Consider the following 72,089-nt stretch of genomic DNA (forward strand, 5'->3'; position numbering starts at 1 on the left):
TTGCCCAGGGTGAAGTGCAACGGCGCGATCCTCAACTCACCGCAACGTCTGCCTCCCGGCTTCAAGCGATTCTCCTGCCTCAGCCTCCCAAGTAGCTGGGACTACAGGCGTGTGCCACCACGCCCAGTTAATTTTGTATTTTTAGTAAAGACAGGGTTTCTCCATGTTGGTCAGGCTGGTCTTGAACTCCGGACCTCGGCCTCCCAAAGTGCTGGGATTACAGGTGTGAGCCACCGAATCCAGCCGAGAGTTTTCTTCTTTTGCTTACTAAACTTTTGCTCCAACCTCACCCTTGTGTTCGTGCTCTGTGACACAAAGAACTCCGGATACTATCTCAGACAACCAAAGACTGCTACATTTTGGCGCACTGGTGAGACTACAACGCCTTGCTAATTTTTGTATTTTTGTAGAAACAGGTTTTCACCGTGTTGCCCAGGCTGGTCTTGAACTCCTGACCTCAAGCAATCTGCCTTGGCCTCCCAAAGTGCTGGGATTACAGGTGTGAGCCACCACATCCAGCAGAAGGTCATTCTTCACCTATCAAAATGGCAAAGATATTTTAAAAAGAAAAGATAAAAATTGGCAAAGTTCAGGGAAATTGCTGATGTGTAAGTGATTGTGTGAAACTGTTCTGAAGGGTTACATGAAATACATATTCAAAGCCTTCAACGTGTGCTTACTATTTGACCTCAATATCTCATTTAATATTTTTCCAAAGAAAATAATTTAAGGGTCAAATGTTTTAGAGTATTTAGGATATTTACTGCAACATTGTTTATAATAGCAAAAAAGAAATACTAGAAAAAGCTTCAGTGTACAGCAACAAATGGTTAAATATATAATGTATAATCTATACAATAGCATGCAGTAGGTCTCTTAACTCCATTTAACACATTCACAAAACTCCCCAGGGCGCATCCCTCCCCATTAGCCACCTCCCATCATGTCATAGGTAGATACGCAAAATGCTATATTGAAGGGCCAGGTAAATCTCAGTCAGGATGGCATTACAGCATGGAGAGACAAGTTATTATAGTACAGCACATGCTTGATTCCATGAGTCAAACTGCATGCTTCCAAGAGATAGTTGTGTTTGCTCCTGTGACTATTTCATGCCAGAGGTGCTTGTTGACACTGTGATTTCAATAAACATTACATAAACTAATATAAAAAAATTGCTTGAGACAGGGTCTTGCTGTCACCCAGACTGGAGTGCAGTGGCATGATCATAGCTCACTGCAGACTCAAACTCCTGGACTCAAGCAATCCACTCACCTCAGCCTCCTAACTGGGACTACAGGTGCACACCACCATGCTCAGATAATTTTTTAACTTTTTGTAGAGAAAGGGTCTCACTATGTTTCCCAGGCTGGTCTCAAGCGATCCTCCCATCTCAGTCTCCCAAAGTGCTGGGATTACAGGCACGAGCCGCCACTGTGCCTGGCCTAAAAATTTTTTGTTAAAAATGCTTTCCACCGGCCGGGTGCAGTGGCTCATGCCTATAATCCCAGCACTTTGGGAGGCCAAGGTAGGTGGATCACCTGAGGTCAGGAATTTGAGACCAGCTGGCCAACATGGTGAAACCGCCTTTCTACTAAAAATACAAAAACTAGCCAGGCATGGGGGCTGACACCTGTAATCCTAGCTACTCAGGAGGCTGAGGCAGGAGAATTGCTTGAACCCGGGAGGTAGAGGTTGCAGTGAGCCAAGATCATGCCACTGCACTCCAGCTGGAGCGACAGGGTGAAACTATGTCTCACAAAAAAAAAAAAAAAAAAAAAATGCTTTCCACCTAATTCTGAGGCAGAGCCAAGTTTGTGAACACTAATGTAGAACCCACAATAAATATTGCTTCCTTCTTGGGAGGACTTTTTTCAGAGATTATTTTTTCTTCTAAGTTACCTTCCTGTCAAAAAAGGAACGGTCTTGGCTACAGATTTTTTTTTTTTTGAGATGGAGTCTCGTTCTGTCACCCAGGCTGGAGTGCAGTGGCACGATCACAGCTCACTGCAACCTCTGCCTCCCGGGTTCAAGCAATTCTCTGCCTCAGTCTCCCAAGTAGCTGGGATTACAGGCACCCGCCACCACGCCCGGCTAATTTTTGTATTTTTAGTAGAAACGGGGTTTCACCATCTCGGCCAGGCTGGTCTTGAACTCCTGACCTCATGATCCATCCGCCTTGGCCTCCCAAAGTGCTAGGATTACAGGCATGAGCTACTGCGCCCGGCCTTGGCTGCAGATTAACGGGAATACCTCCCTTGGGCTTCCTAGGTGACACTGTGATATTTGGTATGACCTCCCTTGCTCTATTCCTTGGAAGCAGTACAGGCACTGGTCAAGAGTGCCCTGGACCCACATTGCCTGGTTTTGAATCCCAGCACCTCCACGTTACGCGTCAGACCTCCAGGAAGTTACTTAAACTCTCTGTGCTTCAGTTTCCCGAGTGGCCTAACCCTAAGGGGGGTTACAGAACCTGCCTCATAGTGTTGATTGGAAGAAATAAAGGAGCTCAGACCTGCCAAGGGCTGAGGATGGTGCCTATCTAGCACATGGCAATGCTCCATAAGCATAAGCAGCTATTATTATTGTGGTTCCTATTTTTTAAATCAGATATATCCTGCGTAGCCACTAGCAGAATGTGCTAAATAGCTGTCTGGTGAATGAAAGAATGACCAAATGGTCCTGTATTTCCTTATCTAGATTATCTCTAAACACCTTCTAATGGTATGGTTTCAGACCTAAATCTTCCCACAAATCTTTACGGATGCAGTAACTTTTGTTAAATCCCTTCGCCCCAACTTTTCATCTACCCTCTGACAACAAAAGCTGGGAAATAGAGGGAAGCAAAGGAATCATGTACGGCTGATGGGATTTAGACAGCACAGAGGAAGTGGTTAGGTTTAAAGAACGTCATCGAAATACCCTGGCAGGAAACCTTGTATACTGACAGTTGCAATATGTGTAAGAAAAGAATGCATCCAATGGTATCCTCAATTAATTAATTAATTAATTAATTTTTGAGACAGAGTCTCTCTCTGTCGCCCAGGCTGGAGTGCAATGGTGCAATCTCAGCTCACTGCAACCTCCGCCTCCTGGGTTCAAGCAATTCTCCTGCCTCAGCCTCCCAAGTAGCTGGGACTACAGGCACATGCCACCATGGCTAATTTTTTGTATTTTTAGTAGAGACAGGGTTTCACCATGTTGGCCAGGATGGTCTTGATCTCCCGACTTCGTGATCCGCCCGCCTCAGCCTCCCAAAGTGCTGGGATTATAGGCATGAGCCACCACGCCCGGCTTCTCAATTTTTTTGTTTTTTCAGAAGATGGGAGGCAACATGGTAGGTTCACAGTTAAAATTGTTTTGAAAGTATTTATTGTTTAATAATTCTTTCTCCCCTCAGCTCCATCCGGCCACTCTCTCTTTCTGCTTTTCTGATCATCCTAAAGGCTGAATACATCCTCCTCCTGTGTGGAGGACACGAAGCAATACTAAAATCAATACACTCGATCAGGTCTTCATCAGATACCACGTCACTGTAGGTGGAGTGCTAGTTTTCAACAAATGTGGTGTTCTTAGGGCTCCACAAGGTAGTCCTTTTTCAAGGTCGCTGGGCCACTCATGGAGTTGAAATGCCGCTGCCCATCTAAGTACAACATGGACTCTGAAACACAAGAAAGAGAACCTTGGAGAAACTTGTAACACCTTAGAAAACCATCATATCATCATATAAACACAAGACTACTTGGGAACACTGGGACAGAACAAGATACACTGTTGGGCCAGGGAGTGCCACATTCCCAAAGGAGCAGGCCATGACTCTTGTCCCCTTCCTTTGGCTGGATCAGTTTTTTTTTTGTTTTGTTTTGTTTTTTGAGATGGAGTCTCGCTCTGTTGCCCAGGCTGGAGTGCAGTGGCACAATCTCAGCTCACTGCAAGCTCCGCCTCCCAGGTTCACGCCATTCTCCTGCCTCAGCCTCCCGAGTAGCTGGGACTACAAGTGCCCGCCACCGTGCCTGGCTAATTTTTTTTTTTTTTTTTGTATTTCTAGTAGAGACGGGGTTTCACCGTGTTAGCCAGGATGGTCTCGATCTCCTGAACTCGTGATCTGCCCGTCTCGGCCTCCCAAAGTGCTGGGATTACAGGCATGAGCCACCACGCCCAGCCTGGCTGGATCAGTTTTTGACTACCAGTGGTTGCTTGCCTGCCTGGGGGCCACAGGCATCTTTGGCCTTCAGGGCTGCCAAATCTCAAAAGCAAAATCTCCTAAAGACATGCTCTTGTGCTGACAGGCATCAATACACTTCCTACAATTCAAAAGGAGAAAAATGTCCTTAGAAGTTCTTCCCTTTGTTAGGGACAAGCAATAATCACTACTTACCTCCATATGTTTTTGGGAAAACCAATGGCACTTCTTTTTCCGACATGAACGTGAAATGAAAGACATTGGTGGTTGTATGCTGCTTCTCCTGCAGGGAGGCCACTTCACTGTGTACTCTGACTTGAATGTAATTATTCTGAGTAAAGCATACCTAACAGATTATAGACACTATAATCAGTCAACTGCATTAGGAAGGGGAAAAAGGCAGTCATAAGAGAAAACAGTGGCTTTTGGATATAGAAACTTCTAGGCTCAAATGAAAAAAAAAGTTGTATGTCATCTCTCATCACACACCTACCTGTGAAGAAAGAAAGAGCAATGAGCCAACCTCAACAGGTTTCTGAAACATGATGTCATCTACTGCTACCACAAACGGTCGAGAACCACTGTTGGGGGAAAGGACAGAATTTGGGGTATATTGCAAAATTCAGATGATCTCAATTGTTTCCCCTAACAATTAGCTGAAGCAAAATAAAAATGAACGAAGAATAAAGTTAGAGAAGGGGGAAAAGATCCTACCAGTGAGGAATGGTAAGAGACGCCATCGTGAGCAGATTAGGGCCAAAATAACTATATCTTTTCCTCTCTGCATATCATCACTGTATTTTCTCAGTAGTTTTTTTAATGTATGAACTTACAAAGTCAGAGAAACAACCTTCTAAAATGAAGATCAAATTCAGCTGGTATCAGTGTGGTATTCATTTAAAAACATAATATATTCCCACACACACCCAGACTGGTCCGAAATGTTTCATTTCAGTGGGGTGATATAAATTGCTTCTCAGAAGTTAAGACTGCCTTACATGTAACTCACCCGAAGCTACAAGCAGTAGCCCACGCAAGTTCATATGCTTTCCTCATAAGGAAACCACCAAAGATCCGATTGAAAATGTTCCGCTCCTACAGGACATAAATAAATATCAATAAATACAAAACTTATGGCCACCTTTGTATACAGAACAGAGGAATTAACAATGCCACAGGACAAAGGCCAGTTTAAAGGTGTGTCAAATCTTGGACAAATATCATGAACGGAAGCTATCCTATTCAGATTTCTCACTAAATTATAATACCTGAGGGTGGCAAATTTCTAAACTCTTCAGTTTTGAATTCTCCATCCACACTGCATTAGAGGGTAAAACTCGACTCCGAAAACTTATAGTCCTGTACAAACGAATATTTATTAAACCCTGTTAATGCCATGGTTCTCTTGTTGAAAAGTAAAAACATTTGCAAGTCACTCCCAATACACTCAGACAACTGTGGCTCTGGAGAAGGCCAAGGTTTAGGCCAGGCGCGGTGGCCCACGCCTGTAATCCCAACACTTTGGGAGGCCGAGGCAGGCAGATCACATGAGGTCAGGAGCTTGAGACCAGCCTGGCCAACATGGTGAAACCCCGTCTCTACTAAAAATACAAAATAATTAGCAGGCGTGGTGGCGGGCGCCTGTAATCCCAGCTACTTGGGAGGCTGAGACAGGAGAATTGCTTGAACCCGGGAGGCAGAGGCTGTAGTGAGCCAAGATCACGCCACTGCATTCCAGCCTGGGCAACAGGGTAAGACTCCATCTCAAAAACAAAAAAGGTCGGGTGCGGTGGCTCACGCCTGTAATCCCAGCACTTTGGGAGGTGGAGACAGGCAGATCACCTGAGGTCAGGAGTTCAAGACAAGCCTGACCAACATGGAGAAACCCCGTCTCTACTAAAAATACAAAATTAACCAGGCGTGAAGGTGCATGCCTATAATCCCAGCTACTCGGAGGCTGAGGCAGGAGAATCACTTGAACCCGGGAGGCAGAGGTTGCAGTGAGCCAAGATCGTGCCATTGCACTCCAGCCTGGGTAACAAGAGCGAAACTCCGTCTCAAAAAAAATAAATAAATAAATAAAGGCCAAGGTTTAAATGTTTTCCCAACGTGGAATCTCACCATCCTTACTTTGGATCCAGTGTGCTGAGAAACATCTCATGTATGGTGGTCCTCTCCTCAGCGCTGGGGGCCATTTTCAGTAACGACGTGGAGCTGAAGGCAATTCTTCTCCCCTTGTTCACTGGAACAAGGGAAAATAAGGAGCAATGATCAGGAGGGTCGCACTACAGCACACGGTATTCTGACCTGGGATGCCTTTCAAAATCTCACTGAAAATTATACACGTATCCAAGAGAAAACTGCAGAGGCCACATAAAACTCCCAGTGAGTCTTTGGTTCCACATGGAAATTATACTGGTTCAGTGTGAGATCACTTGATATCATCCTGATCCAGAGCCCTGACCTGCAGTTATCCCATTGAGATGCATTTCTCACTTCATTAAAACAGAGAAAACAGGCCAGGTGCAGTGGCTCATGCCTGTAATCCCAACACTTTGGGAGGCGGAGGCAGGAGGATTGCTTGAGTCCAGGAGTTCAAGACCAGCCTGGGCAACATAGTGAGACCCCTTTCTCTACAAAAAAAAAATTGTAATTAGCCAGGCATGGTGGCACGTGCCTATAGTCCTAGCTACTCAGGAGGCTGAGGTGGGTGGATAGCTTGGGCCCAGGAGATCGAGACTACAATATTGTTCATTGTAGCCTCAAACTCCTGGACCCAAGCCCAACTCCAGCCTGGGCAACAGAGCAAGAACTGTCTAAAAAAAAAAAACGGAGATAACAAATTACTTCACTTAATAAATATTATCTGATCAATAAAATCATTCAAAGTATGGACTCCAAAGAAAAAAGAATAGCATATTTTTAATTTCAATAAATTATTGGTATGAATAAGACATTTGGGCCAGGCACAATGGCTCACGCCTGTAATCCCAGCACTTTGGGAGGCCAAGGCAGGCGGATCACGAGGTCAGGAGATCGAGACCATCCTGGCCAAAATGGTGAAACCCCATCTCTACTAAAAGTACAAAAATTAGCTGGGTGCGGTGGCGTGCACCTGTAGTCCCAGCTACTCGGGAGGCTGGGGCAGAAGAATCGCTTGAACCCAGGAGGCAGAGGTTGCAGTGAGCTGAGATGGCACCACTGCACTCCAGCCTGGCAAGAGAGAGAGAGACTCCATTTCAAAACAAACAAACAAAAAAAAAAGACATTTGACTGGTATGAAGAGCCCATATAAAATCTTAAATAATCTCTTCTGCAGTGTAATTAATGTGCTTTTCAAATTTATTTTATTATAAACAAATTAATGTACATTCCCCTTGTCTAAACAGCTCCTCTTCCTCTGGGCTTTCAGGGATGAGTGGATTTACAAATGCCGGCCTAAAAAGAAGAAAAAAAAGAATATAATTTAAGATATGCCATTATCTAATAAAACTTGAAGATGAACAATCACCTACTACTTTTAAAGAATATGCTTTTCATTTTGGGTAGTGCTTACTGCTTGCCTTACATGTGAACGCTGGAACAATTAGGGAAGCCTTACAGTTACAGCCTTAATTGCACACTAGAAACTTAACATTATAAAAAGGATACTGGCATTTGCTAAACGTTTAACCTGATTCTAATCATGAGGAAACAGTCAAATATAGGTTGTAGAACACTCTACAAGAAAACTGGCTTTAGGCCGGGCGTGGTGGCTCACGCCTGTAATCCCAGCACTTTGAGAGGCCAAGCCGGGCGGGGATCACCTGAGGTTGGGAGTTCGAGACCAGCCTGACCAACAAGGAGAAACCTCGTTTCTACTAAAAATACAAAATTAGCCGGGCGTGGTGGCACAGGCCTGTAATCCCAGCTACTCGGGAGGCTGAGGCAGGAGAATTGCTTGAACCCAGGAGGTGGAGGTTGCGGTGAGCCGAGATCGTGCCAGTGCACTCCAGCCTGGGCAACAAGAGCAAAACTCTGTCTCAAAAAAAGAAAAAAAAAAAAAAGAAAAAGAAAAAGAAAACTGGCTTGAACTCTTTAAAAATATCAGTTTTTGAAAGACAGCAAATGGCAGAGACTATTCTAAAGAAACAGGATAACCAAATGCAATATACAATCCTTGATGGATTGGGTCCTGAATCAGGAAGATAGCTATAAAGGACATTTTAGGGACAACTGGTGAAATCTGAATACGGATCACATATTAAATAACTGTATCACTGTTGAATTTCTCAGATATAATAAAGGCATTGAGGTTATGGAGAAATACCTGGTTCTTAGGAAATACATGCTGAACTCCTGAATGAGTGAAGCAGTCTCAAACTTACTTTCCAATGATTCATGGGAAAAAATATGTAAATGTGTGTATTTGTAGAGAGAGGGTAAGAGAATTACGCAAATGTAATACAATTTACGTGAAAGGCATACGTTTGTTGCATTATTCTATCTACTTTTCTGTAAGCATCAAATTTTTTGAAATAAAAAATAAGGGAAAAGGGATAATATTTCACTGTGGTAGAATCAAAAGATTTGATGAAACAACAATGGAAACAAAAGAATTGAAACAGGCCGGGGGCAGTGGTTCACGCTCGTAATCCCAGCACTTCGGGAGGCCAAGGCAGGTGGATCACCTAAGGTCAGGAGTTCGAGACCAGCCTGGTCAACGTGGTGAAACTCCGTCTCTACTAAAAATACAAAAGTTAGCCGGGCGTGGTGGTAGGTGCCTGTAATCCCAGCTACTCGGGAGGCTGAGGCAGGAGAATCACTTGAACCCAGGAGGCAGAGGTTGCAGTGAGCCGAGATCGCACCACTGCACTCCAGCCTGGGTGACAAGAGCCAACCTCTGTCTTGAAAACAAAAAACAAAAGAATTGAAACAACAGCTTGGGAAAGTGACATGCATCAGCTGGGAGTGAAACTTGCAGCAGTGGCCTCAGTGCTTGAATACAAGCCCCAGGCCAGTCACTGGCCACAGCAGGTCAGCTGGGGCTGGCAGGAAGGGCCAGAGTAGATGGGTGTTATTCTTCCCTCAGATCACTAAGGGACCAACATATTTTTCTATCTTAATTTGGCTTTCCAAGTCAGCTTTCCACGCAGCAGCAAAGATTTTTCACTGCAGACTCCTAAATCAAGTTTCTAATACAAATGAGATTTCCCACAGGCCACTGGACTCTGTCCTGTGCAAAGAGCAATCCCTCCCACCCCAGCTCTACCCCCACAATTAGTTTTTCTCAGTTTGGGTGTAACTGTTGTTAGAAACCAAGAATTCAATTTCAGAGAAAAAAGATGACGTAAAGTAAGTTGAAGTCTATATGGTTAAATGACTTGAAAATGACCATATAAACTCATGAGGCTCTTTTTTTGAGGTAGGGTCTTGCTCTGTCGCCCAGGCTGGCGTGCAGTGGTGCGACCTTGGCTCACTGCAACCTCCGCTTCCCGGGTTAAAGCAATCCTCCCACCTCAGCCTCCCACATCGTCTGGGACTACAGACACATGCTACCATACCTGGCTAATTTCTTTGTACTTTTAGTAGAGATGGGGATTCGCCATGTTGGCCAGGCTGGTCTCAAACTCCTGGGCTCAAGTGATCCGCCCACCTCGGCCTCCCAAAGTGCTGGGATTACAGGCGTGAGCCACCACACCCAGCTCTCATGAGGTTTTTTGTTTGTTTAAAATATATCCTAGCTCTGTCCACTAAAAAGGCCTGGAAACAATAACAAACTAGTAATAATGTACAGTTCTAGTGCCCAGATTTTGATGTCTAAATACCAGTTCCCACTAAAAGGAACCCCAGGACTACTTGGAGAAATGGCTGACTCCAGGCCTGGGGCAGGAAATACGTAAGATGAGCCCAAGACATCTTGTGTCAGACAGCAGGAAGCTATCAAACAGACAGGTGGAAAGGAGCCAGCTTAGAGGAACTCCCACCGCCCAAAGAAGGCACACTCGGAGCATCAAGAGAAACAATGGCTGCAATTTATTGAAATACATGTAATACATTACAACCATGAATTCATAATGATGCTTTTCTGGCAGGACAGTGGCTCACACCTGTAATCCTAGCACTTTGGGAGGCCGAGGTGAGAGGATCACTTGAGCCCAGGATTTTGAGATCAGTTTGGCCAACATGGTGAATCCCCATCTCTACAAAAAATTTAAAAATTAGCTGGGCAGCTACTCAGGAGGCTGAGGCCAGAGAATCACTTGAACCAGGAAGTGGAGGTTGCAGTGAGCCGAGATTGCGCCACTGCACCCTAGCCGGGGCAACAAGAGTAAAACTCCATCTCAAAAAGAAAGAAAGAAAAAAAATTAGCTGGGCATGGTGGTATGTGCCTGTGGTCCCAGATACTCAGGAGGCTGAGGCGGAAGGATTGCTTGAGCACAGGAGGCCCGGGCTGCAGTGAGCCATGCTCATGACACATGACAATGCACTCCAGCCTGGAGAGAAGAGCAAACCTTCATCTCAAAAAAAACAAAAAAACAAAAAAACAAAAACGGGCTGGGCGAAATGACTCACGCCTGTTATCTCAGCACTTTGGAATCCCTAGGTGGGCAGATCACTTGAGGTCAGGAGTTCGAGGCCAGCCTGGCCAACATGGTGAAACCCCGTCTCTACTATAAATACAAAACAAATTAGCCAAGCATAATGGGGCATGCCTGTAGTCCCAGCTACTTGGGAGGCAGAGGCAGGAGAATCTCTTCAACCCAGGAGACAGAGGCTGCAGTGAGCCGACATTGCACCACCGCACTCCAGTGTGGGTGACCGAGCGAGACTCCATCTCAAAAACACACACACACAGAAAAAAAAAAAAAAGAAATTTAAAAACATGATACTTTTCTAAAAAGCCAAAAAACTGGGAAAAGCATGTCATCACTAGCTAGTGAACCAACTCCTTATTCTGAAAACATGTAAATAAAAGACAAGAATGAAGCATTGATCCTAACTCCATTTCAAACCCAATTGCCCTAGTTGTTAAGGGAAAGCTCTTCTTTACAGAATTCCAGCTAACAAACGTAGAAGGAATGACAAAATTTGAGAATTACTCTAAACTGCCTAATGATACTAATTAAAGCAATGACAGCAGTGGACATTGAAAGCACTGGAAAAAGACTGATGGGAAACTCAGCTATTTGCAGGATGACAAAGTACACCCCTGTAGATTGTTGCTGATCAGAAGAGGAAAAACTGAACTTCACAAAGGAGAGATTAGGCTGTAACTGCTTGAACCCACACACTAATCTTAGCATCACTGTGAGTGGGACAACCTGTACCTCCTGATACGATGCAATATGAAATACGAGATATACAACATCACCTATGTAGTACTCTCACCAAATATGCTCAACCTAAATCTAATACAAGGCTTTAGATCTAACTTCAGTTTAGAGAAATTACTAGGGATAGAGAAACAAGATAAAAAAACAAACACACAAACCACCATGAGAAAGCAATAGAACAAATCCAGAAAGTGGGACCCTATTTAGAACAAATGATCCAGCCTCTCAACGAGTGAATAAGAAACAATAGGGGAAGACACAACTGTTCTGGATTAAAACAGATTTAAGAGATTGCACAACTCAGCTAGGCATGGTGGCTCACGCCTGTAATCTCAACACTTTGGGAGGCTGAGGTGGGTGGATCACTTGAGGTCAGGAGTTCGAGACCAGCCTGGGCAACATAGTGAAACACCCCCCATCTCTACTAAAAATACAAAAATTAGCCAGGCATGGTGGCATATGCCTGTAATCCCAGTTACTCAGGAGGCTGAGGCAGGAGAATCGCTCAAACCCAGGAGGCGGAGGTTGCAGTGAACCGAGATCCCACCATTGCACTCCAGCCTGGGCAACAAGAGCAAAACTCCATCTTAAAAAAAAAAAAAAAAAAAAAAAAAGGATAATATTCTCTTAAGTAACTACATTACTATTGTCATGCCTAACAAAAAATTACATTTGATTTTTATGTCTGTAAGTCTGTTTTTTTTGATAACAGCTTTATTAAGGTATAATTCGCATACCACACAATTCACCCATTGAAAGTGTACAATTTAATGGCTTTTAGTGTATTCAAAGAATTGTGCAACATCTCTTTTTGTTGCTGTTGTTTTGAGATGGAGTCTCGCTCTGTCGCCCAGGCTGGAGTGCAATGGTGCAATCTCGGCACACTGCAACTTCCACCTCCCAGATTCAAGTGATTCTTGTGCCTCAGCCTCCCCAGTAGCTGGGACCATAGGCGCGTGCCACCACGCCCAGCTAATTTTTGTGTTTTTAGTAGAGATGGGGTTTCACCCTGTTGGCCAGGCTGGTCTCCAACTCCTGACCTTAAGTGATCCACCAGCCTTGGCCTCCCAAAGTGCTGGGATTACAGGCGTGAGCCACCTCTCCTGGCCTGAGAATATTCTCATTTTTTAAAAGATGCCTGAAGTATTTAAGAGTGAAATGTCATGTCTGGGATTTGCCTTAAAATAAAAATGACCAAAATATTGCAATTAAAACTGTTACATCCAAGTGATAGGTATATGGACATTCATTATAGTTTTCTCTCCAGTCTTATGTATCTTTGAAATTCTTCAAAATAAAGAATTATGAAAAAATAGCAATTACCCTTTATTTTCAGAATCACGAGCCACCATTACAAATGTTGCATCCAAAACAGGACAAAATTCATCACCATGTAACTGAAGAACAAAGGAAAGAAAATGTACATATGAGAAATGGATTTATTGGGAAGACCTACCACGATTCTAACAGACGGTATGCATGCTGGCCAGGCGCAGTCGCTCACGCCTATAATCCCAGCACTTTGAGAGGCCAAGGTGGGAGGCCAGGAGTTTGAGACCAGCCTGGCCAATATGGCAAAACCCTGTCTCTACTAAATAATACAAAAATTAGCAGGGTGTGGTGGCGCATGCCTCTAACCTCAGCTACTCAGTAGACTGAGGCATGAGAATTGCTTGAACCCAGGAGGCCAAGGTTGCAGTGAGCTGAGATTGCAGGCCCCTGTCTAAAAAAAAAAAAAAAAAAAAGAGAGAGAGAGAGAGAAAGCCTGCAACTGGAAAAAGAAGAGAAGCACGCTCATTAACCACTGTCTGCTAAGGGCCTACCCTGAGCCAGGCACAGCACTAGGCTCTGGGAATGGCAGGATGACAAAGGAGCCTGTGGCCTAGCAGAGGAGAAAAATACCTCAAAGTCCAATCGGGGGCTGGGCATGGTACCTCACGCCTATAATCCCAGCATTTTGAGAGGCCTAGATGAGAGGATTGCCTGAGACCAGGAAAGCGAGATCAGCCTAGGCAACATAGCGAGACCTGGTCTCTAACTACAAATAAAAATTAAAAAATTAGCCAGGCATGGTGGTGCATGCCTGTAGTACCAGCTAGTGGGAAGCTGAGGCAGGAGGATCCCTTGAGCCCAGGAGTTCAAGGATGCACTGAGCTATGATCACGCCCCTGCACTGTAGCCTGGGTGACAGAAAACATCCCATCTCCAAAACAAAACAAACAAAACGCAAATAGTATACTGCATGAGATGGGCTGCTGGCATGGAGTTTGGAACTGTGCAAGACTGGGACCCAAAGGCAAGGGTCACAGAGAGTATCATCAGCGTTTAATTTGCCTGCTTTCCTCAGAATCTGAGCTTCTTGCAGGGCGTGCCTGTCCTCCTGATGGCACACCTACCCAGGTGGACCTCCCATCATGCTCACAAACACTAGTATGTTTCAGGGAACTGTAGTGTGCCAACCACTAGCACATGTTTATGCCTTCGTAGCTGGGCACAGGAGCTCCCAAGAAGAGGTACAATCAAAGATGATTATGTGGGTTAAGTTAAATACAGGTTGACATCTCTAATCCAAAAATAAAAAATACTCCAAAATCCAAAACTTTTCAAGCACTGACATGACACTCAAGGAAATGCTCATTGGAGCATTTCAAGATTTTGAACTCTGGGATTAGGAATGTTCAACCAGTAAATATAAATATTCTGAAATCAGAAACACTTCTGATCCCAGGCATTTCAGGTAAGGAATACTCAACCTGTATTTACAATGCATAGGCCTCTGAGGTTTTAAGATGTTTCTTTTTCCCCCCCCACAGGAAGAGGGTCTCACTCTATCACCCAGGTTGGAGTACAGTGGCATGATCATGTCTCACTGCAGTCTCGACCTCATGGGCTCAAGCAATCCTCCCACCTCAGCCTCCTGACTAGCTGACACCATAGGCATGCACCACCACACCCAGCTAATTTTTGTAGAGATGGGGTTTTCCATGTTACCCAGGCTGGTCTTGACCTCCTGAGCTCAAGGAATCTACCAGCCTCAGCTTACCAAAATGCTGGGATTACAGGCATGAGCCACCATGCCTGGGCCTTAAGATGTTTCTTTATCCCCTAGAAGTCTGTACTTCCAGGAAAGTCATACCATAAAGTAATGACAGAAGTTATTTATAACCTGAGAGTATATTGGGTTCCCTCCTCAATAAATGATACAAGCCTCATCACTACTGCCCTCCCCCTCAATTGCAGGAACAGTCTCACCAATCTCATTATGCCTCTGCCCTATTCAAACCTTTCAATAGTTCCTCCTTTCTTCCACCAGCACCTGGGCTAATCCTGTTAGCGTGGCATATAAAGCCCTCCACAACAGAGCCCACGATTGCTCCCCAGTTGTTCACCAAATACTGTGCTCATACCTGCACCTTTTTCTCTAGCCATAGCTAACTAACAACTGAGAGGTCCTGGGATAGAACAGGCTGTTGACTGCCTCCTGTCTATATCTTTACCTGATGCTTTCCTCAGCAGCCTCATTCTTCACGACATTCCTCCCCTCCCCCATCCCTATTCCCCAGACCAAGTTTATCTTTGCCTCCTTCATTCAGCCTCCTTAATAGAAACAGTCCTCTCTTGACAGTGGTTCTCAATGTAAGAGAAGTAGATGTCACTCTAATAGGCGGGCATTTGAAAAATAGAGTGGTTTTTGTTGTCACATAACTTGGGGGGCATTACTATGGAGGAGGGTAACCAAGGAGCTAAATCCCTCACAATGCAGGGGATAGACCTGCAGAACAATGAATGCTCCCACCAGAAATGCCAACAGTGTCCCTGTTGAAAAATACTGCATAACGATATACTATATCATAACCATTTGTTTATGTGACTGTCTCCCTACTGCACCGTGAGCTCCTGTAGGACAAAGACCATTTTCCCCCAGTTATATCCCTAGTATTTAGCACAAAGACCGGCAAATAGCAGATACCTGATCAATATTTGCCAATGAATGAAGGAGGCAGGTTCTAGGCATTACTAGAATGTCAACTCCAAGAGAATGGAACTTTATCTGTTTTGCTCACTGCTGTATGCCTAGCACAGGACAGGCACTCAATAAATGATTGCTAAATGAATGTTAAATGAATGGATGTCAGGAAGTGAGCTAGGTGACTCAAACCCAGGTCCTATCGTTGAGGAGTAGAGTCCGCAGTGGAAGAGAAAAGACATATTCATGCACAGCTCTGTAGGAGACTAGCAGGTGCCAGGAGAGCAAGTCAGAGAGACGGTATTGAGGGAGGAGGCCTGAGGAACAGGTGTTACATGCTGGGAGAATAAGGAAAGGATTGAGCATGAAGTTATCCTGGAGCACAGGGAGAATGTGGATACAGAGCCAGAGCATGAGAATTTCAGGCAAAAGAAAAAGCATCAGCAATTATACTCATTCACTCACTCCCAGTTGAATATCCCTTATCCAAAATGCTTGGGACCAGAAGTGTTCTGTATTCCAGACTATTTTGGATTTTCAATTTTTGGATTTGGAATGTTTGCATTCAATACTTACAGGTTGAACATTCCAAACCCAATGAGCATTTCCTTTGGGCATCATGTCAGTGCTCAAAGTCAGATTTTGGAGCATTTCAGATTTCAGAGTTGCAATGCTCAACCTATGTAAATTATGGTTTACTATCATGAATACCCACTAGTGCCAAGCACTAGAACGCAAACATGAATAACTCCCTATTCTTACGATGCTTGAAGGCCAGTGGTGAGCATTAAGAAGGTATATAAATGACAAGTCAAAGGGAATATAGTTGGAAAGGTAGGCTGGGGCTAGTTTATGAAGCCCCTTGGGCCCTAATTAATCAAAGGAGTTTTGTTTTTTGTTTGAGATGCGGTCTCACTCTGTCACCCAGGTTGGAGTACAGTGGCGCAATCTCGGCTCACTGCAACCTCCACCCCCCTGCCTCAAGCGATCCTCCCACCTCAGCCTCCCGAGTGGCTGGGATCACAGGTGCACGCCATCACACCGGCTAATTTTTTGTACTTTTTTTTTTGAGACCGAGTCTCACTCTGTCGCAGAGGCTGGGGTGCAGTGGCGCGATCTCGGCTCACTGAAAACTCTGCCTCCCAGGTTCAAGCGATTCTTCTGCCTCAGCCTCCGCAGTAGCTGGGACTACGGGCACGTGGCACCACCCCCAGCTAATTTTTGTATTTTTAGTAGAGATGGGATATTTCACCATATTGGCCAGGCTGGTCTCAAACTCCTGAACTCATGATTCGCCTGCCTCGGCCTCCCAAAGTGTTGGGATTACAGACATGGCCACCACGCCCAGCCAGTTTTTTGTACTTTTTGTAGAGACAGGGTTTCACCATGTTGCTCAGGCTGGTCTTGAACTCCTGAGCTCAGGAGATCCACCTGCCTCGGCCTCCCAAAGTCCTGAGATTGGAGCCGTGAGCCACTGAACCTGGGCTAGTCAAAGGAGTTTAGACTTTAATCCACAGATAATGAATGGTCACTGAAGGTTTCTGAGAAGGGAAGTGACCTGATTCAAGATCAGCTTTGGAAGACTTATGTGGTAAAAATGCATAAAATTAAAAGAGAGAGGTCAGGCTAGAGAAAGTCAGGTTAATTAAAAGACGGTTAAGGCACTCACACAAGAGGCAGTGAGGACTTGAATAAAACACAGGGCCAAAAGGATATGGGGAGAAAGAATTCTGGTGAGTTGCTGTGGGTGATGAATTTGCAAGACCTGGCAAAAGGCTGCATGGGAAAGGGAAAAAGTAAAGCTGTCACAAAGCTTTGGAGCTGGAGGAAGCAGGAGGCTGGCAAAGGGAAGACTGGAGGAGGATGAGAATTGGGGCCAATCAGTTTGGAACGTACTGTTTATTGGAACTTGAGGTAGCAACAGCACGTCTAGGTGGAGAAATATAAGGAGCACTCAGGAAAGTCGGTATGAAGATCAAGCCCAAAATAGAAATTTGAGGCCACCTCAACAGTATTTATAATAAATTAATATTATTGCCAGGCTGGGGGCGGCGGCCCACGCCTATAATCCCAGCACTTTGGGAGGCCGAGGCAGGCGGATCACTTGAGGTCAGGAGTTCGAGACCAGCCTGGCCAAGATGGTGAAACCCCGTCTGTATAAAAAATACAAAAACTAGCCACGCATGGTGGTGTGCACTTGTAATCTCAGCTACTAGGGAGGCTGAGACAGGAGAATTGCTTGAACCCAGGAGGCAGAGGCTGCAGTGAGCCGAGATCATGCCACTGCACTCCAGCCTGGGTGACAGAACAGGACCCTGTCTCAAAAAAAAAAAAAAAATTTCCAACAGTGGTTACTGTGTGATAGGCACTGTACCAAAGTACTTCACATGAATGGGTTTTTTTCAAATTTCCCTTACCACAACCATATAACATGGTACTCTGTTACTATTTTCATGTTACATTTGAGAACACAGGGGCTCAGACAAGTGGTTTATCCATAGCCACATGACTAGGAAGCAGCAGTGCTGGGATTAAAACCTAAATCTATGCAAACCAGAGGCAGAGTGCTTATCCCCACACCACTTCTCTGGAATAAAAAGGATCACTCGAGTCATGAGTTATTAGTCAAATAGCCAGTGAAGAATGCAAATTTAAAACAAAAGTGTTTACTTGTCTGACACTGAGTTCCAGTGGTTCTCTCTCAATAATTCCTGTATCTCTTTTTCAACCTATTTGTCCAAGAGGCAAATTGTCAAGATTCCCTAAAAGGCAGGTCCTGTGCCAGGAATCTGCTTGCATGGCACTGAGCAGACTAGGAATTAACCAAGAATATTTTTTAAAAGACTGTAGGCAGAACAGGCCAGGCGCGGTGGCTCACGCCTGTAATCCCAGCACTTTGGGAGGCCGAGGCAGGTGAATCATGAGGTCAGGAGATCGAGACCATGCTGGCTAACACGGTGAAACCCTGTCTCTACTAAAAATACAAAAAAATTAGCCAGGCATGGTGGTAGGCACCTGTAGTCCCAGCTACTTGGGAGGCTGAGGCACGAGAATGGCATGAACCCAGGAGGCGGAGCTTGCAGTGAGCCGAGATCGCACCACTGCACTCCAGCCTGGGTGACAGAGCAAGACTCCGTCTCAAAAAAAAAAAAAAAAAAAAAGACTGTAGGCAGATCATAGCAGCAACCCAGCAATGTTTTGTTTTTAAAACAGTATTACTGGCTGGGCACGGTGGCTCACGCCTGTAATCCCAGCACTTTTGGGAGGCGAGGGCGGGTGGATGGCTTGAGTCCAAGAGTTCAAGACCAGCCTGGGCAACATGGTAAAACCCCGTCTCTACTAAAAATACAAAAATTAGCCAGGCATGGTGACACACATCTGTAGTCCCAGCTACTTGGGAGGCTGAGGCATGAGAATCACTTGAACCCGAGGGGCAGAGGTTGCAGAAAGCTGAGATCGCGCCACTACACTCCAGCCTGGGAGACAGAGTGACACTGTCTCAAACAAACAAAACAGTATTACTGTCAGTTACATCAAACATGGGAATTGAAAGATTCAATCACTTGCATATAGTACTGAATAAAAAAATACTTATTTTGACAAATAACTACTACAGAGCTAGCTTCAGGCTTTTTCTGAAAGTGTGAAAGTTTATTTCACCAAAAGGTGAAATGCTTCATCATTCCATAACAGGAAAAAATGCATCTGAATAATAGGTCTACTGCAGTGGCCCCCAACCTTTTTTGCACCAGGGACCAGTTTTGTGGAATACAATTTTTCCACGGAATGGGGTGGGGTGGGGGGGATGGTTTTGGGATGAAACCGCTCCACCTCAGATCATCGGGCACTAGATTCTCCTAAGGAGTGTGCAACCTAGATCCCTCACGTGCGCAGCTCACGATAGGGTTCGTGCTCCTATGAGAATCTAATGCCGCTGCTGATCTGACAGGAGGCGGAGCTCAGGTGGTAATTCTCACTTGCCCACAGCTCACCTCCTGCTATGTAGCCCATGGCCCGGGGGTTGGGGACCCCTGGTCTACTGAATACCCTGGCATAACTGAATGAGTCATTTTTTTTTTTTTGAGACAGAGTCTCGCTCTGTCGCCCAGGCTGGAGAGCAGTGGTGTGATCTCGGCTCACTGCAAGCTCCGCCTCCCGGGTTCACGCCATTCTCCTGCCTCAGCCTCCCATAGCTGGGACTACAGGCACCCGCCACCATGCCTGGCTAATTTTTTTATTTTTAGTAGAGACAGGGTTTCACCGTGTTAGCCAGGATGGTCTCGATCTCCTGACCTGGTGATCTGCCCGCCTTGGCCTCCCAAAGTGCTGGGATTATAGGCGTGAGCCACCGCGCCCAGCCAGTCATTCTTAAATAAGTTTTCCACAATGAAATCTTGGACATACACTGAATCATTTTATTTCTGTGTTGTTATCCTCTTTGAGGTACTTTTTCTTGTCAAATTTCTTCAATTGTTTGTAATAGCTATTCTGAGTTTTACTCATCAGATGAGCTGTTCCTAACTACTGTAATAGCTCAAATGACTGTTAAGGGCCCAACTGTGTCCCCCAAAAAGACATGTGGAAATCCTAACCCCCATAACTGTGAACGTGACTGTATTTGGAAATAGAGTCGTTGCAGACACAATTAGTTAAGATGAGGTCATGCTGGAGTAGCGTGGGCCCTTAATCCAGTATGATTAGCAGCATCCTGACAAGAGACACCAGAGAGACAGAGACACATGAGAGAACACCATGTGATGACGGAGGCAGAGACTGAATGAAGTGCTACAGCTGGAAGCCAAGGAACGCTAGGGATTGCCAGCAAGCCACCAGAAGCAAGAAACAGACAAGGAAGGCTTCTCGCTTACAGGTTTTAGAGGGAACATGCCTCTGCTGACACCTTGATTTTGGATTCGTAGACTCCAAACTGTGAGTCAATAAATTTTCTGTTTTTATGCCACCAGTTTATGGTACTTTGTGGTACCGATGCCCCTTGGAATCCACGGAGGATTGGTTCCAGAACTCCCTACCACCACCGCCAATACCAAAATCCACAGATGCTCAACTCCCCTATATAAAATGGTGTCATATTTACATAAAACCTATGCACCTCCTCCTGTTCACTTTAAATTATCTCTGGATTACTTATAATACCTAATACAATATAAATGCCACATAAATAGCTGTTTTAAGGCCAGCCATGCCTGTAATCCCAGCATTTAGGGAGGCTAAGGTGGGAGGACCACATGAGGCCAGAAGTTCAAGACCAGCCTGGGCAACATGGTGAAACTCCATATCCATTTCTCTATTTTTATTTATTTATTTATTTTTTGAGACGAGTCTCACTCTGTTGCCCAGGCTGGAGTGCAGTGGTGCAATCTCGGCTCACTGCAACATCCACCTCCTGGGTTCAAGCGGTTCCCACCCCTCAGCCTCCTAAGTAGCTGAGATTACAGGCGTGCACCACCAAGCCTGGCTAATTTTTGTATTTTTTAAATAGAGACAGGGTTTCACCATGTTGGCCAGGCTGGTCTGAAACTCCTGGCCTCAAGTGATCCGCCCACCTCAGCCTCCCAATGTGGTGGGATTATAGGCGTGAGCCACTGCACCCAGCCCCATCTCTATTTTTTTAAAAAAATGGTTGTTATACTGTATTGTGTTTTATTTATATTATTTTTCACTGTTTTTTTCCAAACATTTTCAATCCATGGTTGGTTGAATCTGTGGATGTGAAATCTACAGACACAGAGGGCCAACTGTACAGCAGTCCTGGGAAATGAATACAGTAATCAATTCCATTCACTCCTACCATAACACAGACTTCTGTGAAATTCTCCTAGGCAGAACCAGAAACAAACACCTTAACATGGACTTGTATATGATTAGAAATAAATATTAAATATAAACACCAACTAGTACGTCAGGCTTTGTCCACAAGGAGGATATTAATAACCCACCATCCGTATGACATGAGCTTTCAACTGTTTTTCTAGAAGCAGTGAGCAACATACCTGTCTACAGATACATAGGTAAATAAGCTTTTCTTGCATGGAGACTAGCTGGTTTTACTTAAACAGTGGACAATCTTCAGGAGCATATTTACCTGGAACATTTGCATCTTCACTTCCATGGATGTCTTCCCGACCCAGCTAACATGGCCACTGAACTTAATGTCCTGTTCTGGGCTCAAGCTCTTCTTACACATATCTGCAAAACAGAAGTCAATCAGGGTCCAAATCATACCAAAAATTTTCTGTTCTGTAAATATGAACAATTAGAAATTATGGCAAATTCCACTACATTTCGTTTTTGTCTTCAAAACTAAAATAACATTTTTGACACGCAGAAGAAATCTACATGTGTTTTTGAAAAATGTAGAAAAAGCAAAGAATATAAAAAATAAAACTGGAATCATGCAAAACCCACCTAATTATAATAAATATCTTGGTATACAGCATTCTAGACATTTTCATATGCATATATACATTAAAATTCCCCATAAAGGGCTAGGCACGGTGGCTCATGCCTGTAATCCCAGCACTTTGGGAGGCCGAGGCAGGTGGATCACCTGAAGTCAGGAGTTTGAGACCAGCCTGGCCGACATGGTGTAATCCCGTCTCTACTAAAAATACAAAAATTAGCTGGGCGTGGTGGCACATGCCTGTAATCCCAGCTACTGGGGAGGCTGAGGCAGGAGAATTGCTTGAACCTGGGAGGCGAAGGTTGCAGTGAGCCAAGATTGTGCCATTGCACTCCAGCCTGGGTGACAAGAGCAAAACTCCGTCTCAAAAAAAAAAAAAAATTCCCATAAAAGGAGAGTACTTCCTGTAATCTCAATAATATCTTGAAATTACTAAGAATTCTAAGTATGCATAGAAAATGATATCACTTACCAATCTTATCCACCAGGGCTGTAACTATCGATAAAGGAGACATCTTGGCTGAGTGGATTTTGTTGTGCATGTAACAAATAAGAACTGCAGGAAAACAGGAGTGTACCAAATTTTAAAAAGGCAGAATTATTTCCCAACATTTAAAATTTACTCCCTGAAATCCATGAAAAGCCTTGTCTCGTTTTGAAGACCCAGCCCCTAATATTCCATTGATCATCTTATCCTAGGATCAAACACTTTTATAAATTGAAGGATTTGGGAGATCCTCCAATCTGACTGCCCCCTCAGTTTTAAGATTTGGTGAAGAAATCAAAGCCCGAAGCAAGCCCAGACCCACCAGACAGCTTGTTACCACTCCACAGAGACTCAGTGCCCAAATCAGAGTAAGAACTCAGCACATGAGTCTGACAGTATCAAACATCTTCAGGAAAGAGAAACAAATCACAAGGACTTGGCTACCTGTTTTCCTCCTGGCTCTGTCCTAATTAATCATGAAACAATTATTTCACCCAGTTATGCCTCCTTCCCCATAACACCCTTGACTCCTATACCACCCTGTGGTTATCTGTATACTTTCCATATTTTAACAAGCATTTATATGTGCCATGCATGGTTCATGCACCTTACAGATATCAACTCATTTAAAGTTGTGTAATTATACGTTGGGCCGGGCGCGGCGGCTCAGCCTGTAATCCCAGCACTTTGGGAGGCCGAGGCAGGCGGATCACGAGGTCGAGAGATCGAGACCATCCTGGCTGACATGGTGAAACCCCGTCTCTACTAAAAATACAAAAATTAGCCGGGCGTGGTGGCGTCCCAGTTACTCAGGAGGCTGAGGCAGGAGAATCAATTGAACCCAGGAGGCAGAGGTTGCAGTGAGCCGAGATCATACCACTGCACTCCAGCCTGGCAACAGAGCAAGACTGTCTCAAAAAAAAAAAAAAAAAAAAAGTTGTATGATTATATGTTGATTGGCTCCCTGCTTCCCCCATGATCCATTCAAATTTGTATCACAAACTCTCAGACAAGATATGTGGCTCAATAAATACTTGTTGAGTAAGTGTAAATCCTTCCATCTATGCAGCTGCTAAAGGACGCACTGGGGGAATGATAGCCTAAAGGCAATAAACTCCACTTAAAAGTCTTTGTCCAGCAAAGAAATCAGATGGCTCCAACCTATGGCAACAGGAGTAGAAATGAAAAGACCATGAGTTAAGAAGAAGGTAAACCTGAGAAGACTTGAATAAATTCAGTTTTCTAGCTTGGATAGGTAAGCATGGTGTACTAGTCACTGAAAAAGAGAAGAGAGACTGGGCACAGTGGCTCACGCCTGTAATCCCAACACTTTTAGAGGCCAAGGCAGGAAGATCACTTGAGCCTAGGAGTTCAAGACCAGCCCAGGCAACACAGCAGAGACTCCATCTCTACCAAAAACACAAAAGTTAGCCAGGTGTGGTGGCACATGCCTGTAGTCCCAGCTACTCGGGAGATAGGTAGGAGGATTGCTTGAGCCCAGGAGGTCAAGACTGTAGTTAGCCATGATCATGCCGCTACACTCCAGCCTGAACAACAGAGTAAGACTCTGTCTCAAAATAAAAAGAGAATATAGGAAGAAAAGAATGGGCCATTTTCAATGTGTTGAATTTGAAGAGCCTATGGCACATCCAAATGAAGGTATTGGGGAGGGCACAGTTGTTCACACCTGTAATCCTAGGGCTTTGCAAGGCCATAGCAGGAGGATCACGTGAGCCCAGAGCTTGAGACTAGCCTGGGCAACAGAGCGAGACCCCTGTCTCTAAAAAAACTTTAAAACTTAGGCCAGGCATGGTGGATCAAGCCTGTAATCCCAGCACTTTGGAAGACAGAGGCAGATGGATCACTTGAGCCCAGGAGTTCCAGACCAGCCCAGGCAACATGGTGAGATCCCGTCTCTACAGTAAAATACAAAAATTAGCCAGGCATGGTGGCATGTGCCTGTGGTCCCAGCTACTTGAGAGGCTAAGATGGGAGGATGCTTGAGCCTGAGATGTCGAGGATACAGTGAGTGGTGATCACACCACTGGACTCCACCCTGGGTGACAGAGCAAGACCCTATTCCAAAAAAACAAAACAAATTAGCCAGGCATGGTGCAGTGTGCCTATAGTCCCAGCTACTCAGGAGGCTGAGGCAGAAGGAACACTTGAGCCCACAAGTTTAAGGTTGCAGTAGGCTATGATTTTACCACTGCACTACAGCCCGGGCAACAGAGTGAGACTGTCTCTAAAAAAGAAAAATAAATCTAGTAGCTAAGAGGAAAAATTGATTGAAACTCAGAAAAGCAGGCCAGAAAATGTAGCTTTGTAAGTATTCAGCATACTGATAGCAACTGAAACACTGGGAGTAGATGAGTTTATAGAGAATCCGCAATGTCAACCCAAAAAAGGGGAAAAGGGAAGGGTAGAGAAGAGACGGAGGAAAACGTAATATAAATGTAGTTTTTACCACTGATCGGTACACTTAAAAATGATAAAGATAAGCCAGGCGCGGTAGCTCACACCTGTAATCCCAGCACTTTGGGAGGCCGAGGTGGGGGGATCACCTGAAGTCACGAGTTTGAGACCAGCCTGACCAACATGGCAAAACCCCATCTCTACTAAAGATACAAAAATTAGCCGGGCGTTGTGGTAGATGCCTGTAATCCCAGCTACGTCGAAAGCTGAGGCAGGAGAACTGCTTGAACTCGAGAGGCAGAGGTTACAGTGAGCCGAGATGGTACCACTGCACTCCAGTCTAGGTGACAGAGTGAGACTCTGTCTCAAAAAAAAAAAAAAGATAAAGATGGTAAATTTTATATTTTAACCTCAACTAAAAAAATAGGGCTGGGTGCAGTGGCTCACGCCTGTAATCCCAACACTTTGGGAGGCCGAGGTGGGGGGATCCCTTGAGTCCAGCAGTTTGGGACCAGCCTGGGCAACATGGCAGACCTTGTCTCTACTAAAAATCAAAAAAATTAGCTGGGCATGGTGGTGTGCACCCATAGTCCCAGCTACTAAGGAGGCTAAGGCAGGAGGACTGCTTGAGCCAGGAAGTCGAGGCTACAGTGAGCTGTGATCACGCCACTGCACTCCAGCCTGGGTGACAGAGTGAGACCCTGTCTCAAAAACTAAATAAATAATTTTAAAAGATTTAACAATTTTCATTGTTAAATTTTAAAACGCCTTAAAATTTAATTAATATGAACAAATTATAAAATTCAAAAGGCCGGGCGCAGTGGCTCACGTCTGTAATCCCAGCACTTTGGGAGGCCGAGGCGAGTGGATCACCTGAGGTCAGAAGTTCGAGACCAGCCCGACCAACATGGTGAAACCCCGTCTCTACTAAAGATACAAAAAATTAGCCGGGCGTGGTGGTGTGTGCCTGTTATCCCAGCTACATGGGAGGCTGAGGCAGGAGAATCCCTTGAACCTGGGAGATGGAGGATGCAGTGAGCTGAGATAGCGCCATTGCACTCCAGCCTGGGCAACAAGAGCGAAACTACAGCTCAAAAAAAATAAACAAACAAAATAAAATAAAATAAATTCAAAAAATAATCCGTTTTTGAAAGGGCAGAAGACAAAACCCTGGGGATAACCTACATTTAAGGGATCAACAGAAAAAGAGGAACCTACAAAGGGGACTACAAAAGAGCAGCCAGAGAAGCAGAAGGAAATGTCACCAAAGCCCAAGGATGGGCTGGACGATATAAGAAGCCACAGAGGGGTCAGGTCAGCCCTGAAAAGTATCCATTCAACCGTGCAGTAAAGGGGCCAATGGCGAGCTTGGCAAGAGCAGATTCAATGGCGTGGAGGAGCAGAAGCCGGAACACAGCCGACCGGGAAATATTTAATTAACAGGAAGTTAGCATAAAGAGGCAATGAGAGCAGGTGATTTTCTAGGTTCTTTTCAGAAAGTGAGCTATGAAGTAAGGAAGAAAGTGTGAGGTGTTATAAGGAAAGAGGATTTTTTACTTATCTTTTTTTTTTTTTTTTTTTGACTCAGAGCCTCACTCTGTCACCCAGGCTGGAATGCAGTGGTGCGATCTCAGCTCACTGCAGCCTCCACCTCCCGGGTTCAAGCCATTCTCCTGCCTCAACCTCCTGAGTAGTTGGGACTACAGGCACATGCCACTACACCCGGCTAATTTTTGTGTTTTTGAGACAGAGTCTCGCTCTGTTGTCCAGGCTGGAGTCTATCTCAGCTCACTGCAACCTCTGCCTCCCAGGCTCAAGCGATTCTCGTGTCTCAGCCTCCCGAGTAGCTGGGATTACAGGCACGCACCACCACGCCCGGCTACTTTTTGTAGTTTTAGTAGAGACGGGGTTTCACCATGTTGCCCAGGCTGGTCTCGAACTCCTGGCCTCAAGTGATCCACCCGCCTCGGCCTCCCAAAGTACTGGGATTACAGGCGTAAGCCACCCTGCCCGGCCTATTTTTCATTTTAAGATGGAAGAAACTTGAATATGTTTATAACTTGAGGGAAAAGTGAAGTTGAGAAAAGGCTCAGGAAATGAGGGAGAAAGCCAAGTGATAAGGCAGTTCCTTGAAGAAACAGAAGGAATAGAATCAAGTAAACAGGTTAAAGGGACTGGCCATCAACAGAAGTTAATGAGCAAGAAAGAGGGTAGTGGCAGGGGAGTTTGTGTATATAAGGACACCTAAGCAAACCAAAGTCAATCAGGCTGTAGTGCAGTGGTGTCACCACAGCTCACTGCAGCCTCGACTTCCTGGGCTGAAGCAATCCTCCCACCTCAGTCTTCTGAGTAGCTGGAACTACTAGTGCATGCCACCATGCCCAGCTAATTTTTTGGGTTTTGTAGAGATGGGGACTCACTATGTTTCCCAGGCTGGTCTCAAAGTCTTGGCCTCAAGTGATCCTCCTGCCTCGATCTCCCAAAGTGCAAGGATTACAGGTGTGAGCCACTGTGCCCAGCCAAGAATTTTTAACTGGGTTTATTTAATCTAGAGAAAAGTAGTTGCTAGGTGTAAGCTTAACAACAAGCTTGTATCTATATTTTAAAAGTTAGGGCCTGGCGTGGTGGCTCACACCTGTAATCCCAGCACTTTGGGAGGCCGAGGCAGGCAGATCACCTGAGGTCAGGAGTTTGAGACCAGACTGGCCAACATGGTGAAACCCCGTCTCTACTAAAAATACAAAAATTAGCCAGATGTGATGGCGGGTGCCTGTAATCCCAGCTGTTCAGGAGGCTGAGGCAGGAGAATCACCTGAACCCAGAGGCAGAAGATGCAGTGAGCCAAGATCGGACCACTCTACTCCAGGCCGGGCAACAAGAGTGAGACTCTGTCTCAAAAAAAAAAAAAAAAAAAAAATGCCAGGCACGGCGGCTCACACCTGTAATCAGAACTTTAGGAGGCTAAGGCAGGAAGATCCTTTGAGCCCAGGAGTTCACGAAAAACCTGGGCAACACAGGGAGACCCCATCTCTATAAAAAAATAGTTTTTTAAAAAATATATTAGAACCTTTTTTCAGACCCTTTCCCAACCATTCAGCCCAAATATCATTAGGTGGGAGCAAGTAAGGTAACCTAGAGTAGGGTGCTGGCGTCCAAGCACGGTGAGGAGGACATCCTTGCAGAGAGGCTGCAAGAGTGATGGCAGAGCATGTCACAGCTTGAGCACAATGAAGAGGGTGAGCCTGCAGAGGGGGACCTGGTGTGGGGTACCAGAGCCCAGGTGAGGTGAGGGGAGCATCCATGATGCATGAGGGGTGGCAGCCATAGGAAATTGGTCACATACAGCGGAACTGATTAAATAAGTCAATATATTAAGGAGAATGGAGCCAGTTGGAGAAGGGAATTACAAATATGGAAAGGAAGGAAATGAGAATGAACCCCGTGGTGGCTGAACTGGAATTGGAGCTATCAGTGCGATCCCATGGTTTTCATACATACATCTGTACAAAGATTTAGAAATAACATATATGTACGTATATGCACATATATTTCCCAGCTCCTCCACTAAGAGGGTATGGGAGCAGTGATACCCAGGAATAATGACCACTCCCAACACACATATCTCCATTTCAAAATATCATCCTCCACTTCAAAATATCATCCTCCACTTCAAAATATCATTCTTGATTTCAAAAAAGGGCTCCTTGGAGATGTGGGTGATTCTAGGACTGGGGCAGGGAAAAGCATAAGATGAGCCTAGAATATTTTATTGTGCCAGAAAGTGAGAAAGTGCTCAAAGAATAATGGGGACACATCAAAGAAAACCACACAGAAGCTAGCCTGAAGGGACTGGGACACTCCTGGGACCATGTGAACATCAAATAGATGATAGTAACATATTATAGTCCATTCAGTAACATAGGAATTCCTGAGTCCATACTGATTTAAAAATAATGAATTGAAAGTCTGATGAAGGTCTCAAAGTTACCTGCCACCCCCCCACATAAGGTACTTATTAATTACAAAGGGGAAAAGAGTAACTTTACAGTGAAGAACAGTGGCAGACATCTTCGTCATCCAGTAAGCAAAGCTGATATCATCAGTAATGAGACAAATCAAAACCATGTACCACTTGATAGGATACAATAAGAACAGAGCATCCCTTCTGTGACATTCCTGCCAGAGATGCATAACCCAAAGCTAATCATGAGGAAGCACCACACAGACCCAAATTGAGGGACAATACACAAAAGAACCATGTCAAAGTCACGAAAGTCAAAGAAAGATTAAGGAACTAGTCCTGACATGACAATTAAATCAACATATGATTCAGAACTGGATCCTTCTGCTATGAAGGACCACTGGCAAAAGTTGAATGGGACCTGAGGATTAGACAGTATGACACATCAGTGTTAATTTCCTGATTTTTTATGGTTGTTTTGTAGTTATGTAGAAGAATGTCCTTGTTTGTAGGAAAGACATATTCAAATATTTGGGGGTGATGTGGCATCATGTCAGCCGCTTATTCTCACATAATTCAGGGACAAAAAAATTTTTTTTCTTTTTTTTTTTTGAGACGGAGTCTCACTCTGTCGCCCAGGCTGGAGTGCAGTGGCGCGATCTCGGCTCACTGCAACCTCCACCTCCCAGGTTCAAGTGATTCTCCTGCCTCAGCCTCCTGAATAGCTGGGACTACAGGCATATGCCACCACACCTGGCTAATTTTTTGTATTTTTAGTAGAGATGGGGTTTCACCATGTTAGCCAGGATGGTCTCGATCTCCTGACCTTGTGATCTGCCTGCCTCAGCCTCCCAAAGTGCTGGGATTATAGGCGTGAGCCACCGCGCCTGGCCACAGAAAAATTATTTATACTGTATTTGCAACTTTTCTGTAAGTTTAAGACTTTCTTTTTTTAAAGTTACTAGTAAGAAAGATTATTCAGACTATACCTCCATTAAATAGGAATCTACATTTATAAGAAAAAAATTATGACAATTCAGAGGTAGTAGATGCCATTTTTTTTTTTTTTTTTTGGAGATGGAGCTTCACTCGTTACCCAGGCTGTAGTGCAACGGCACGATCTCAGCTCACCGCAACCTCTGCCTCCCAGGTTCAAGTGATTCTCTTGCCTCAGCCTCCCAAGTAGCTGGGATTACGGCGCCCACCACCACAACTGGCTAATTTTGTATTTTTAGTAGAGACGGGGTTTCTCCATGTTGGTCAGGCTGGTCTGAAACTCCCAACCTCAAGTGATCCGCCCGCCTCAGCCTCCCAAAGTGCTGGGATTACAGGCATGAGCCACCACGCCCGGCCAATATCCTTCTTTTTTTGTGCACTTTAGAATATCATCATCTGTGCAGGTTAAAGAATAAAAGAGCCCTTTCCGGTCACAGAATTCAATGTATATCTGTAGGTATCTATTAGAAAGACTAAAATAATACCAGTACCTCCCAAGCTGTCAAGATCCTCAAGAATCCTGCCAAATCTGTGAAACAAAGCAAACAGTGAATTAAATGCAAATCATGTTGGTCTCCCTTTAAAAATAAATAACACACTTCAGGGTGATGAAAATGTTCTAAAATTGATTGTGGTGATGGATGCACAACTCTCTAAATATATCAAAACCATGGAATTGTACACTTTAAACAGGCGAATTGTATGGTGTGTGAATTATATTTCAAAATTGTTATAAAACAAGGAAATAAAAACAAATACATAAAAATAGCACTGTGTTACCTTACGGTGTTTTGAACAGTCAAATATTTCTCTCGTAATTCAGGCTCACTGCCCAAAGGCAAGAGAACTTCAATATAACTGTCCTTCATTCTCCTAGGAGGCAGTCCATCCTGTGATTTAGCCAAGAAACTATGAAGTAATTTCCTTTCTTCCATTGCCTTCACATGGTCTCTGAGAAGAAAGGATGCAGGATTCATAAAACAAGAGCAGTTCTAGCCCACAATTCCAGTGGTACACAGGCCAGTAAGATACCATCAAAGAAGGAAAAAGAAGGTCTGGGTCTACTTTCACCTTCTCTTCCTTCCCTCCCTTCCCACCCGCCACTTGGTGAAATTGATCATTTCCGGTATCATTTCTCAAGCTTAAAAACATTCTTAAGGCCAGGTGCAGTGTCTCACGCCTGTAATCCCAGCATTTTGGGAGGCCAAGTCGGGTGGATCACACGAGGTCAGGGGTTCGAGACCAGCCTGGCCAACATGGCAAAACTCCGTCTCTACTAAAAATACAAAAAATTAGCCAGGCATGGTGGTGGGCACCTGTAATCCCAGCTACTTGGTAGGCTGAGGCAGAAGAATTGCTTGAACGTGGGAGGCGGAGGTTGCAATGAGCCAAGATCACACCACTGCACTCCAGCCTGGGCAACAGAGCGAGAGTGTCTCAAAAAAAAAAAAAAAAAAAAAAAAAAGAAAGAAAAGAAAACTTAAAAGTGATATAGATATACCCAAATGAGCCATATATTCACCCTTATCAAAAAGTTTACTCAAAGACCAGAATATTTGAAATTAAATTAAAAATTTAGAGAGATGGACAAAATAGTATATATATATATATATATATGCTAAAGAATGGCTTGGCCACTCTACTTTATATTCCCATTTCTCACCTGACAGTTCTTGGATTCTTTGAGCCCCAGTTCTCTCTCTCTCTCTGCCTTCAATTTCAGGAAAGAGAGACAGAGGAGGGAAAATGGACTATATCCAAAGGAAGTATGGAAGGCAGAACAAAAGGTAAAGAAGAACAGAACATGAAAAGGAGACAGAAAGGGAAGAAAAAGAAGAGAAGATTAAGGTGGAAGAGAAAAGAAAGACAAGGGGATACGGAATGACAATGATGATAAGAACATTAGCTAAGATGTCTTTCTAAGCTTAACTTATAAAGTATTATTTCCAGAAATGTTTACCCTACAAAAACTACAGGAGATAGAGGAATGAGTTAAATGACACCAGTAAATCCAGAATGTGGAACATTCTCAAGACAAATGGCTTGGCCTCCTTAAAGTCAAGCTCATGGGGGAAGAATAGGAGAAGGACGACTGTCCATTACTCTAGATTAGGGAAGACTAAAGAGTCATAACCACCAGATGCAACATGTAATCCTTTATTGGATCTTGATGTTTTTTAAACAGCTATAAAAACATTTTTGTTAAAAGGAGTAATCTATTACAAAAAATGGTAACAGTTGAGGAAATGTGACTACGGATGAGTAATATACTAGCAAGGAATTGCTGTCAATTTGATTACATGAGAGAATGTCTTATTTGTTGGAGATAAGCGAAGGCTGGTTTTATAAAATATTTACTGGAGATGCACGCTGAAGTGTCGTGGTGTCTGTAATTTACTTAAAAATGGTTCAGGCAATATGTGTATATTGGAAAATTTGGCAAAATATTAATAAGTATGGAACCCAGGTGGTGGGTACACAGGTATTCATTCTTTCTACCTTTTAGTAAATTGAAATTTTTCATATAAAGAATTTAAAAATAAGTCATTAGATAATTTCTATACCAACAATAGATTATTATATATCTAGTGATCACTCGTATTTTTTCTATCTCATTTTAGCCTCAAAATTCTGTACACCAAGAGGGATATGATCCTACTTTACAACAAGGAAATACTGCGAGAAAGAGAAAGACAATATGGGAGGCCTGACTAATTTTGAACTGACAAGAAGCAATAAAGGAGTCAAGTTGCATGAAACAGAGAAACTTAGTGACTTGGGTTCAAGTTCCAAACCCTGACATTTAATCATTCAATCTCTGAGTTTCAGTTTCATGTGTAAAAAAAGGAACAGGAACATATGTCGTAAGCACATCACAAGTTTTGTTATGAGAATCAGTGAAGTAATATACACCTAAATGCACTTTGAAAATGCAGAATATACGTAAATCATCTTCTTTCATGACAATGAGGTGTCATCTGATGAGTATGTTGAAATGTTGACCTTCTCCCCCAAGCAAAATACTTCTCAACCTATCTCTGAACATAGGGCTCCCCATCCCCACTGTGAGACCATCAACTGAGCCTAAATACAGTATAGTATAATACCTTGGGGATGAAAAGAATGAATGAAAACAAAGATGCATACCTCCAGTTTGTGGATGCTCCTACTATCTCCCGCAACTTATCTCGAACTGAAACAAAAATAAAGAGGTCATTCCATGAAACAAAGAAATATGAGAAACGGATTATGGCAATGAGCTCAAGAACTACAAAAAGCAATTCATGCACTCAAAAGATTTAAAGATCCATAGATTTCCATTTAATGCCACAACAAACAGCTCAGGGACAGGATCAAGCCTCTGCTCCCTAAAAACCTGAAAGAACTATACTGTCTCTTTAAAGGTGCACAAATGAATACCTTTGTGCCAATCACTAGGGTTTATATAAACAAACAAAAAAGGATAACTTCAATTATTCACTTAATAGGGCTGTATCAGTGTTAGCCAGTAAGAGCCATTATGATGGAGATATGAACAGGATTCCCACCTATCTTCTTTTTTGTTGTTTTTTTTGAGACAGAGTCTCACTCTGTCACCCAGGCTAGAGTTCGGTGGCACAATCTCGGCTCACTGCATCCTCCACCTCCCGGGTTCAGGCGATTCTCCTGCCTCAGTCTCCCAAGTAGCTGGGATTACAGGCGCTGTGCCACCACACCCAGCTAATTTTTGTAGTTTTGTTTTGTTTTGTTTGAGACAGAGTTTCGTTCTTGTTGCCCAGCCTGGAGTGCAATAGCACGATCTCAGCTCACTGCAACCTCCGCCTCCCGGGTTGAAGTGATTCTCCTGCCTCAGCCTCCCGAGTAGCTGGGATTGCAGGCAGGCATCACCATGCCCGGCTAATTTTATATTTTTAGTAGAGATGGGGTTTCACTATGTTGGTCAGGCTAGTCTTGAACTCCTGACCTCAGGTGATCCACCTGCCTCGGCCTCCCAAAGTGCTGGGATTACAGGTGTGAGCCACTGCGCCTGGCCCCCACCTATCTTCTTATACGCAGTAATAGATCAAATTACTTAGTTCAGAGACTAATACTAATATCCAAATCTGAGTCTCATTATAATTAATTTCTCATATATTTATAGTCTCCTGGTTGTTAGAAACGTTTAAGCCAGAAAAATGAAGCAAAGACTTACATCAAGCCAAGGCAAATAATGCAATTTTAGTTAATGCCACTGCCCACAAGTGCAAGCGTATATTAGTGCTTACAAAATTTAAGCTCTTAAAAGAAAAGCTGATACTAATTACCACACACACCATGATTCACATGTATAGATGAACATGCTATATGAATAAAGGGAAAATCAATTAGAGAACCAGCAATAATTCAAAACTAAAAGAAAAATCTGTAGTATTTCAAATACTGTTTGAGTTTATGTGTTTATGAGTTTATGTGTTTATGAGTTTATGAGTTTATGTGTTTTTCCTAGCACTTCAAAATATACATTCCAGTTATAGGAAATTAACTATAGCAATCCTCGGTCCTTCAATAACTAACTGATCAAAACCAAATATAATTTATATGAACATGCATTTTAACTTTCATGAAAAATGGTTGATTTTTCTATCAAACAATTATGGATACACCATAAATTTGATGTATAATTACAATTAAATGTTGGAGAACTGCAAACAACAACCATTAGTAACTTAGTCTTATTTCTGATTTTTTCCTCCTAAGTTCCTTGAATAAAAGAATGGATGGGGCCGAGGTGGGTGAATCATGAGGTCAGGAGTTCAAGACCAGCCTGGCCAAGATGGTGAAACCCCGTCTCTACTAAAAATACAAAGATTAGCCTGGCATGGTGGGCGCCTGTAATCCCAGCTACTCAGGAGGCTGAGGCAGAGAATCACTTGAACCTGGGAGGCGGAGGTTGCAGTGAGCCAAGATCCCACCACAGCACTCCAGCCTATGCGACAGAGTGAGACTTCATCTCAAAAAAAAAAAAAAAAAAAAAGGCTCACACCTGTAATCCCAGCACTTTGGGAGGCCAAGGCAGGCAGATTACTTGAGGCCAGGAGTTCGAGACCAGCCTGGCCAACATGGCGAAACTCCGTCTCTCCTAAAAATACAAAAATTAGTTGGGCATGGTAGAACATGCCTGTAATCCTAGCTACTAGGGAGGCAGAGGTTGCAGTGAGCCGAGATCCTGCCACTGCACTCCAGCCTGGGCGACAGAGCAAGACTCCATCCCAAAAAAAAAAAAGAATGGACAGAAAGTACCTCAAATAGTACATGGACTACTGATGCTCACTGACATAAAATAATTACTACTAGCTTAATCAGTGTAAGAAGAGAGGCAAGTACTGAGGGCCAAGAAGGAAAAAATTTTAAATTTTACTTACATATATATTTATATACACACATAATATAAATTTATTTGGACCCTTTAAAGAAGCCGCAATTTTAATTATAATGAATACTCCTAGTTTAATAAAGACAATCCATAGTTTACATATCATATTGGTAATTGAAATTAACTTTAAGCATGGACTAACAGGATCCCTCGAACATAACTATGGACTAGGAGTGTTTACTTGATACCACTAATGGGCCCATCTCTTTTTTTCCATGCCTTCAGAACCTACACACAGGAAGTGGAAATCGCCTAACTAAAAGAGCTCAGTCCTCAAGGCTCCCAGGAACAATAGTTCAAAATCTGAACGTGACTTCTATCTGAAGCTATTAATATTATGCAGCTATCCTGGTCATTTTGTCAATGAAATGTTTATGAAAGATCTACCTTTAATATGCCTCATTTGCTCTAAACTATCACTCTATATACCTTTCAAATAAAAGTAAAACAAGGTTTTTCACCACATACGCATAAAACAGAGACACTATGCTTGCCTTCATGAATGTGGAAGATTCCCTGTTTCTTGAGGTTCTGGGGTCCTTGAGTCAGTCCTCTTCCAGGAGTAAGCTGCCCTTTGCCCAAGGCACAAAGCCTATAAAACAAGATAAAACACAGAGCAGATCCCACAGCTTCTTCCCTGGCAACCCTAAAGACCTACCCTCCTCCCAGAGTATCTGGCCATATCACCCTTAGTATATATTGTCTTGTAGGACTCTGTAGTTGTTTCACAAGTATATGTATCTTTTCATGAGGCTATTCCATAAATCATCTCTCCCACTAGAGTAAACATTTCTTGAGAGCAGAAACCAATTAGGTAATTATCTACAAAATAAATAAAAGACGGCAACTAGGTTTAATGCATTTATTATTGGTCTTTCTATTTTATTAGTTTCAGAAGTCCATAATCGATTTGGTAAACAACTGAGCAAACTCATTATGAACAATTTATTCTGTTCTTTATTATCGCACCATATTTCCTCAATAAATAAGATAAACCCAATTATAAAGTAAACTTTGAAAATTGAATTAGCCCTTTCCAGATGCAAAGAAAGTATTTATTTAACTTACGCAGAAATTTTCTAGAGTCCCCACACAATAAAATAAAAGCTATCTACTGGCCACGGTGGCACAGGCCTGTAATCCCAGCACTTTGGGAGGCTGAGGCAGGTAGATAGGTTGAGCCCAGGAGTTCAAGACCAGCCTGGGCAACATGGCAAAACCCCATCTCTACAAAAAATACAAAAATTAGCCGGGCGTGGTGGCATACACCTGTGGTCCCAGCTACTCAAGAGGCTCAGATGGGAGGATCACTTGAACCCAGGAGGTCGAGGCTGCAGTGAGCCAAGATTGTACCACTGCACTCCAGCCTAGGCAACAGAGTGAGACCCTGCTTCAAAAAAATAAAAAATAAAAGCTGCCTACCTAAATGTGCCTAACCTACTCTCCCAAAATAAGTTGATTTTGGTTCATTATTGCTTAAGCATTGACTCCTAATCACACAATATTATGTCAGGGGTAGCACACAGGCAATATCACAGATTAATAAACTGATCTCTGAGAGCACAGTTGAAGAAGGCAAGGCACTGAATAGGTCAAGAACCCCACAGGCCAGGCGTGGTGGCTCATGCCTGCAATCCCAGCACTTTGGGAAGCCAAGGCAGGTGGATCACTTGAGGTCAGGAGTTCGAGACCAGCCTGGCCAACATGGTGAAACACTGTCTGTACTAAAAATCCAAAAATTAGCCAGGTGTGGTGGCAGGCACCTGTAATCCCAGCTACTTGTGAGGCTGAGGCAGGAGAATCGCTTGAACCCAGGAGATGGAGGTTGCAGTGAGCCGAGAACACACCACTACACTCCAGCCTGGGCGACAGAACAAGACTCTGTCTCAAAACAAAAACAAAAATAAAACAAACAAACAAAAAAACCAGAACCCCAGATACTGTCACTCATTCTAGTTCAATTTACTAGTAAATTCTCACCACTTAATGTGGGAATAAGCAATGACTAACAACAAAAAAAAAGAGATATTTTTAGTTTTCTTTACAGACCAAGCTACTATAGGTTTCTCTTCTGAATGACAGCATTCAGAGAAAGCCTCTCAGTATTTACAGTATTCTGTAAAATCTACATGCAGTTTTGACACTGTGCTGTTAGAACAAATCCTTATCCTTTCACCAAGTCAAATCATCTAATTGCACAGAACACAGAAATATGAGCACATGCTCATTGGCTAATTGAACTTCTTAGTCACCAGTCATCTTATTTGGTTGCAATACAATCCCTGCTGGTCCACTAAGACCAAAATTCTTGCTGGAGGGTTTGGGGTTTTGGATCTGTTTATTCTTCAATCACACAGCTAACAAGCCTCTGTCTTAAATATTTTAGCTTCACTTTTTCACGATAAATATTCAATTCCTGTACTTTTGTATACAGATTAATATTTGTCTTTTTTTTTTTTTTTTGAGACGGAGTCTCGCTCTGTCGCCCAGGCTGGAGTGCAGTGGTGCGATCTCAGCTCACCGCAAGCTCTGCCTCCCGGGTTCACGCCATTCTCCTGCCTCAGCCTCCTGAGTAGCTGGGACTACAGGCACCGCCACCACGCCCGGCTAATTTTTTGTATTTTTAGTAGAGACGGGGTTTCATCATGTTAGCCAGGATGGTCTCAAACTCCTGACCTTGTGATCTGCCCACCTTGGCCTCCCAAAGTGCTGGGATTACAGGCATGAGCCACCGCACCTGGCCGTCTTTTTGTTTTTGACCATCTAATCTGCATTTTCTCAGAACATGATTTGAATTTTCCATTTTTTTCATTATTTTGTTTTATGTATCTTCTATAGGTTTATATGCCTTACTGAAGGAAACAGAGTAAGTATTCCTTCATTCTTCCATCTCAGAAACAAGCAGCCAGGCATCGTGGCTCATGCCTGTAATCCTAACACTTTGGGAGGCTAAGGTGGGCAGATCACCTGAGGTCAGGAGTCCAAGACCAGCCTGGCCAACATGGTGAAACCCTATCTCTATAATAAACATAAAAATTAACCAGGCATGGTGGCGCACACCTGTAGTCCCAGCTACTCTGGAGGCTGAGGCAGAATCACTTGAACCCAGGAGGCGGAGGTTGCAGTGAGCTGAAATGGCCCCATTGCATTCCAGCCTGAGCAACAGAGCAAGACTCCATCTCAAAAAAAGAAACTAGCATTCTACAACTGAATATATCTGGTTTTAAAGAACACACTGGAAAAAGCTAATCCTTTCTATTGCTACCATTAGCTGAAACAGCAAAAAAATCACGACCCCCAACACATTAATAGCAACTATAATAGACACGTTAAATGTATCCAACATAAGAAATGGGATCTGATTCTGAATGGCTAAATACCCTGAATACGCATCACTAACAGGAGCTATATAACCAGTCTCACATACCTGAATAAATACACATATACACAGAAATTGTTTTGTTACACTAAGAAGCAGCATTTTCTGAAGAGGGATGAAAATCATTCCATCCTGTTTGTGTGAGAGGCAATACAGTATAGGGGTTAAGAGCCCAAAGGCTGGGCGCAGTGGCTCATGCCTGTAATGCCAACACTTTGGGAGGCCGAGGCAGGCGTATCACTTGAGGTTAGGAGTTTGAGACCAGCCTGGCCAATATGGTGAAACCCCATCTCTACTAAAAATATGAAAATTAGCTGGGCATGGTGGCGGGCACCTGCAGTCCCAGCTACTCGGGAGTCTGAGGCAGGAGTATTGCTTCAACCCAGGAGGCGGAAGCTGCAGTGAGCCGAGATCGTGCCACTGCACAGCGAGACTCTGTCTCAAAAAAAAAAGAGCCCGATCATGCTGCTTGTTAGCTGAGTTACCTTAGACAAGTTACCTAACCTCCCTGATCCTCAGTTTCCTCATCTGTAAAATGGGGATAATAATACTACCTATCCCATAGGATTGTCAAAAGGATAAAGGAATTAACACATATTAAACCCTGAAGGGCACGTCTAGAAGAGCATGTCTAATATACTGACAAGTCCTCAAAAATCTCTAGCTATCATTATTCCAGAAAGTCATGCTTCTCCAAAGTCTCCCCTAAAGATCAAAAAGAACCAGGCTGGGCACAATGGCTCACGCCTGTAATCCCAGCACTTTGAGAGGCCAACGCGGGAGGATCACTTGAGACCAGTGTGGGCAACATAGGGAGATCCCGTTTCTACAAAAAAATTTTAAAATATTAGTCAGGCGTAGTGGTGTGCACACTTGTGGTCACAGCTACTCAGGAGGCTGAGGTGGGAGGATCACTTGAGCCCCGGGGAGGTCGAGGCTGCAGTGAGCCATGATCGCACCACTGCACTCCAGCCTGGGTAAAAGAGCAAGACTCTGTCTCCAAAAAAAAAAGGAAAGATAGCCTAAGCCAGGCACTATCACGGACCACTGCCAAACATAGAATCAAATGAGGAGAGAAAAGAAGGGAGTTAATGAATACAGAGAAACACTTGGGCCAATTTATTTGGAAAATTGTAGTCCTAGAGCCCCATTGCTTTGCATGCTGCCTTAAAAAATTTGGAAATACATTCCTGTGGCACAACAAAGGCATAATTGGAACACTTTTTAAAAAAATGTTGCTTATACCAATAGCATATTGGTAATAATAAATCTATATCATACTGTCAACATAGTATTCAAGAGTATTCGAGTAATAGTAACTTTTTTTTTTTTTTTTTTGAGACAGTCTCACTGTCACCCAGGCTGGAGTGCAGTGGCAACATCTTGGCTCACTGCAACCTCCACCTCCCGAGTTCAAGCGATTCTCCTGCCCCAGCCTCCCGAGCAGCTGGGATTACAGCTGTGCACCATCATGCCCAGCTAGTTTTTGTATTTTTAGTACAGACAGGGCTTCACCATGTTGACCAGGCTGGTTTTGAACTCCTGACCTCAAGTGATCTGCCCGCCTCAGTATCTCAAAGTGCTGGGATTACAGGCGTGAGCCACCGCGCCTGGCATGTAATGGTAACTTTTCACTACATTTGGTATCCTATTTACTGATAATCTGATGGAAACTGTGGACCTCGAGCGGGCGTGGGAAGGGTTGGAATACACTTTTGCTCACACACACAATGGTATGTACTGTTTCAGGAGGTGCACAGACCCTTTTTGTACCCTCAGATCCCCCTATATTTGAAGATTCTGATTCAAACCAACCTCCTTAAGAAACTGAGGCCCCAATTTCAGATGACTTTCCCCCAGTGCCAGTCAACAGGCACACCAGCAGAGTCCAGATAGAGCCCAGTTCTTCCGATCTCCCCCAATACACACACACACACACACACCGCACTGAGGTGGAGGAGGTGGGAGAATGGTTTTAATCAATACTCAACACTTCAGTACCTCAGGGTTACTGGCTTATCTCCTGATAAGCCCTCAGGAGTCTTACTTATAGCAAAACCTCTAGGCCTTTACTGTGGAGAGGCCTTTGCAACACTCAAATCCCAGGACCTTGTAACTGAACCTTTCCAATCAAAGGAGATCAAGAAACTCAAGGCGGGGGGAGTGGGGAGGGACAGCATTAGGAGATATACCTAATGCTAAATGACGAGCTAATGGATGCAGCACACCAGCATGGCACATGTATACATATGTAACTAACCTGCACATTGTGCACAGGTACCCTAAAACTTAAAGTATAATAATAATAAAAAAAGATGATTATTACAAAAAGACAAAAGATAACAAGTGTTGGTGAGGATGTAGAGAAAAGGGAACCCTCGTACACTATTGGTGAAAATGTAAACTGGTACAGCCATTTTGAAAAATAATGAGGCGGTTCCTCCAAAAATTAAAAATATAACTACCATATGATCCGGCAATTTCTCTTCTGGACATATATCCCAAAGAAATAAAAAAAGTATTTCAAAGAGAAAAAAAAAAAAAAAAAGAAACTCAAGGCCTCCATGGCCTACCTGGGGATTCACGTAAGTCACCCTGGCTCAGCCCTGGGTCCCAAGCTTACAGCAGTTGGCAAGGAAGAGTGTTCAGTGCAATAACAGGCAATACCACTCATATGCCCTCCACTCTGAGGAAATAACCTCTATTTAGAGACTAAACAAAGGTGCCTCTTGCAAGTCTAAAAAAGACAAGAAGCTACAAAGGTTGCCCACCAGTCAAAGAACCTAATCATCTCAGTCTATATTCATTTGTGAACTCCTACTCTCACTAGACACTAAGAGATTATCCGCTTAAGGTTCAATAGTTTTTTGTTTGAGACAGAATCTCACTGTGTCGCCCAGGCTGGAGTGCAGGGGCGCGATCTCAGCTCACTGCAACCTCTGCCTTCCGGTTCAGTCGATTCTCCTGCCTCAGCCTCCAAAGTAGCTGGGACTACAGACATGCACCACCATTCCCGGCTAATTTTTGTATTTTTGATAGAGACGGGGTTTCACCATGTTGGCCAGGCTGGTCTCGAACTCCTGGCCTCAAGTGATCCATCCACCTCAGCATCCCAAAACGCTGGGACTACAGTCGTGCACCACCACACCCGGCCTCAATAGAATTTTCAAGAAAGGAACACAGGGTTATGAGAGAAAGCACCTGAACAAGACCATCGAGCTTTTGTAGAAGACCTTTCACATTGCAAGCTAAAGTCAACTGTGGCTCCTCTCATAATGACTTTCAGTCTGCCTTCAAATAGTTTAACAAAGGTTTTTTGTTTGTTTTTAAGTACTATAAACAAGACAGAACCCTTACAACTGATAACAAAGTCCCCAGGAACAGTGAGAGAGAGAGAGAGAGAGAGAGAGAGAGAGAGAGAGAGAGAGAGAGAGAGATCCAGGGAGAGAGAGAGAGAGAGAGAGAGAGAGAGAGAGAGAGAGAGAGAGAGAGAGAGAGATCCAGGACCCCCAAGAGAATTGATGGGGTTAATGTGAGTCAAAAGCACTATGAGTCACATCAGGGGGACAGGCCCACTGGCAGCGAGATAACTTCAGAAACTGGAGCAGGTGTGAGCCCCCTGGGATGCAGCCTGGCAGAAAACTTGGAAAGGCTGGCATGCTCGGGTGAAAGGGATTAGGGAGAGCTAGACACGCTCTGGAGTCTAAGGCCCTCAGGCCTTAACTGTGCCAGCTGGGAAGATTACATATACAAAAAGGCATCCTCCCTTACCCACGTGGCCCAATCAAAGCACCCAGCCTCTTATAAGGGCTTTGCGGCTCATTAAAGGTAAAGTTCAAATCGGCACCAGGGTCCTCGACGCACAGTCCTAGGGTCCTGGGAGCCAAAAGGTACCCTGTAATCTCTGCCAATGTTACAACAAACTTAAGTAAGAGCCGAAGTAGGTCAAGCATTTAATCCTAAAAATGTTCTCCAAAGGAGGATGAAGGGCTAGAGGTAACATAGAACTCCAAATACTATCTTTCTGACAAGGGGCTACCCCAACGCGGCTACCAACCACACCCCGGATGAGCAAGGCCAAAGGAATTTTAGGGAACACCCAAGTTCCTCCCTTAAAAGTGCTGCTTTGCTTTTAATATCAAACTCAGTGCTAGAAGTCGCCAAAGTGGGGGCGAGGTTCTCCCAACCAAAGGCCGGCGGGCTTATGTCCGGTCGGAGTCACAGTGGGCGAGCGCCCCTTATCATCGAGCCCAAATGCCCATGCGTGGCCCAATTCTTCCGCCGGGGCCCGCCCGAAGCTCTAGGGGAAGACGGTGGCACCCCAGGCTACCGCCCTGCCAGCCCCTTCCACGCCCCGCCACCTACCGCAGTGCTGCCCGCCTCATTGCGCTAGGCTGCCGTGCGCGCGATGGAGAACCGGGCCCCGCGCGCTAGTCGGCGGAGGGAAACTGAGGCGATAAAAGACGCACGAGTACCAGACCGCGCCCTTGCTGAGGACAGCCCGGGAACGGGACAGCGGTGTCCGGGGGCGGGACCGCGGCGTCCAGGGGGCGTGGCCGCGCTGTGCTGGGCGGACCCTACCCGTTCATTGGCGGGAGGCTGGAGTCCGCCTCTGCGGAGCTTCCCACTCAATCAGTTGTGCGGGTCGTGCTGCTAGAGCGAGGACCGGCCTATTCTCGGTTGAGTAAACGAACCACGCAGCAACGCCAGGGCGTGACGTCGAGAAGAGGCCCGGCTCTGCCTAGTGGAGCTTGTCTCCTTTATCCTTGATCCCCGCGCCTTGGCTCCGTCTGTTCTTCCCCTTGGCTGCACATGGGAATCTCCTGGGCAACTTTCCAAAATACTGATACTTGGCCGGGCGCGGTGGCTCACGCCTGTAATCCCAGCACTTTGGAAGGCCTAGGCGGGCAGATCACCTGAGGTCAGGAGTTCAAGACCAGCCTGGCCAACATGGCGAAACCCTGTCTCTACTAAAAATTCAAAAATTAGCCAGGCGTGGTGGCAGACGCCTGTAATCCCAGCTACTCGGGGGACAGGCACGAGTATCGCTTGAACCTGGGAGGCGGAGTTTGCGGTGAGCCGAGATCGCACCACTACACTTCAGCTTGGGCGACAGAAGGAGACTCTGTCTCAAAAAAAAAAAAAAAAAAAAAAACTGATGCTTGAGACCCACTGGCTGGAGATTCTAGTTTAGTCCTGGGTGCGGTCTGGGCTTCGGGATGATGTCTAAAGGTGCCCCCAGGTGATGCTAATGTAACCAAAGGCTAAAAACCACTGACCTAACAGGAAAAAATTGTTCCTCTCCTCTTCTCGGCCTGACCCCCAATGTTTGACATCTTGGCCGAGCTAGAGAGATTCAAGGCCAGAGAGTTTCAGATTATTTCACCCTACGATCTAATTCTCCATTTCTTTCAACGAATTATTATCGAGCTGTTTGCATTGTGCCAGGCACTATTGCAGAGGTTGGGGTTGCAAAAAGAAAAAAGGACAAAAATCCCCGCCCTTAAGGGGCTTGCCTCTTGATGAGGAAGGAAAACAAATCAACAAACAAGTTAGCAAATAACACGATCTCAAATATGGTAAAGCGGTTTAAAGGGGAAATAAGGTAATGAGTGGGGATCTTTTGAGAATATAAGCAAGTCTTGCTTTGCCTCTAAATACGGCAATTTCCTAAAAGGCAAGGGCCATATGCTTTTTCGCAATACCCCATACTTAGTAAAAATGTATTGATTTGAATTAAGCTAGCTTTCTGTTTTGAATCACTTCATGAGTTACACATGGAGCATGGTCTTCGGCTTTCTCTTTCTACTGAATTTTCCCTGCTTTTATCAATCTCACATCTGGAAGACTCCCCTTTTAGCCTACAAGGATCTCTCCTTCATTTTTGTTCACATTGTCTTTTCATTTTTGTCACATTGTTCACATTGTTCACAAGTCACTTTTCAGTGATTGTCTTGTTGGTTTTGGGTCAGCCATATTTCTTTATACTCTACCACACCTAACACAGAGGGCAATAAATATTGTATTGAATTATACTATTTTTGTTCTCCTTTTTACTTGAACTTTTCTTTGAAGCAATAGGAGGCTCAGGGAGAAAAAATAAGTACAAGAGAGAATTTTTTGTAAATGGTATAATAGGTAGGTACAGTTTATAGTTTTTCCTGCAATCAAGTCGCCTTCCGTCAATTTCCAAATTATAAAGACACGTTCTCATCAATATAATAAACACCATCGATTTTGGCTGGAACAGCTGAAACCAGGGACTTAATGCCATGCAGTTGCCTTCTCTCTATTGCTTATCTTTGCTTTCCTTTGCATACTGGCTTCATTCTTTTTTCTCTCTATGTAATGACATTCTCCATATGGCAATAGAAGCTCCTGAACTTTACATCTTACAACCACAGCCACACACATACAGACTGACTGAAATTTCTACGGCCCAAATACAAAAAAGTTCTGAGTAGAGATTCATTGGACCAATTTGGGTCAGGTACACACTCCTGGACTAGCCAACTGTGGCATCAGGGTAAGGAACCCTTGCCCTGACTTACCAGGAACCCCCTCACCCAGACTCATGGCCAGGTACTGGGTCACAATCTACTAACACGGCTATTGCTGTAAGTAACTGTACAGATGGGGATACGGAGCACCTTCTTAGAAAAGGAGTACCGAGGCCGGGTGCGGTGGCTCACGTCTGTAATCCCAGAACTTTGGGAGGCTGAGGCGAGTGGATCAACTGATGTCAGGAGTTCAATACTGGGCTGGCCAACATGGTGAGACCCCTGCCTCTACTAAAGATACAAAAATTAGCTGGCTGTGGTGGTGGGCGCCTGTAATCCCAGCTACTCGGGAGGCTGAGGCAGGAGAATCGCTTGAACCTGGGAGGTGGAGGTTGCACTGAGCTGAGATCGCGCCACTGCACTCCAGCCTGGGCAACAGAGACTCCATCTCAAAAAAAAAAAGAAAGAAAGAAAAGAAGAGGAGTATGGAGCAGCCAACCACATAGATGTCCACTAGAAGGTTAAAGAGGGAAAAAAATGATCACATCACTTAGCCCACCTACCTTAGTTGTAACTTCAGGGAACCCCTGCTAGACCTAGCCTGCCCAGCGTTCATCCACGAGTCTCTAACTACCTCAATTGGCAGCATGCATAAAATTCTTAAAACAGCTTAGCAACTCTGATTTCTGTGTGTGTTGTTGTTGTCGTCATTACTGTCAAGCATATATGCTATACCACATTTTGGATAGCAGAGAAGGAAGGGGAAATGGTCACAAAATCAAAACAGGAAACATACAACAATTTTATAGTGGTGAGAATCACTGTCCTTAAGTAACAGGTTCTCTACCCAACCTTTTTGTTTCCTGTTATGTTCTATTAGTTCTATTTTAATATGGTCTCAGGATAACAGAGATGGTATCAATTGTGTAATTAAAAGTTACCTAATCATGCACTGACAGATACATAAGATATTATTAATGTCGTTATTACAAGTAAAACAATAAAATCAAATAACTAGGCTGGAAAGCAGTATCCCAGCACTTTGGGAGGCTGAGGTGGGTGGATTGCTTAAGAACAGGAGCTCAAGACCAGCCTGGTCAACAGAACAAGACCCCATCTCTACAAAAAAAAAAAAAAATTGTTTAAATCAAACAACAAAACCTAACAAGGCATTGTCAGTTCTTCTTTTTTTTTTTTTTTTTTGAGACAGAGTGTCGCTCTGTTACCAGGCTGGAGTGCGGTGGTGCGGTCTCAGCTCACTGCAACCTCCGCCTCCTGGGTTCAAGCGATTCTCCTGCCTCAGCCTCCCAAGTAGCTGGGATTACAGGCGCGTGCCACCACACCCGGCTAATTTTTGTATTTTTAGTAGAGATGGGGTTTCACCATGTTAGCCAGGCTGGTCTTGAACTCCTGACCTCGTGATCCTCCCACCTTGGCCTTCCAAAGTGCTGGGATTACAGGCGTGAGCCACCGCGCCCGGCCAAAGGCATTGTTAGTTCAATCTAGTATTATGAGTGAAAAATATCCAGTTACCATCTTTCCTTGGGCTGCTGAATAATATATACTTTTGGATATCTGATTTAGGTAGAAAATGTTCCTGGAAAACTGTCATCAACTTTCAAACAAAGTGATTCAAACTACGATTTCATTAGGACACAGAAACTTTTTAAAAATATATCTTATTTCCTCAATTATTCAGATTATACAAAAGGATCCACAATAAAGTTAGGAGGGGAGGGCCAGGCACGGTGGCTCACGCCTGTAATCCTGGCACTTTGAAGCTCGAGGCAGGCGGATCACCTGAGGTCAGGAGTTCAAGACCAGCCTAGCCAACATGGCAAAACCCCCATCTGTACTAAAGGTACAAAAAATGAGCAGGGCATGCTGTCGCGCGTCTGTACTCCCTGCTACTTGGGAGGCTGAGTCAGGAGAATTGCTTGAACCTGGGAGGCGGAGGTTGCAGTGAGCCGAGATGGTGCCACTGCACTCAAAGCCTGAGTGACAGAGGGAGACTCCATCTCAGAATATAAATAATAATAGTAATAATAAAGTCAGGAGGGGAGAAGGAAACAATGTAAAAGTATTTTCCAGCTGGGCACAGTGGCTTACGCCTGTAATCCCAGCACTTTGGGAGGCCGAGGCGGATGGATCACGAGGTCAGGAGTTCGAGACCAGCCTGGCCAATATGGTGAAACCCTGTCTCTACAAAAAATTCAAAATTAGCTGGGCATGGTGGCGCGCACATGCAGTACCAGCTGCTCAGGAGGCTGAGGCAGGAGAATCGCTCGAACCCAGGAAGCGAAGATTGCAGTGAGCCGAGATCGTGTCACTGCACCCCAGCCTGGGTGACAGAGTGAGACTCCGTCCCAAAAAAAAAAATTTAAAAAAAAAAGTATTTTCCACCCTAACGTTAAAGAAAAAAACAGAAAGACTAGTGGGCTGTTACGTGAATGTGCTTAATTTTTTGTTTGTTTTTGTTTTTTTTTTGAGACAGAGTCTCGCTCTTGTTGCCCAGGCTGGAGTGCAGTGGCCCAATCTCGGCTCACTGCAACCTCCACCTCCTGAGTTCAAGCGATTCTACTGCCTCAGCCTCCTGAGTAGCGGGGACTACAGGTGCCTGCCACCATGCCCGGCTAATTTTTGTAATTTTGTGGCCCCCAGCTCCACTTTTATGACTGCTCTTCAAATCCAAGTGTTGAAAGGTTCTCGTCCACGAGGCTGAGGCGGGAGAATCACTTGAACCCAAGGAGGCAGAGGTTGCAGTGAGCTGAGATCGCGCCATTGCACTCCAGCCTGAGCAACAGAGTGAGACTTCATCTCAAAAAAAAAAAAAAAAAAGAGCGAGAGAAAGGTTCTTGTCTTTAGAAATGCTTTTCCAGGCCGGGCACGGTGGCTCACGCCTATAATCCTAACACTTTGGGAGGCTGCAGCAGGTGGATCACTTGAGGTCAGGAGTTCAAGACCAGCCTGACCAACATGGTGAAACCCTGTCTCTACCAAAAATCCAAAAATTAGCCGGGCACGGTGGTGCACAACTGTAATCCCAGCTACTCAGGAGGCTGAGGCAGGAGAATTGCTTGAACCCGGGTGGCAGAGTTTGCAGTGAGCCGAGACCACGCCATTGCACTCCAGCCCGGGCAACCAGAGCAAAACTCAGTCTCAAAAAACAAACAAACAAAAGAAATGCTTTTCCCTCTAACAATTTTCTCTTGCTTAAAAATGGCAAACATGGCCAGGCACGGTGGCTCACGCCTGTCATTCCAGCACTTTGGGAGGCCAAGGAGGGCAGATCGCCTGAGGTCCGGAGTTCAAGACCAGCCTGGTCAACGTGGTGAAACCCCGTGTCTGCTAAAAATACAAAAATTAGCCGGGTGTGGTGGCTCATGCCTGTAGTCCCACCTGCTCGGGCGGCTGAGGCAGGAGAATTGGTTGAATCTGGGAGGCAGAGGTTGCAGTAAGCTGAGATCACACCACTGCACTCCAACCTGGGGGATGAAGCAAAACTCCATCTCCAAAAAAAAAAAGAAAGAAAGAAGAAGGCAAACATTTAAAACATATAATACTATTATTAACATAGGATCAGAGGGCATCTGTAAGAACAGGACATCTTCATTTCAGGGTGTCACCTTCAATAAATCTGTCTCTTTCAATAATATAGGGGTACAGAGTCACATATACAAAAGGTTTATTAGGGGCAACGCCTATAAAACATAAAAGGGAGAGGGAACAGGACCAGACAGGGAACACCTTTAGTTCGTGATGTAGGACTAAAACCTGAGAAAGGAGAGGGGCCAGGAAAGATATTTGGGTAGGAGGAGCCTTGGACTGCATTGCAGCTCTGAGAAAGCCTAGGCCTGCAAAACAGGGAGTGCTGGTGCAAAGATTGCCCTCCCGAAGAGTCCCATACTGGCCAGAAATGGTGAGCCCTTGTACCATGGTAGTGCCTGGCCTTTGCTTAGAGGCTGTCTGGGAAGCATGTAGCCTCAGCTTGAAAGCTGAGGCAGATCTTGACAGCTGTGTGCTAACTCCACCCCTTGTGGCAGGTCTGCTGTAGGGAGATCTGAGTGGGACACCTCCATGGCTACCACGGGTCACCCCCTGCACTGCACAGATTGATTTCCCCATACACATTCAGAGAACTCCTCCATGGTTCCCATGGGTCTCTATTCCTGAAGGGAAACTTAGAAGAGGGAGGTTAGTAGGACTAACTACAGTCCCTGTCACTACAGTTGGTACTGGAGTCACAGCTGGTTCTCATCCTGTCTTTCCTCTACCATGTATTCTAAATTCCCCTCACCTCTAGCTTTCCCAATGGTGTAACCCAAACCCTCATTCCTGTGAGATCTGAGCCCCTGGTAATCATATCCATTTCACACCAGAGTTGCTGCACTTGTCCATTTGCGGTCACAACCAGGCAAGGGAATACCAAGAAGTGCCCAACTAGATTGATCACCCAAGTTTCACACACATTCCTCTCTGCCCCATTGTACAACAGCAGCCTCTTCCTGCTGATTGAGAGCAAGTATCCCTGCCAAGGTGCTGACTCCTTGGCCGCAAGAAGTCCAAAGGCCTGGCCATACCCACACTTGTGTCCACTGGCAAGAATGTGCCCCTTTGCAGAACAGAACCTTGAACTCTGCAGAGCCCACAGTTGCAAATTCAGGAAACATGAGTGCCCCTATGGGCCATTAGAAATGATAGTAATTGGAGGCCAGGTGCGGTGGCTCAAGCCTGTAATCGCAGTACTTTGGGAAGCTGAGGCGGGAGGATCACTTGAGGCCAGGAGTTCAAGAGTAGCCAGGCCAAAGTGGCGAAACCCCGTCTCTACTAAAAATACAAAAATTAGCCAGGCATGTTGGCACCCGCCTGTAGTCCCAGCCACCCAGGAGGCTGAGGCATGAGAATCACTTGAACTCGGGAGGCAGAGGTTGCAGTGAGCCGAAATCATACCACTGCACTCCAGACTGGGCGACAGAGTGAGACTCTGTCTCAAAAAAAAAAAAAAAAAAAGAATTATCTTGCTGGCCTTGAAGAAAAAAGAAGTTATACAACTGCAAGAAAATGAATTCTGCCAACAACCAAGTGAACTTAGAAGAGAGACCCCAGCCCCAGCTGACACCTCGATTCCAGCCTTGGAGACCCTGAACAGAGGACTCGGCTAAGCTATGCCCAGACTCTTGACCCACAGAAACTGTAAGGTAATAAACATGTGTTGTTTATGCCATTAAATTTGTGTTAATTTGTTACCTAGCAATAGAACATGAATACAGTGCCTATATTTCATCCTGGAGGATGGTACCCCATGCTTGCAGAGTCTTGTCTCCAAGTTGGCACTTCAATTACACCTTCAGCAGATCATTCAGATGCTCTGTTAGGATGGCTACTGGTGAATGCTGTGGTATATGATATGAACGATGAATCCTATTGGTCTGGACCTGCTCCCACACCTCCTTCATGATGAAGCAGGTCTCCTCAGATGCCATCTTGTGTGAGAATCCAGGCCTATGGATCAGGCATTCCAAAAGCCCCAGGATAATGATGGTAAATGAAGCCCTACAGGTAGGAAAGGCAGTCATACTCAGAGAAAATACTGATTCCTGTGAGAGCAAATCTCTGGCCCTCCTCTGGTGCGGTGGCTCACGTCTGTAATCCCAGCAATTTGGGAGGCCAAGGCAGGCGGATCAGTTGAGGCCAGGAGTTCAAGACCAGTCTGGCCAACATGGTGAAACCCCATCTCTATAAAAATACAAAAATTAGCTGGGCGTGGTAGCGTGTGCCTGTAATCCCAGCTACTCAGGAGGCTGAGCCAGGAGAATTGCTTGAACCCAGGAGGTGGAGGTTGCAGTGAAGCAAGATCGGGCCACTGTACTCCAGTCTGGGTGGTAGAGGAGATTCCATCTCAATAAATAAATAAATAAATATTTTTAAAAAAATCGCTGGCCCTTCTAAAGTAATAGGGGTCCAATGTCATCAACTTGCCAAGTAGCTTGTGAGTCTCCTTGAAGAAGAGTGCCATGTCAGGGGACTTGGCATTGGTCTCTGATGGCAGGTTGGACATTCAAAGGTGGCAGTAGCCAGGTGAACCTCAGTAAGTGGGAGTCCATGCTGTTGAGCCCATGAGGCCTGAGAACCTGGGGAAAGCACTGGTGCAAGTCCCTGGAGCTGTGAGTGTCCCTAACATCTAATTGCAAACACAGCAGGCATTACTGCTCAACCAGATACACTGAAGCTCTGTGCTTGGGGGCCAATCACCAAGTCAACATGCAGACTGCCAGTTCAGAAAAAGGACAGCAAGTTAGCAATTAATGTAAATGTCTACTGGATTAAAAACCCAGTTAAAAACAATATTGCTGGGCAGGCACAGTGGCTCACGCCTGTAATCCCAACACTTTGGGAGGCCAAGGCGAGTGGATTACCTGAGGTCGGGAGTTCAAGACCAGCCTGACCAACATGGAGAAACCCCATCTCTACTAAAAATACAAAATTAGCCGGGTGTGGTGTCGCATGCCTGTAATCCCAGCTACTAGGGAGGCTGAGGCAGGAGAATCACTTAAACCCAGGAGGCGGAGGTTGCAGTGAGCCAAGATCGCACCATTACACTCCAGCCTGGGCAACAAGAGCAAAACTCAGTCTCAAAAAAATAAAAAATAAAAAAATATTGCTCCATAAACAGTTGTGCCTAGTAGCTCAGACTACCATCAAGTCCATTTTTAAAATGTGGTTTTCTCAGGCAGGCGCAGTAGCTGATGCTTATAATTCCAGAACTTTGAGAGGCTGAGGTGGGTGGATCACCTGAGGCCAGGAGGTCAAGACCAGCCTGACCAACATGGTGAAACCCCGTCTCTACCAAAAATACAACAACAACAAAAAATTAGCCAGGCATGGTGGTACACGCTGGTAATCCCAGCTACTCGGGAGGCTGAGGCATGAAAACTGCTTGAATCCAGGAGGCAGAGGTTGCAGTGAGCCTAGATTGTGCCACTGCACTCCAGCCTGGGCGACAGAGTGAGACTCCTTCTCAAAAAAAAAAAAAAAAAAAAAAGTGGTTTTCTGAAATGTCATGTAACATTACCTGATTATCTGACCCCGCACCGTCTATTATCATTTGATTGGGGGTGGAGGTGAGGAAAGAAATGGGATCAAGACATGAAACAACTTCGCTGGACTCAGCTCAGAGATGATACAAACTTTACATTTCAGAGCTCTAAGAGACCTGGAAAACTATCCTATTCCTTCTCTCCTCTCCTCATATACAAATGTTTTTATAAATTTTTTTACAACTTTTTTAACAATGAGGCTGGGCATGGTGGCTCATACCTATAATCCCAACAATGTGGAAGGCCAAGGCGGGAGGATCACTAGAGCCCAGGAGTTCGAGACCAGCCTGGGCCACATAATGAGACCTCGTCTCTACAAAAAATACAAAAATTAGCCAGGCATGGTGGCGCACGCCTGTGGTCCCAGCTACTTCAGAGGCTGAGATAGGAGGATCACTTGAGCCCAGGAGGTCCAAGCTGCAGTGAACTGTGATAGCATTCCAGCCTGCATCTCAAAAGCCAAACAATGTTTTTAACAAGGAAAATATGACTTAGTGAACTTAAAAGACTTGCCTAAGGCCATAGCAGAAGAGCAGAACTATAATCCAAGGCTCCTAAAAGCCAGCCAAGACATTTTTCAACCCCCTACATCATCTCTCAAGGGCTATGAGTGTACACAACAGCAATTTGCATGGCTAAGCACATGTTATGAGAAAAGAGGACATATTTTCCAATTGGTAAATCAAGCTGCAACTTTTAGAAAAGAAAGATACAGTATAAAAAGAAAGAAAAAGGAATCAAACTTTTTACAATAATCAGTTAAGCAAGTTTTTTTATGATTTGAGGCAGAGATGAATCAGAAAATTCCACACCGGTCTCCCCACTGACTCTGAGTGCTATTTTTATGGAAGTGACCTAAGATGCTTATAGTAATATAATAAGAGTCAAATGTTTCCTGGCAGCCAATCTAGAAAAAAGAATAGAATATAGGAATTGGCAACAACCCTATAAGAACAGGTTCAGGCTGGGCGTGGTGGCTCACGCCTATAATCCCAGCACTTTGGGAGGCCAAAGTGGGATGATCACTGGAGCCCAGGAGTTTGAGACCAGCCTGGGTAATATAGTGAGACCCTGTCTCTACAAAATAAAATAAAATAGCTGGGTGTGGTGGCGCATAGCTGGGGTCTCAACTACTTGAAAGGCTGAGGTGGGAGGATCACTTGAGCCCGGAAGGTTGAGGCTGCAGTGATCTGTGATCACACCACTGCACTCCAGCCTGGGCAACAGAGCGAGACTGTGTCAGAAAAAAAAAAAAAAAAAAAAAAAGAACAGGTTCAGCAAACCTGCCCCATAAAGTAGAAATGCCCTTTTGTAACCCTTTTTCCAGAAGCTCCCCATTCTTTAGGGCAGTTCTCTTGGGGTATTCTTGTTATTAAACATTTTTCTTCACATGGAGCTAATATCTGCTTCCTGGAACTGCCCCTGATATGACACAGAATAAGTCTAAGTCTAGTCCCACTTTCTTTCCTTCTTTCTTTCTTTTTAAATGGAGTCTTGCTCTGTTGCCCAGGCTGGAGTGCAGTGGTGCGATCTCGGCTCACTGCAACCTCCGCCTCCCGGGTTCAAGTGATTCTCCTGCCTCAGCCTCCTGAGTAGCTGGGACTACAGGCGCATGCCACTGTGCCCAGCTAATTTTTTGTATTTCTCAGTAGAGATGGGGTTTCACTGTGCTAGCCAAGATGGTCTCGATCTCCTGACCTTGTGATCCACCCGCCTCAGCCTCCCAAAGTGCTGGGATTACAGGTGTGAGCTACCATGCCCGGCCTAGTCCCACTTTCTTGTGCAAGCCTTCAAGTTTAAATATTTGCCATTTTACTCCTTTCCTTCCATTTTCTTGAGTTCAGGTTAAATGTTGCTAGTTCATTCAGTGACACAGTGTGGTTTGCAGCCCTAAACCAGAGTAGTAGTCCTCCAAGGCTGTTTCAGACATGTATTCTGCAAACACGAATGCAGGATGCTGCCATATGCCATTCCACGTGCCTGGGGGAGGATGTCCACCCCAACATGGTAATGAGAAAAAATAACTCTGCTTCTCAGTCCAGACATTGGGTAAATGTTAGCAGATGTGCATAACAGGTGCATATTATTCCATACCCTCCCACCCCAATCCTCTGTTCCACGGTCATCTCAACTCCTTGCCTCCATGGCACTTGGGAGATGGAGGATTGATCAATCCCTGATTGTTACTGATGTCTGATGCCCAGCCTATAACTGACCTCACTACTTACTTCCCTTCACTTGTGACTAATTATAGAAGCAGTTATATCAAGCAGGGCCATGGTCAGGACCAGGGTGTGGCAAGTGAGGCATTTGCCTTGAATGCAAATTTGATTTTTCTGATATTCCATTGAAATATTATTTATCTTGATTATTGGGGTTTTCACCCCTTTAAATTCTGTACAGGTGGGTGTCTCACTTGCCTCTTCCTAATCTCGGCCCTGATTCATGGTTGGATTGACCAGTGAGATCAAGAGCCAAGAGCTTGGACTAACCAAGAGGTCAGAGCTCATTTTGAGTGATAGCCCTCCTATTCAGCCAGAAGACAGATTTATCTGATTTCCCTTACCCCTCCCACACACAAAGAAATTGTTGGATTTCATCAGAGCAGGGACCATAGGTCCATATATCACCTCCCACCAGAGTGCCAGCCCCTGATGTACCTTTCTGTCCTGTTCCAGGCCTTATATATCTAACTCGTGAACCACTAGGCAAGAAGAAGTCAGAATACAAGAAAAATACTGACCGTTGAAGGCACCAACGTTGGAATCCTCCACTGCTGATGAGTGGGTTAGTCCCAAGGCCTTTTGGTCAAAAGTAATGAATTTTTCAAGTGAAAGGTAATAGGGTTGGTTACATTTGGGTTCAGCAAAGTCATAAAAGAATATCACCAGAAGCAACCCTCACTAGTCGGTTTGTTTTGTTGTTGTTGTTGTTGTTTTGAGACGGAGTTGCACTCTTGTTGCCCAGGCTGGAGTGGAATGGCACAATCTCGGCTCACTGCAACCTCCGGCTCCTGAGTTTAAGCGATTCTCCTGCTTCAGCCTCCCAAGTAGCTGGGAATTGCAGGCGCCTGCCACCAAGCCCAGCTAATTTTTGCATTTTTAGTAGAGATGGGGTTTTACCATATTGGTCAGGCTTGTCTCGAACTCCTGACCTCAAGTGATCCACACGCCTCAAACTCCCAAAGTGCTGGGATTACAGGTATCAGCCACCATGCGCGCCCAGGCACTAGTTGGTATTTTTAAAAGGGGTTCCTATTGAATTTCTGTGTTGTTGTTTAACATAATTAGTAAAAATCTGCCAGGGTAAAAATTACAGGATTGGGCCAGGCACAGTATCTTATGCCTGTAATCCCAGCACTTTGGGGGGCCGAGGTGGGCAGATCACTTGAGGTCAGGAGTTCGAGACCAGCCTGGCCAACAGGATGAAACCCCATCTCTACTAAAAATACAAAACTTAGCTAAGTGTGGTGGCACACGCCTGTAGTCCCAGCTATTTGGGAGGCTGAGGCAGGAGAATTGCTTGAACCTGAGAGGCAGAGGTTGCAGTGAGCCGAGATTGTGCCACTGCACTCCAGCCTAGGTGACAGAGCAAGATTCCGTCCAAAAAGAAAAGTGACCAAATAATAGTATGGATAGTATGGTTTATTGAGCACTAATTCCTTAAATAAGCACTAATCTTATTTAATACTCACAACAACTGTATGAGGTCAGTATTACCATTTTATAGATAAGGAAATTGTGGTTTAGAGAGATTAAGTAACTCTCCAAAAAGTCAAATGGCCAGCAATTGATGGCTAGCACACATTTACCAAACATTAGGTTGGTGCAAAAGTAATTGCAGTTTTTGCCACTGAAAGTAATGGCAAAAAAAAAAAAGTAAGTACTGGCTATTATCAGATGTGTAATTAGTTGTGTCCTTCTCCACCAGAGGGCGCAGTCCTGCACCCGAGACTTGTCGCGAAAACCCGATAATGGGGTAGATCTGAAAGTAGGTTCATGACCCCAGTCATTGATAACAGCAATCACTGGTGGAATCAGGGGACTCTGCAGTCACAGGACTCAAACTTGGAAATGAGACATCATCTAGAAACCTAGATGATCACAGGGCCTCAAATTGTAGTATTCAAGTTCCCCTTTCATGTACATATTCAGCATTTTCCAAGCCTTCAGACAAGATTTCTCCCTTTTTGGTTTGTCTCCCCATGGGGACAAATGTATTCTAATTTATTTTTACTCTGGTAAATTATAAAGTAATGAATGACAGAGAGTTCTAACTTAATTGACGGGCTCCCCACCATATTGCAAATAAAGTGACTTGAAAATTGTCATCTCAGAAGCCTATGTCTGCATTTAATTTTTGTAATCTAGGACTCTTTTCCACCTAAAGCCAATAAATAAGGAAACTGTATTTCCACTTCTTTCCACTGTACTTTGGCAAAAATAGATTCTGGACTTCTTACTACTATTTCATTGTGTCCTTTCAGGTGGATGTGAGTCTGTGTCATTTATTGGTTACATCCTTACACATGTATCATTCTTACCCATCTCTTAGTCCGGTCTACCATGGAAACAGTAGGTGATGACAGGACGGTAATAAGCATGAAATTCAAAACCAGAAAGGTGAGCTGATGCTGGAGCTACAGGGTCTTTACTGTCTGCAACTGGAGTGGACCATTTCTGCTGTCTTGTCCTTGATATGACACTGACATGAAGATACAGTAAGACTGAAAGTAAAGATTAGGAAAAACACTTATCAGGTAAATACTTACAAAAATAAAGCAGTATTGGCCGGGCAAGGTGGCTCACTCCTGTAATCCCAGCACTTTGGGAGGCCAAGGCAGGCAGATCACGGGGTCAGGAATTCAAGACCAGCCTGGCCAACATAGTGAAACCCCATCTCTACTAAAAATACAAAAACTTAGTCGGGCGTAGTGGCGGGCGCCTGTAATCCCAGCTACTCAAGAGGCTGAGGCAGGAGAATCGCTGGAACCCGGGAGGCGGAGGTTGCAGTGAGCGGAGATGGCACCACTGCACTCCAGTCTGGGCAACAGTGTGAGACTCCACCTCAATAAATAAATAATAAATAAATAAATAAAGCTGTATTAATTAGCCAGGGTGATGGTATGCGCCTGTAATCCCAGCTACTCAGGAGGCTAAGGCAGAGGATCACTTGTGCCCAGGAGATCAAGGCTGCAGTGAGCTGTGATCACACCACTGCACTCCAGCCTGGGTGACAGAGCAAGACCCTTTCTCAAAAAAATAAATAAATAAATAAACAATAACATATAAAATTTAAAAATAAAAAACTGGCTGGGCGCGGTGGCTCACGCCTGTAATCCCAGCACTTTAGGAGGCCAAGATGAGATCACCTGAGGTCAGGAGTTCAAGACCAGCCTGGCCAATATGGTGAAACCCCGTCTCTACTAAAAATACAAAATGAGCCAGGCATGGTGGCATGTGCCTGTAATCTCAGCTACTCGGGAGGCTGAGGCAGGAGAATCGCTTGAACCAGGGAGGTGGAGGTTGCAGTGAGCTGAGATCGTGCCATTGCACTCCAGCCAGGGCAAAAAGAGCAAAACTCCATCTAAAAAAAAAAAAATACATAAATAAAATAGAACAAAATAAATAAAAAATAAATAATATAAAAAACCACTCTAAAGATAAAGAGGCACAAACATGATAAAAGGAAAAATTCACCATGAAAATATTAGTATAAAAACTTTGAACTTGCTTGTACCCAATAACATAGTCTCAGTTAAAAATGCATTGATAAATTTGACTTTTTTTTTTGAGACAGGGTCTCACTCTATTGCCCAGGTTGGAGTGCAGTGGCACTATCACAGCTCACTGCATCCTCAACTTACTGGACTCAAGGAATCCTCCCACCTCAGCCTGCTGAGTAGCTGGGACCACATGTGTGCACCACCATGCCCAACTAATTTTTTTAATTTTTAGTAGAGATAGGATCTGCCATGTTGCCCAGGCTGGTCTCAAACTCCTGGACTCAAGGGATCCTCCCACCTCGGCCTTCCAAGTGCTGCGATTACAGGCATGAGCCACTGCACCTGGCCAAACTTGACTACTTTAAATCGAAAGACTTCCATGTGACCAAAGACACTACTGACAAAAAAGTATCCTAGCCACAGATTCAGTACATGTCTGTAACAAAAATAGCAAAAGGGGAGGGATTAGAATAATGAATTATATAAAAGGGCTACTACAAATGCATAAGAAAAAGAAAAACAAGTCAATCAAAAATGGACAAAAGTCAGCCCAGCACGGTGGCTCACATCTGTAATCCCAGCACTTTGGGAGGCCAAAGCAGGCAGATCACCTGAGCTCAGGAGTTCAAGACGAGCCTGGTCAACATGGTGAAACCCCATCTCTACTAAAAATACAAAAAAATTAGCCAGGCATGGTGGCGGGTGCCTGTAATCCCAGCTACTGGGGAGGCTGAGGCAGGAGCATCACTTGAACCCGGGAGGCAGAGGTCTCAGGGAGCTGAGATCACGCCACTACACTCCAGCCTGGGCAACAGAGGAAGACTGTCCCAAAGAAAAAAAGGACAAAAGTTATAAGTTAGCATTTTACAGAAGAAGAAAAATATATGGCCAATAAACATATGAAAAGATCACTATCACATTAATCAAATTTAAACCATGATAAGATACCATTTCATACCCATCAGATAAGCAAAACCAAAAGGTCTGAAAATATCAACTGTTGGTGATAACAGAGAGGACCAAGAATTCTCATTCACTGCTAGTACAGGTTGTAAATTGGTATGATCACTTTGGAGAGCAAGTTAGCACCATTTCGCAAAGTTGAACACGTGTATACCCTGTGACCCAGCATTCCAGTCTTGGGTAAATACCCTATAAATTCTTGCCCCCATACACAAGGACATACACAAGAATGTTGTTTCAAACAACATTGTTTGAAATGGCCAAAGAAAAGAAAAACAAGGCCAGGCGCAGTGGCTCACGCCTGGAATCCCAGCCCTTTGGGAGGCCGAGGCAGGCAGATTGCCTGAGCTCAGGAGTTCGAAACCAGCCTGAGCAACATGGTGAAACTCCATCTCTACTAAAAATACAAAAATTTAGCCGGGCCTGGTGGCAGACGCCTGTAATCCCAGCTACTTGGGAGGCTGAGGCAGGAGAATCACTTGAACCCGGGAGGTGGAGGATGCAGTGAGCTGAGATCATGCCACTGCATTCCAGCCTGGGCAACAGAGCAAGACTCCATCAAGAAAGAAAGAAGAAAGAAAGAAGGAAGGAAAGAAAGAAAGATAGAAAAAAGAAAGAAAGAAAGAGAAGGAGAAAGAAAGAGGGAGGGAGGGAGGAGAAAGAAAGAGAAAACAAATCTAAATGTCCGTCAACCGGAATTTTTTTTAACTTTGAATGCTCCAAGGAATGATTTTTAATCCAATTAATTCATAATGCATTGCCAAATCAGTTTCAAGGTCAGTACTCCTTCCTTGGATAGATTTCAAATGCTTGTAATTTAATATTTGCATCTTGTATCCCTTTCACATATATGAATACGTGTAAACACTCTAAATAAGGGAAAGGCTACCCTGCGCAGTTGGTGTCATTAACTGGAAAAAGCTGTGTGGCTCTTTGTCTCCCACAGTGGCTCACAGGATTGAAATGCCTTGTTGAGTTTACATTGGTTCAGATACTGGCCCTCCGATATGCAAGTCTGAAACTTGATTTGTCACTTCACTAAAGGTAAATCTGTGTGTCTAAGAGGACTCACATTTGCCAAGAGACTGATACATGAAATTAGAATATCAATTTTTTTTTTTGAGACAGGGTCTCTCACTCAGTCACCCAGGCTCAAGTACAGTGGTGCAGTCATGGCTCACTGCAGCCTCAACCTCCCAAGCTCAAGCAATCCTCCCACTTTAGCCTCCCAAGTAGCTGGGACCACAGGTGCACACCACCATGCCCAGCTAACTTTTTAATTTTTTTTTGTAGAGGTGAGGTCTCCCTATGTGGTCCAGGCTGGTCTCGAACTCCTGTGCTCAAGTGATCCTCATACCTCAGCCTCCTGGGATTACGGGCCTGAGCCACCACATCTGGCCTCTTTTTTTTTTTTTTTTTGAGACGGAGTCTCACTCTGTCACCCAGGCTGGAGTGCAATGGCGCAATCTCAGCTCACCGCAACCTCCACCTCTTGGGTTCAAGTGATTCTCCTGCCTCAGCTTCCTGAGTAGCTGGGATTATAGGTGCGCACCACCATGCTCGGCTAATTTTTATATTTTTTAGTAGAGACGGGGTTTCACCATGTTGGTCAGGCTGGTCTCAAACTCCTATCCTTGTGATCCACCCGCCTCGGCCTCCCTAAATGCTGGCATTACAGGCATGAGCCACCACGCCCAGCCTTTTTTTTTTTTTTTTTTTTTTTTTTGAGACAGGGTCTCACTCTCTCGCCCAGACTGGAGTGCAGTGGTGCAATCTTGGCTCACCACAACCTCCACTTCCTAGGCTCAAGAGATTCTCCTGCCTCAGCCTCCCAAGTAGCTGGGATTACAGGCACATATCACCACTACCCGGCTAGTTTTTGTACTTTTAGTAGAGACGGGGTTTCACCATGTTAACCAGGCTGGTCTCGAACTTCTGACCTCAAATGATCCACCCGCCTCAGCCTCCCAAAGTGCTGGGATTACAGACATGAGCCACCACACCCGGCCTGGCCTCAATTTTTTAATTTATAATGAGATGTGGGTCTGCTTGAGGGTCATGAGAAGCCCAATTATAACTAGAAGATTTATTGATGAACATGAAATCAGTTGCATTCAGCTAAGATACATTCACAAGAATGTAAGCGCCATGATGGTAAAGATTTGTCTGATTTTTCTACTGTTATAATTCCAGAGATTTTAATAGTACCTGACACAGTAAAAAAATCTGTTAAACAAATGAATGAATAAACACAGACTGATGTATCTATCTCCACAATATACAGATACCTGACCGGGCGCAGTGGCTCACACCTGTAATCCCAGCACTTTGAGAGGCCGAGGTGGGCGGATCATGAGGGCAAAAGATTGAGACCATCCTGGCCAACATGGTGAAACCCCATCCATAATCCCAGCTACTTGGGAGGCTGAGGCAGGAGAATTGCTTGAACCAGGGAGTCAGAGGTTGCAGTGAGCCAAGATCACGCCACTGCACTCCAGCCTGGTGAAAGAGTGAGACTCTGTCTCAAAATAAATAAATAAATAAATAAATAAATAAATAAATTATATATATATATACACACAGATCCCTGTCTCAAGATTCAGCCACTAAAGTTCTTGCATCAGGGTATTCTTGTGCCCACTGCAGTACCAGCTTGAGTGGTGCCAATTTGCCAATTTTGGCCTTTGAGGTTCTTCTTTTTCTGTGTGTCCAGGACTGAACCTAATAAACACCTTTAGTTGCCTACCGTAAGCCATTCCCTTCTTTTTTTTTTTTTTTTTTTTTTTTTTTTTGAGACTGAGTTTCACTCTGTTGCCCAGGCTGGAGTACAATGGCGCGATCTCGGCTCACTGCAACCTCCGCTTCCCGGGTTCAAGTGATTCTCTTGCCTCAGCCTCTCGAGTAGCTAGGATTACAGGCATAGACCACCATGCCTGGCTAAAATTTTTGTATTTTTAGTAGAGACGGGGTTTCACCATGTTGGCCAGGCTGGTCTCAAACTCCTGACCTCATATGATCCACCTGCCTCAGCCTCCCAAAGTCCTGGGATTACAGGCATGAGCCACCACGCCCGGCTGCCCCACTAATTTTTTGTATTTTTAGTATAGACGAGGTTTCACCATGTTGGCCAGGCTAATTTTGAACTCCTGACCTCAAGTGATCCGCTCGCCTCAGCCTCCCAAGGTGCTAGGATTACAGGTGTGAGCCACTGTGCCCGGCCACTTCTACAAAAGTTATAAAGCCCATAATACATGTCCATTACTTTCACCCTAGATAGTTAAATATCTTTTATAGATGTTAAAAACAAGAAAAATATATTTTCTATTTACCCACACATTTGCCATTTCTGGTGCTCTTCATTTCTTTGGGTAAATTCAAGTGTCCATCTGGTATAATTTTCCGTCAGTTTGAACAACTTCCTTTAGCATTTCTCGTAGTACAGTTTTAGTGATGAATTCTTTCACCTTTAGCTTTCCTGAAATATAAATCCATTTTTGGGTTATGCCTTCATTTTTGGAGAACATTTTCACTGGATATAAAATTCTAGGCTGGCAGTGTTTTTCTTTCAGCTCATTAAAGATGTCATTCCACCATCTCTGGTTTGCATTGTTTTTGATGAGAAACCAGCCATCAGTCTCATCTTTAAAATTTTCTCTCAATCAGGCCAGGTGTGGTGGCTCACGCCCTTAATCCCAGCACTTTGGGAGGCTAGGGTGGCTGGATCACTTGAGGTCAGGAGTTCAAGACCAGCCTGGCCAACATGGTGAAACCCTGTCTCTACTAAAAATACAAAAATTAGCCGGTGATGGTGGCACATGCCTGTAGTCCCAGCTCCTCAGGAGGTCGAGGCGGGAGAATCGCTTGAGCCTGGGAGGCAGAGGTTGCAGTGAGCCAAGATTGCACCACTGCACTCCAGCCTGGGTGACAGAGCAAGACTCCATCTCAAAAAAAAAAAAAAAAAAAAGAAAAAGAAAAATTCTCTAATCACTAGTTTTCAGAAATTTGATTCTGAAATGCCTTGTGGTTTCCTTTGTGTTTATGCAGCTTGGGATTCACTAGAATTCTTAAGTGTATTAATTTATAGTCTTCAATAAATTTGGCACATTCCAAATGTAGAATAAGAATTACAAAATTGAGAATTGTGTTGCACTAATATATATTACAGAAGGTAAATAAAGAGTGCTTAACTACTATTCACAGGTCCTTAAATTTGTTTTTTGTTTTTTGGTTTTTGGTTTTTTTTTTGAGATGGAATCTCGCTCTGTCGCCTAGGCTGGAGCGCAGTGGCATGATCTTGGCTCACTGCAAGCTCCACCTCCGGGCTTCATGCCATTCTCCTGCCTCAGCCTCCTGAGTAGCTAGGACTGCAGGTGCCCGCCACCACACCGGGCTAATTTTTTTTTGTATTTTTTAGTAGAGACGGGGTTTCAACGTGTTAGCCAGGATGGTCTCAATCTCCTGACCTCATGATCCGACCGCCTCGGCCTCCCAAAGTGCTGGGATTACAGGCATGAGCCACCGCGCCCAGCCCTATTTTTGTTTTTAACCATGGCTTCAGAGACTAGGTACTGAAAGAAAGTTTGGGAAAATTTAGCAAGAAATAGGTTTCTGACATTTTTTTAAAAAAAGGAAAACAAATAGAAAGTCTGGGAAATGGTTATGTCTGCTGTCCTGTCCAGATTCTAAGCATTATAACTGCATAATCTCCCCCTATCCGGTATCTGTAAAATATCTATAAAAAGAACAAAGGGCCAGGTACAGTGGCTCACGCCTGTAATCTCAGCACTTTGGGAGGCCAAGGCAGGCGGATCACTTGAGGTCAGGAGTTCAAGACCAGCCTGGCCAACATGGTGAAACCCTGTCTCTACTAAAAATACAAAAATTAGGCAGGCGTGGTGGTGCACATCTGTAATCCCAGCTACCTGGGAGGCTGAGGCAGGAGAATTGCTTGAACCCGGGAGGTGGAGTTTACAGTGACACAAGATCGTGCCACTGCGCTCCAGCCTGGGTGACAGAGCAAGACTCTGTCTCAAAAAAAAAAAAAAAAAGAACAAGGAAGAAAAGTTGTGTGAATTGATATATTCTGAATCATGGCCTTTTGAACATTTTCTCCTACTTTCATCTTTTCTGTAAGTTTGCTTCTTTAAAAAAAAATCTCCAAGTGTAGATTATAGTTGAATGCTATTTAGGTCATGAATAAGGTCCACTTCTAAAGTGAGACAGACTTGTAAATAATTTACCCAGATGATGTGTTCTGGATTGAACCCTGTTCACAAGGTGTCTGGCCAGGCAGATAAAATGCTCCAAGCAAAGTGCAGTGGGGTTTACAATACTGACTATCCATACTCTAATGATTCCTGATTCTATGACTATTGAGCCATACCTCATTGGTTGGCAAACAAGAATCATTACACATTTATTATTCGTGAGGAAGGTCAATGCTTCATGCCAAAGGTCAATGAATAAGAGAATGGTCCTGTGTAAGGGCAGGATAAAACAACTTTAGGGCCCCATTAGGCCATTCGCAGCTGTTCTTCCTAACCCAAAAATAGTTGGGATCCTTATATCGCCAGGTAGCCAGAAAGGAACAAACATTTAGAGGGTGCCTGTTATATTCTAGGCACTCTACAAAGGGCTTTACAACATCATTTAGTATTTACAACCCTAGGAAGAGGAAGCTATTATTATTCACTTCATTTTACACATAATCACACTCAAATTCAAGTACCTTGTCTAAACTCACACAGCTGGTAACTGGCAGCACGGACATTTGCATCTAAATGTGCCTGGCCAAAAAAACAAAAAAAACCCTGCTTTTTCCACCACACAAGTACACTTAGCTCCACTTTCCTAAAAGGACTCACTGAGTCAACTACCCTTTGGCATCATGCCAAAAGGCTGGCATTCTCTAACTCACTTGCATGGATGGGAAAATCCATAATCCCTGTCTGAGGATAAGTGTGTATTCTATCTATGAGGCAAGAACACAAATGAAGAGATGTGGACCATTTTTTTAAAGTGAAGGCAAGTTTAGTTTGTTTGTTTTTGTTTTTGTTTTATTTTGTTTTTTAGACAGAGTCTCACTCTGTCACCCAGGCTGGGGTACAGTGGCACAATCTCGGTTCACTGCAACCTTCACCTCCCGGGTTCAAGCCATTCTCCTGCCTCAGCCTCCTGAGTAGCTGGGATTACAGGCATGTGCCACCACACCCGGCGAATTTTTGTATTTTTAGTAGAGATGGCATTTCACCATGTTGACCAGGCTGGTCTTGAACTCCTGACCTCAAGTGATCTGCTCACCTCCACCTCCCGAAGTGTTGGGATTACAGGCATGAGTCACCACACCCAGCCGTGAAAGCAAGTTTATTAGGAAAGTAAAGGAATAAAGAATGGCTACTCCACAGGTAGAGCAGCCAGTAGACCATTTTCAAAGCATTGGGACAACTCTCACTTCAGAAAGAAATGATGGTATTGTGATGCCTCAGCTCTACCAACTAGATTCACCAACCAGTGAGCTCTGCCTCAATCATCAAAGAATCAGGAATCATCATCTCGGAGTCATTCTGAGATGATTCATCATAGAATTGGGAATCATCTCAGAGTCTCAGATCATCAGTATTATAATCCCTATTGCACTTTCCTTGAAGCATTTTGTCTTCCTGACCAGACACCATCTGTTCCTGTGAGTAGAAAAATCCTACGGTCTCTGCAATTCTCCTTCTGTGAAGAGGCCTGGATGGAGGCAGTTTCCTGCAGCCTCTCAGGGTGGCAGGGATCTCCTAGCATGTTGATTGTGTCACGGGATCCTTCGGGTGTTGCTTTTCCAGCTAGAAAGCTCTGCGACCAGTGGTGCCTTTGCCTGAGTTTTGATCAGGCCCGCCAGACTTGTTCCACTGACGTGGCCTGGCAGGCTGTGCTCAGCTCATGCTACCAGCCAGGATTCCACGCCTGCCAAGGGTGAGCCAGGCACGGAACAGCGAGGGGTGTGCAGGTGAGTGAACGCAGGGTCTGGCCACTGCGCACAGCCAGACACACCAGCTGCTGCAGCTGGGCAGGCAGCTCCAGGCGCCGGCAAAGATGCCGGTTCTATGCAAGTCTGCAGCTGGATCTGATGAACCACAAGCAGCTTCTGCTGTGGGCACCTGTGTCTGGACAAGGGGAATGCAGTGGTGCCCGGAAGTTTGAAGATACCAGAAACCGCAGAGCCCCAAAGAGGGTGTCACAGCCCTGGCTCAGGGAGCCCCTAGGTCTGCGCTCCCTGAAGGGCCACAGCACTTCTCTCCTTCACATCACCCGCAACATGGCAAGTCGCGGGGGCGTGGGGACGGGAGGAGGGCGTGTTTCAGCCCTGTTTGTGTTACTGCTCTTTCAGTCCCGCCATTCAGTGGGTCCTGAGTTCTCGTCCCACATCCAGGAAGAATGAGGTACGCGGACAACTAGAGGGTGAGCAAGGCGGAGAGGAGCCTTATTGAGTGACAGAACAGCTCTCGGGAAACTTGAAGTGGGTAGCTCCTTTCCGCAGGCAGGTTGTCCCAGTAAGTGTCCAGCTCTCAGTGGAGAAGAGACCCAGAGTGGGTAGCTCCCTTCTTCAGGCAGGTTGTCTTGATGAGTCGAGGAGACCTGAATTGGGTAGCTCCTTCCCACAGCTGGTAGTCCCAGCGTCTGTGTGAGTCTGGCTAGGCTCAGAAGGGAGGAAGTGCATGCTGATTGGTCCATGGGTGGCCATGGGCTGACCCGGAAAAATCACCGTTAAGTTCTCACTCCGGGCCACAGACTTCACCCGGGACTGACAGCCTAGCCCCTGGGCTTCAGGCCTCCCTGGCTTGATGGTGGGGCTTTACCAGGGACCCACCTCTTTCCGCCCAGGAGCCTGTCTGCCTCCTGCCACCATCAATCATGTCATCCACAGCGCCCAGGCTGTTCCTGCGGAGGAGTACCGGCAGCCCGCACCGAGTGCCCTCAGCTCCCCCACCCCACGCCGCCAGCCTCTCTCCTGTGCTTCTCAGTGCCCAAAGTCTAGAGGGGGCCAGGGTGGCAGGGGGCTGGCATGTCAGTGGCACCCCAGGCGCACGCACACCCAGCTGGGTCTAGACAGCGCTTGGGCTCAGCCACAACTTTGCTCCACCCCAGAGTGGGCTCCAGGAGCAAGGAGAGGCCAGGCAGCAGGAGCAGGCACTTCCAAGCCTGCGGGTCAGGGGGTCTTCCCAGCCCCCGAGAGCACAGGGATGTCCAGGTCTGCAGCTGTGGCTGGGTGGTTGCAGCTGTACCGGAAAGCGTGGGGCTCCCACCCGGCCAACTCAGAAGAGGGTGGGGCTCCGGCCAGCTCCACGGAGCACGCAGCCCCCACCGTGCCTCCCACACTACAGCTGGCATCTTCACAGTAGCCGCTCCAGACAGGCCACTGCTGCCATCAATTGTTTACTTGTCTTAAACTGCAGGTGTTCATAACCCATACTGCAGAGCTCTACTTATCAGTCCTATTCTTGTGATTGGGGACAGGGATGCAAAGCAGAGGAGAAAGGCTTACGAAGAGGAAGAGGTTGAGGAGACTGGAACTGTCAAGAGCACTCCCTGTTGTAATTAAAACAAGACGTGTGCTAGTGAAACTTAATTTGTAAGAAGTGGACTCAAGTGTTTTGTTTACAGATTTTTGCCCAAGTTCCAGCCCTAGGAGAATATTTCATATGACATCTGTTTTTTTAGAGAGAATAAATTTTTTTTTTTTGAGACGGAGTCTCGCTTTGTCACCCAAGCTGGAGTGCAGTGGCGCGATCTCGGCTCACTGCAACCTCCGCCTCCTGGGTTCAAGAGATTCTCCCGCCTCAGCCTCCCGAGTAGCTGGGACTACAGGAGCACGCTACCACACCCAGCTAATTTTTTTTTGTATTTTTAGTAGAGATGGGGTTTCACCATGTTGGCCATGATGGTCTCGATCTCTTTTTGTTTTGTTTTGTTTTGTTTTTTTGAGACGGAGTCTTGCTCTGTCGCCCAGGCTGGAGTGCAATGGCGCGATCTCAGCTCACTGCAACCTCTGCCTCCTGGGTTCAAGCCATTCTCCTGCCTCAGCCTCCCGAGTAGCTGGGATTACAGGCGCCGCCACCATGCCCGGCTAATTTTTTGTGTTTTTAGTAGAGATGGGATTTCACTATGTTGGCACTATGTTGGTCTTGAACTCCTGACCTCGTGATCCGCCCACCTCGCCTCCCAAAGTGCTGGGATTACAGGCGTGAGCCACTGCACCCGGCCACGTCTGTTTTTTTTATTTACCATTTCTGCCAGAAAATCTATGAGGGTCATAATTGCACAGTAGTACAGTAAAAGATTTCTTGACTTCAAAGTCAGTAAACAAGCCAGGCATGGTGGCTCACGCCTGTAATCCCAGCACTTTGGCAGGCAGAGGCAGGCAGATCACTTGAGGTCAGGAGTTTGGGACCAGCCTGGCCAACATGGCGAAAACCCATCTCTACTAAACATACAAAAAATTAGCTGGGGATGGTGGCACGTGCCTGTAATCCCAGCTACTAAGGAGGCTGAGGCAGGAGAATTGCTTGAACCCGGGAGACAGAGGTTGCAGTGAGCTGAGATCGCGCCACCACACTCCAGCCTGGCGGACAGAGCAAGACTCCATCTCAAAAAAAAAAAAAAAAAGTCAGTAAATCTCAGCTGTATTTCTGACTCTCTTTCTTTTTTAATGAGGTTTCTTTTTTTTTTTTTTTTTTTGAGACGGAGTTCCGATCCTATTGCCCAGGCTGGAGTGCAATGGCACGATCTCGGCTCACCGCAACCTCCACCTCCCGGGGTTCAAGCGATTCTCCTACCTCAGCCTCCTGAGTAGCTGGGATTACAGGCATGTGCCACTATGTCCGGCTAATTTTTTGTATTTTTAGTAGAGACGGGGTTTTTCCATGTTGGTCAGCCTGGTCTCGAACTCCCGACCTCGGGTGATTCGTCTGCCTCGGTCTCCCAACGTGCTGGGATTATAGGCATGAGCCACTGCGCCTGGCCTTTTTAATGAGGTTTCCAGTCAACTATCTGCCACTTTCTAGCTGGGTGACCTGGGACAATTACTTTACCTTCTCTGGGCTTCAGTTTTCTTAGCTTTTAGATGAGGGATGTGGAATACAGAATTACTTTCTATGCTTCTAAGATGACAGAAATCTCAACAGTAGAGGATGTAAGGCTTTGAAGAAAACCCTTATACTTCTAGATCATATTCATCCAGACCAGTTTTATTTAAACGGCTGGTTTTATTCCTAGTTTTCCCTGACGCTCTAGAATGGAAATGTACAATTAATCTCTCCTTTTTGGAGTACAACAAATATTTTCTAATTTAATAGACTCCAGATAAGAAAGCAGGACATACATAAAAAATAAGTAACAACACATGGTAATTAAGATTAAATGAGGCCAGGGCCGGGCACGGTGGCTCACACCTGTAATCCCAGCACTTTGGGACACCGAGGCGGGAGGATCACTTGGGGTCAGCAGTTCGAGACCATACTGGCCAACTTGGTGAAACCCCGTCTCTACCAAAAATACAAAAATTAGCCAGCTGTGGTGGTGCGCGCCTGTAGTCCCAGCTACTCAGGAAGCTGAAGCAGGAGAATCGCTTGAACCTGGGAGGCAGAGGTTGCAGTGAGCCGAGATTGTGCCACTGCACTCTAGCCTGGGCAACAGAGCGAGACTCCATCTCAAAAAAAAAAAAAAAAACTAAATGAAATCACATTTGTAAAATGCCAAACAAGGAATACCACTCACAGTAGGCACAAAGAAATGGAAGAAATGCTGGTTGCATATTTTGTTTTCCCTCTGCTGTAGTACCCTCCTATAATTAATCTCATAAGGAGACCCTAAAATGTACTACACTTCTCTCAGTCCTATGGTTCTGGGTCCCCTTTTGTTCTTCTTGCATCCTTCCCCTACCTCCATCATCCTCCCAAAAGGAATGACTCACCCCAACATCCTCCACCTTCAGAATGAGTTTTCAGGTAATAACTTCTGTTGTTGCCAGCAGACTATGCCAAATATTCACTTGCACCAGGGCCAGAACATTGGTCTGTTCCTTGTTCCTCAGGCCAGAGGCTGCTTGGGTACAGGGTACTCTCGCGTTTCCTTCTTTGAAGCATCCTCTATTTTCCTGGATTCACTGTTAACATTTAATTGCCAGTTGACAAATGGTACAAAGGTTGGTAAGCTGGATTTTGAACTTTAAAATCTACTGCGTGTACCCAGAGGCCACAGAGAAAAGAGGGGGTGTCTTATGTTTTGTGCACTAACAGGCAATTATTTACTATGATCTTCTTACTGAGTAACCTCTATACCTAGATTCAAAGAGCTGATACTTGTTTTTCGTTGTTGTTGTTGTTTTGAGATGGAGTCTCCTAGGCTGGAGACTCTGTCGCCTAGGCTGGAGTGCAGTGGCAAGATCTCGGCTGACTGCAACCTCCACCTCCTGGGTTCAAGCAATTCTCCTGCCTCAGCCTCCCGAGTAGCTAGAATTACAGGTGCCTGCTACCATGCTCAGCTAAATTTTGGTGGGTTTTTTTTTTTTGAGATGGAGTCTCGCTCTGTCACCCAGGCTGGAGAGCCATGGTCTCGGCTCACTGCAAGCTCCTCCTCCCAGGTTGAAGTGATTATCCTGCCTCAGCCTCCCTAGTAGCTGGGATTACAGGCATGCACCACTACACCCAGCTAATTTTTGTGTTTATAGTGGTTACAGGGTTTCGCCATGTTGGCCAGGCTTGTGTCGAACTGACCTCAAGTGATCCACCAACCTGGGCCTCCCAAAGTGCTGGGATTAAAGGTGTAAGCCATGGCGCCCACCAAAAAGTTGATACTTTAGGAGGCCTAAGGATAGTTGACTGCACTTTTCAGATATCCTAAGTATTTATAAGGAGTTAAAGGTTTGATCTCTGAGCTGAGTGATAGGCAGTAGTCTTCCTTTTAGACACAGTCTCAGGAGGGGAGAGAGGAAGGGCTGCCTGGAGGAGGTAAGTCACCCATTCTGCCCCTCAGTATCTGCCCCTCAGTTCTAATTGTACCTGTCCTGTTTCTCCAGAAGGCTGGATCCTTTCCGACTAAAACCAGTACCTTAAGGGCTTGTAATATTGAACTGTGAGTCCCCAGAGGGCAGGTACTATGCCATATTTATTTTGGCACTCCCCAAGCACAATGCTTGGTAGGAAACAGACCTTAATAAGTTTTGGCTGTGCCAGATGTGGTGGCTCAGGCCTGTAATCCCAGCATTTTTGGGGGCCAAGGTGGGCGGATCACGTGAGGCCAGGAGTTTGAGAACATCCTGGCCAACACAGAGAAATCCTGTCTCGGCCGGGTGCGGTGGCTCACGCCTGTAATCCCAGCACTTTGGGAGGCCAAAGCGGGTATATCACCTGAGGTCAGGAGTGTGCGACCAGCCTGGCCAACATGGTGAAACCCCACCTCTACTAAAAATATAAAAAATTAGCCGGGCGTGGTGGCAGGTGCCTGTAATCCCAGCTACTCAGGCAGCTGAGGCAGGAGAATCGCTGGAACCTGGGAGGTGGAGGTTGCAGTGAGCCAAGATCATGCCACTGCACTCCAGCCTGGGCAACAAGAGCGAAACTCCATCTCAAAAAAAAAAAAAAAAAGAAATCCTGTCTCTACCAAAAAATACAAAAATTATCCAGGTGTGCTAGCGCATGCCTGTAGTCTCAGCCCAGCTACTCAGGAGGCTGAGGCAGGAGACTTGCTTGAACCCGGGAGGCAGAGGTTGCAGTGAGCCGAGATCCACGTCACTGAACTCCAGCCTGGGCGACAGAGCGAGAGCCCTGTCTCAAAAAGAAAAAAAGTATTGGTTAAAGGTTGAATTAAAAGTAGGCTTTTACTGCCCTTTAAATGTTTGGCATCAGTTCTGGGAGCCAGGAAAAAATAAATAAATAAATAAATAAACAAACAAACAAATAAATAAATAAATAAATGTGTGGCTGACAGACTCCATGGTGGCCTTCATGATCCTGCCTCCTGGCGTTCATGCCTTTGTGTGATACCTTCCCCTCGAGTGGTGACAGGACCTGTGACTTGATTCTAACCGATATGGTATAAGTGATAGGATGTTACTCCCATGATTATGTCACATGATGTAAGATTCTCTCTTGGCAGGAAACAAAAGCAAAAAATAGACAAGTGGGACTACATCAAACTTAAAAACTTTTGTGCAGCTGGGCATGGTGGCTCACGCCTGTAATCCCAGCACTTTGGGAGGCCAAGGTAGGTGGATCACCTGAGGTC

The 72,089-nt window shown here is 45.0% G+C and overlaps 1 protein-coding gene across 2 annotated transcripts; it reads right to left on the reverse strand.

Moving 5' to 3' along the window:
- Positions 1-3,342: 3,342 nt before the first annotated feature.
- On the reverse strand, positions 3,343-43,103 carry ACOT9 (acyl-CoA thioesterase 9). Of its 2 annotated transcripts, XM_019019670.4 has the most exons (16): positions 42,904-43,103; positions 35,654-35,751; positions 34,060-34,086; positions 32,894-32,939; positions 30,527-30,697; positions 30,238-30,275; positions 22,360-22,443; positions 21,570-21,673; positions 12,823-12,896; positions 7,554-7,621; positions 6,314-6,425; positions 5,452-5,542; positions 5,193-5,278; positions 4,677-4,764; positions 4,379-4,529; positions 3,343-3,661 (listed from the first exon to the last, which is right to left on the reverse strand). In XM_019019670.4, exons 1-16 carry the CDS (start codon positions 42,921-42,923, stop codon positions 3,573-3,575), a joined length of 1,347 nt encoding a protein of 448 aa, XP_018875215.1. In that variant the 5' UTR covers positions 42,924-43,103; the 3' UTR covers positions 3,343-3,572. The 2 variants fall into 2 exon arrangements, with proteins under 2 accessions (XP_018875215.1, XP_018875216.1); XM_019019671.3 differs by lacking the exon at positions 34,060-34,086.
- Positions 43,104-72,089: the final 28,986 nt, after the last annotated feature.

The sequence above is a fragment of the Gorilla gorilla genome, chromosome X, assembly GCF_029281585.2.
Source record: "Gorilla gorilla gorilla isolate KB3781 chromosome X, NHGRI_mGorGor1-v2.1_pri, whole genome shotgun sequence".
NCBI lineage: Eukaryota > Metazoa > Chordata > Mammalia > Primates > Hominidae > Gorilla > Gorilla gorilla.

Bases quoted from the DNA above. Each gene is read 5' to 3' on its own strand.
- ACOT9 (XM_019019670.4), bottom strand. From the start codon at position 42,923: ATGAGGCGGGCAGCACTGCG. The intron at 34,087-35,653 runs GCAAGCATAGTG...TTATTCATATAG, and splicing joins AATCTTCCACATTCATGAAG to CATGTTCATCTATACATGTG. The intron at 3,662-4,378 runs GTAAGTAGTGAT...CTTGTGTTTCAG, and splicing joins TTTCCCAAAAACATATGGAG to AGTCCATGTTGTACTTAGAT.